The sequence below is a fragment of the Bacillus rossius genome, chromosome 1 (assembly GCF_032445375.1).
Source record: "Bacillus rossius redtenbacheri isolate Brsri chromosome 1, Brsri_v3, whole genome shotgun sequence".
Lineage (NCBI taxonomy): Eukaryota > Metazoa > Arthropoda > Insecta > Phasmatodea > Bacillidae > Bacillus > Bacillus rossius.
Window position 1 is genome coordinate 371,534,573 of NC_086330.1, and position 72,089 is coordinate 371,606,661.

General features: G+C 41.6%; 2 protein-coding genes across 7 annotated transcripts; both read right to left on the bottom strand.

The window, feature by feature from the left end:
* Positions 1-1,148: 1,148 nt before the first annotated feature.
* On the bottom strand, positions 1,149-28,848 carry LOC134528463 (oocyte zinc finger protein XlCOF8.4-like). Of its 5 annotated transcripts, none has more exons than XM_063362110.1 (5): positions 28,726-28,821; positions 18,644-18,749; positions 10,166-10,313; positions 8,567-8,716; positions 1,152-6,254 (listed from the first exon to the last, which is right to left on the bottom strand). In XM_063362110.1, exons 1-5 carry the CDS (start codon positions 28,736-28,738, stop codon positions 6,171-6,173), a joined length of 501 nt encoding a protein of 166 aa, XP_063218180.1. In that variant the 5' UTR covers positions 28,739-28,821; the 3' UTR covers positions 1,152-6,170. The 5 variants fall into 5 exon arrangements, with proteins under 5 accessions (XP_063218176.1, XP_063218180.1, XP_063218179.1 ...); XM_063362107.1 differs by having other exon boundaries at positions 1,155-6,254; positions 8,638-8,716; positions 28,726-28,848; XM_063362108.1 differs by lacking the exon at positions 28,726-28,821 and adding an exon at positions 22,120-22,248 and having other exon boundaries at positions 1,155-6,254; positions 8,638-8,716.
* A 20,152-nt stretch (positions 28,849-49,000) lies between these two features.
* On the bottom strand, positions 49,001-57,556 carry LOC134530670 (zinc finger protein 26-like). Of its 2 annotated transcripts, XM_063365721.1 has the most exons (4): positions 57,305-57,556; positions 55,509-55,668; positions 53,977-54,055; positions 49,001-51,814 (listed from the first exon to the last, which is right to left on the bottom strand). In XM_063365721.1, exons 2-4 carry the CDS (start codon positions 55,590-55,592, stop codon positions 50,925-50,927), a joined length of 1,053 nt encoding a protein of 350 aa, XP_063221791.1. In that variant the 5' UTR covers positions 55,593-55,668; positions 57,305-57,556; the 3' UTR covers positions 49,001-50,924. The 2 variants fall into 2 exon arrangements, with proteins under 2 accessions (XP_063221791.1, XP_063221798.1); XM_063365728.1 differs by lacking the exon at positions 53,977-54,055 and having other exon boundaries at positions 50,858-51,814; positions 57,305-57,490.
* Between the last annotated feature and the right edge of the window lie 14,533 nt (positions 57,557-72,089).

The window sequence follows — 72,089 nt, forward strand, 5'->3', positions numbered from 1 at the left end:
CGCAAACACGAGAATAGAATATTACTTGTGAGTTAGGACTCTGAAAAATATCTGGTCTGCTAAGATGGGGTAGTTTTTTTTTTTTAAATTATCATTACTTTAACTATTGCATCCACAACGATAGTATTGATAACATATCTTAGTTAAAACCTATAAATGATAAGACTTTAAGAAAAAATGGTGATTACAACAAAATGACTGGATTTTGTGATTTATTTTAACAAAATTTGCACATTTTTTGGTCTATAAGGTTCATAATAATGTTGGTAGAGAATTGAAACTTGACCTTACATACACCAACATACTTTAGAAACCTACACCTGATGACGACATCCCTCAGATGAAATCAAGATGGCTGCCTCCAGCAGGTGCTGGAGATGTTATAGCAGCATAATGAGCAATACATAGGACAGGGCAGGGGCATGCCAGGGGGGGGGGGGGTTAGGGGTTAATCCCTAACACCCCCCCCCCCCCAGCACGAAATCTTTAATTAATTTCTTATTCATCACTCAAACAAATTTCATATTAAAATTAATAAAATTTTTACCATTATAATATTTAAATTTAAGTACCGAAAACTGCTAAAATAGCACTATTTTACACCTTAAAATTCAAATTTTCCCGGGGGAGAACCCCCGGATCCACCACTTTAATACCGGGGGGGCATACTTCATAACACCCCGCATACACAAATTCTAGCTACGCCACTGGGAGTGGGGTGCTCGATTATGAGATGACGGATAAATTTTATATAGATTTGGAATCAAAGCATGCCTATGTATCACCTAACAAAAACCGAGTGTCAGCAAGGAAATTCTTTCCGAGGGGTAGCTGCTAATTCATATATGTACTATAATAGTACAAGTACCTACTTTTATCAGTAATAAAGTAGTTACTTTAACTACAGCATTTATGTAGCTTTGCAAAGTAAATACTTTTTTTTTAATCGAATTCACAATATTTTAACTATAAATATGTAAATATTATTAGTTTTTATTACATCTTTGTGACTGAGATAATATATTTATAATAATGAGAATTGTTTTTAACTAGTCCGCTATTGAATTATTGAAGTGTCAGCATCTTATTTCAATTGTATGCTGCTGCCACTCGAGTATTTGTAACATATTTTGTGTAACCAATGAGAGAGCAGTGACGTCATACCGGAGTGGCAGCAGTGATGTCCGACTCGGACTCAAGTGGCAGCAGACTCAGCCTAAAAAAAATGCATTTTACAGCGTCCGTGGCGTATTTACCGTGCTGCAACATAAATTGAATTATATTTTCATTACATTTTAAAACTTTTTACGTTCGTTAAGTTTCTGTGGATTTTTTTTTTTCTGCGTTACTGTCTTAGGAAAAGGTAGCAACATTGTGTAACAAACTAAAAAATGCCTAAAAATAAACCAACAGTGGCTGCACGTGCAGCAGAATTTTTAAAAGAAGGGTTTTATGTGAGTGGTAGTAAAATACTGATGTGTAAATTTTGCGACTGTCGTTTAGAGTTTGAAAGGAAAGATACATTAAACAAACACATTCAGTCAGAGAGACACAAAAGTGGGAAGCAAAGGCAACAAACTTCAAAACGGCAGCTTTCAATTGATGAGGCAGGGCCAGTGCTAAAACGAGCCAAGGAACAAAAAGATGAATTTGTACTGGAAACAGTTGAAACATTTACTGCGGCTGGAATTCCTGTTGAGAAACTGGACAACTGCAAACTTAGGGAATGGGTAGCAAAACATGTCAGTGGTGCTGGTGATATACCTAGTGCAGACTGGGTAAGAAAAAAATATATTCCTCTTTTAAGGGATAAGAAAGAGGCAGAGATCAGAGAAAAAGTGGCAGACCAGAAAGTCGTAATATGGCAGATGAAACCACAGATAAAGCAAATAACTGTGTGTTCAATATTCTTTTCCAGATATTGCAACCAGGGGCAGAACATAGCATTTTACTTGGAGCATCATATGTACTTGAAGCTGCTAATGCTGTCAACTGCTCGAAAGCTATGATTGACATATGCACCAAGTATGAAATCAAAGAAGAAAACATAGTTGCATATGTAACTGACGGTGCTAGATATACCTATGACCAGATCTGCAAGCACTTTGAAAGGTATTGTCGTACTAGGGATGTAAGGGAACGAACAAATGAAATGTCGGAGTGGGCGCCACCACGTGATGTGGGCACGTGGACCCGGCGGAGACTCCCTTCAGGGCGTGACGGGCCCGTGTAGGGCTAGGCCCCGTTCCCTTAGCACACGATATCGCTCCAGTGGGCTCTTAAGGCGTCCCACACGCCTCGAGGTTCAGGAGCAGGGACACGTGGTCACTCGACTAAAAATCACAAGTTCGACGTACTCCTTTTATTCCAGCAACGTTACAACACGTCTCCAATTGCGCTTCATCTACATTCCCTCAATGAAACTGTTAAAAGCGCCAACGGCGGGAAAGAATCAGTTTACAGGCTGACCAGGTCACCTCGTGGCCTGGCCTCGTGAGTTTAGGACGTGGTTCGTGGTTAAATGTTCGAAATGAACTTAAATATTTATTAAAACGAGTCGGCCACCCGGAGTAGGCCTCGCAGATTCAAAAAGGTTTTAAGAATTATGAAAAGTCCGGCGGATGTTAAGAGATCAGTTGATTGAAAAAAAATATGAAGTTGCACGATGCTCACCAAGCGTCCTACCCCGGGTGACGAACAGAAGCAACTCAAGAGGCCAGGGCAGCATGGCGGCCAGAAAAGCGCTGGATTTACCGTTAGTCTCTCCTGTTATTTATTACCACTTATTTAACTAAAACAAATACACTAAAAATACTATAATAAAATTATACCAAGGTTTCCTTAATTATTTATGTTGAGTATTAATTATTTTAATTGGGATTATGGTTCAAACTGGTTGCGGGTAGTTCCACTGCCTGCCGCATGGGGCGCTGTGCCGTCCTTACCACTAGCACTGCAAACATTATCTGTAGGGAATATTATTTAAAGAAAAGACAGGTAGCAATTACGTAAACATTAAAATTGAATGATAAAACAAAAGGGTTCGTGGCACAGACTCGACTCTCGCCTCTTGTCGGCAGCCTCACGCACACACACACACACCTGCACACAGGGCGGGAGGTTTGAAATCGAGGGTGGTGGTGGGAGGAGAGGGATGGCGACTGCATGAGGCACATCGGGCTCATGGAGGGCGTAGCCCCGGTCGACGTCAGTATATTTTGTGAACATGTGTACCACGTGCAGTGCTGGGCACATAAAACCAATCTGGTAGGGCAGATCTGGCAGAACAGTTTGGAGGATTTAAACCTCTTTGTGATCAAGGTAAAAAAATGCTTTTTTGAACACACGAAAGAGACGGCATGCCTACCTCAACTTTTTGAGGGACAAGAATGGAAAAGATAACATGAAGATGTTTCCATTGCCCATTGTGACACGATGGTACACGTGGTTTCATGCTGTTTTCTACCTGGCTGATCACCTGCATAACGTTGTTGTTAGCTTCTTTGAACAATAAATTGAGTGAAGAAAATAATGCCAGTGTAAAATTCATAAAGGGACTGCCTGAAACTGAGATACAAGCCCTTAAAGCTCAGTGTGTGTTTGTCACTGAAAATTGTGCCTGCTTTGTTGACACAAACTTTTTGGAGGGATCCTCCTACCCAACTGCCCACCTCCTCTATTCAAAGCTTCAGAAGCTTCAAATTTCATTGGAAGTTCTAACAAAAGGAATTTTTCCAGAAGCTGTTGAAAAGTTACTGAGAAAAATGAAAAGTGTTCAGTCTGCAGCCTTGAAAGAACAGTTCAAACAGACATCACAGCTTAGCTTACTAAAGCTACATGATTTTGTCTCAAGTGATCCTTCTCATGCACTTTTGGTCTGAAAAATTACTGTGTTTTCTCGCATAATCGTAGCACATTTTATTCTAAAATCAAGTTTGAAAAGTAGGGGTGCGACGATTATGCGGAATAAGTTTTTTTTGTTAGATAAAGTTATTTATAAAAACAAAAACAAAACCCATTCATGGAAAGTACGTTTATTTAAAAAGTTAAGTATAAAAGAGCACGCCAAACAATTTAAATTAATACGTCATGCAACAAAAACCTTTCTTCAAATTTAATTAAAAAAACAAAATTCTGTGATCCAAATCTAAGCCGAACGAACGTGTAACTATCGTAGTACACACCACGAAAGAGTACGGGCCATCATATGTAGTTAACTTGGCAATTGATAGATATTCAACTATAGATATTGCGAGATATTGATATTCAACTACGTTTGCGCGCTCTATACGGCAAACAACATAACTAAATATTAATGATTACAAGTGCTGGCTAAATTTTTGTAAGCGGTACACCGCGGCGACACAGAGGAACAGATGAAGGTTATAATGTTTAAAAAGTCTTTACAAGAAAATTTACACATCAGACAACTTCGTATTTCAGTTAATTAAAAAGTAAGAGGTAATGTCCGAATAAATATTAGATTTCTATTTCAAAATAAATTGTTTCATATGGAAAAAAATATCCACACAAAGCGCTCTGAATCTAATAGCGGAACCAAAAACATAATGTGATGTTTACGCGAGAGTTTTTTTTTATCCAAATTTTGATGCCCTAAAATATGGGTGCGACGATTACACGAGAGCGACTATTATGTGATAAAAGTGGGTACACTACTTCTATCATGCTAGCTTAGCCAATGGAACCACCACTCTGTAGTAATTTCTTACTGAAGGTACTTCTATTGTAAATCTGATATCACATTTTAATACACACCAGAAAACAATTCTAGTTACACAAAATTATGTTTAACATCTTTACTTAAAATTCCTTATCTTCTAATCGTGCAAATAATGCTCTAAAACTTGTAATCATCAACAGATTCTACATATATTATTTCGTTGTGACATCCAACATGGACAACTAACTGACTTTAACCTGTAGACTAAACTGCGATTTTCAATGTTCATAGTTTAAGTGTTTATAACACACAACGCAGATAATTTCAGGATTTTTAAATACTATTTTTGTCTAACATATACACCTTCATGCCACATTACGATGTCTATTACATACATTGCACAAATAAACTATTTTTACAACAACCGAAAAATTTACCTCAAGCAAAATAGGTGTACATTCAAAAATTCAAAAACAAAATTAAACTTTTCAACTTAGTGCTACCTAGGTAACAGCCATACCATGTCAGACCATCTCAAGATGCTATGCAAGGAGAATTATTCATGAAAATAATATGAAACTTTACTAAAAGTAGTTGAACACATAATTCCACCTTAAAACAAAAAAAAAAAAAAAAAAAAAAAAACAATATTTCAAGGTTTCAGTAAGATTAAACAAAATATTATCACTAAAATAGTAATTTTATTATACTTTAAATACATAATAAATAGTCTTGTACAAATTTCCCGGTACAACGTGATGCCGGAATCTCCTAACTTAAATACCACAAAATGCACAGTGAACAGTGGACAACCCCAGAGTTTAAAAAAAAAAATCTAGAACTAAAATTATTATGGCCATAGTAAATGTAAACGCCATCCACGTATATCACATAGCTTGTAAGGTTCGGTATGAAATATATTAATAATTTACCTGTAATTTTCTTCCTGTCAGGGTAAACCAAGCAGTTGCGAGTCATGGCGATTCACATGCCCAACTCACGTGAGACGCGTTTCAACCAGTGTGGGTTCTCATGTGGACATTAAGCCCAATCAGTGTAGTGAACTTAGCAGAACATTCTGAACACGCAAACAGTTTCTCACCAGCGTGTGTTTTGATGTGCTCATTCAGGTAACTCTTCACATTGAACTGTGCTGAACATGTGGAACATGAGAACAACTTTGCGCTGGTGTGCGTTTTAACATGATCATTGAGGAAACTCCTTACCCTGAACTTGGCTGAACATATCAAACAAGGGAATAGCTTCTCACTACTGTGTGTTCTCATGTGAATGCTCAGGTGATCCTCCCGAGCAAACTTGGCGTAGCACAGCGAACAAGCGAAGCACTTCTCCGTGGTGGTGGTGTTTGCAGCCGGGGATCCGAGCGTCTCGTGAGACGCGGGTACTCTCTCTTCCTGGTGTTTCTTCTCCAAGCCCAAACTCCACGCCTGTAACCAAGCCGGCTTGAGCGAGCAGCCAGACCGAGGCGTCAACTCGCGATCCAACCCAAGGGCCTTGGCATGCTGTGTCTCATCCTCCTCCAAGTGCCGATATGCACTGCTGTTTCCGTGACCTACGAAAGATACAATCACAAGCATTAGACAAAAGAACAGTTTGTAGTGTAAGTTTAAAGATGTAGGTTTCAAACCATCTGCCCTCAGTGGCGGATCCAAGGGGGGGGGGGGGGGGACCAGGGGCAAGTGCCCCCCCCCCCCCCCAAAAAAAAAACCAGTTGTCTGCTACATTAATATTGCCGACAAAAGTTATTGTTTCTGAAACCAATAAAATATTTTAGTATAATTAATGAATTTCCTGTAGAATCATAAAATCTGGTGGTTGGATGTTATGTGTAGTGTGAGTAGATTAAATACAAATATTATCTTTGAAAGATTTGTGCAATGGGAGTGCATGACTTGATGTAAGTTTTTGGACATATGCCATTGCTAAGAACTTTTTCTGTTGGAGAAAAAATAAAAAATAAAGAAAGAAATAAATAAAAACCCCAAAAAGACAAAAAACACAAAATTAAGCAAAAAATTGCTGTTGTCAACAAGGATACAAACACAACAAAATACTCCGTAACAGGAATATGGTCAACAAAACAAAGAAAAACAAAAAAAAATGTACTAAGAGAATGAAAAAAAACCACAAATGATGACGACACAGAAATATTGAACCCAAAAAAATTCAGCACAGCGGTTGAAACGAAACAAAAACACGACAAAACGAAAAGACGAAACAAACACAATAGTTTTCCAAAACAGAATAGAACGATAAAAAAACCCCCACAAATGATGACAGCACAAAAATATATTGAACCCAAAATAATTCAGCACAACAGTTGAAACGAGACAAAAACACGACAAAACGAAAAGACGAAACAAACACAATAGTTTTACCAAAACAGAACTATTGTGTTTGTTTCGTCTTTTCGTTTAGTCGAGTTTTTGTTTCGTTTCAACCGCTGTGCTGAATTTTTTTGGGTAAAATATTTCTGTGTCGTTATCATTTGTGGTATTTTTTCGATCTCTTAGTACATTTTTCTTTGTTTTTTTTTTGTTTTGTTGACCATATTCCTGTTACGGAGTATTTTGTTGTGTTTGTATCCTTGTTGACAACAGCAATTTTTTGCTTAGTTTTGTGTTTTTTTGTCTTTTTGGGGTTTTTATTTATTTATTTATTTCTTTATTTTTTAGTTTTTAGTTTTTCTCCAACAGAAAAAGTTCTTAGTAATGGTGTATGTCCTAAAACTTACATCAAGTCAGATTAAATACAAATTTAGTAATTGTATAACATTTTTTTTCTCTGGCTATTCTGAAATCCTAGAGTGCCCCCTCCGAGGTAAACCTCTGGATACGCCACTGTCTGCACTGCACTTCAGCAACACTGCTACCTGATGGCTCCAGCAGTCACGAGATTGTGAGGGGGCACTGCGTGATCGTGGAGAGGCTAGAAACAACAGGGACGCCACAATGACAGCACCCAACCCCGCTGTGAGCGGCAATGCACAGCTCTTCAAAGACAGAGGAACTTAAATGTTGAGCAAACATTATTTTACTACTGGCTCACATAACCCATACATGACCACTTCCGCATGGCACCACTGCCTCTTCTACTGAATTCTGACATACCATCAGACCTCTACTTATAAAAATTAGGTAATGTTTTTGAGTTGGTTTATCCTAACAAACAATTTGGTCCCTTATAAATAAAAACTGTATTAAAATTAGATACTTTGTTGTATTAGATTTTTTATTGCCTTTTTTCTTGTTTATCTACTGACCTGTCAAATAGTGTTGCATTTGTTTATAGTGAGTGTATTAGTGTTGTGTCTATCTGTTGATAGTCATGTAACAAATAATAATAATTCTCATAACTCATTATAGTTAGTACTTCACAGAAAGACAGTTACACATCTGTACAAAAACTAAGCTTTCTGTTGATGAAATATAAGTATTTTATTCTAAGGCTACATGTTAACAGACTAGATAGAATTTCACCAAGAGTTAAAAGGCTATACGTGTCAGACTACTACGTATACAATTGATTTTGGATTTGAGGGTTAAATAATCCTTAAAAATTGTAAGCCACAATAAATTTAATGACTACGGAGTATTGACTAGGTAATTTTTGGAAACTTACAAATCAGAGATTTGACATTAGTTTGTAAAAACAAAACCTAATAAAATTAGGTTATGTGTATTTGTTTGCAAGTTAATTTTTGTGCTAACATACTCCGTCATCTCGAGTTGTAATCAGGTAAATCAGTTTAATGACAATTGACGCATAAGATGTAACCATTTTTCTTTATAAATGAGCAAAAAAACCTTATACGGGGATGGTAATTTCAAGAGACACTGGTTCAGTAGGAATTTAGGAATTTACTGTCGACATTCCGGAGGGCAGTACGAGCCGAGGCACAGGACACACCAGCGCTGCTCTCAGCTGCCACACACCTGCGTGGGTGGCCTGCTCCTCCTTCACCGCCGCGTTGGCAGCACTGCAGGCCACCCACGTCCCAGCGTCGTCCTCGTCCTGTCACAGTCCCACCCGCAGTGAGAACCTTGGTCCAACACTCAGGATCAGAGAGGAATTGTGATGTTTGTCGTTTTTAACAAGCTCAACGTAAACCAACCTCTAATTACTAATTACAACAAACATGTAAAATTTAACTAGAATTTTTCTATGTTTTATATTTTAGTGCAATTTAAACTAATGAAAACATATTTTATTAAGTTTATTTACCAACCAAGTTTTTTTCCAGTTTGTGCTCAAAAATCGATGGTTCAAACACAAGTGGAGTCAGTTCCAAATGTTTGACATCTTACCTCTCAACTAACTGATTCCAAAAGAACGTATTAGTGCTTAGTTGGGTCACAACTTATTTTAAAGTTTCCGAGTGAGGAACCTGGTCTTCATCACACACAACATCAACCCCTAGTCACTCTTCAAACACAATATAAATTATTTTAATGCCTGAATAAGCTTTCATACTCAAGTACAAAGTGATTATAAGGCCTTGGCACAATGTTGAAGCACCTACAAATGCACGTATGGGTTATACATTCCCGATCCTTGCAGTAGCAGCTCTCCTGAGCTCACAACTCGTGAGAGAACTTGTCCATCCTGTAATGGTACAGATACCAAAACTTGTGAAATCGAGCTCCAAGTTGGTATGCAAAAACCTGCAAGTTAGTACTGAGGTTCTGTAGTAACTCGTCCATTAACTTTAGGTTCCACAATCACCAGGACTTCTGGGCTTGAAGCAAAAACCGCAATTATTTTGTTCAAAACTAGTTTGTAAATATACTCTTTAAAAATTTGTTTTAACATATTGAAATCTTCCAGATAACACTTTCTTTCAAACAAAAACTTATATTCCTTTTTTTGTTTACAGAGTAAGCAATTAATGCTTAAAACAAAACAAAAAATTGGAAGCTAAACCCTGACCACATTTATTTATTAAGGTCTGGCAACTTCCTATTCTTATCATTGGTGCAATCTGTCCACTTATTGAAGCCTTTGAACTAATGGCGCTAGTACTGAACACACCCGGGCTTAACATTGTGTTCAATGGGAGTTTCATATATAATTGAATGTTAGTGGTAATTCTGCATTTGTGTTCTAAGTTCTCACCACTTAAAGAGTTTAACTGACATTTGCTTCGAAATTACAAGTCATTGCTTTGCATTAAACACCTATGAAGCTCCCAAATAAATGGAAAATCATAAAATCATAAATTGTAGACAATGTTTTAAAGAAGTCACAGAATTAACAAATAATATTCAATTATACGTATGTAAGTGCCATTTAAAACTATGGTAACTATGTTAAGACTGGGTGTGTCAACTACTAACATAATTAATGCACAAGCCCCCGCAAGCTTCATCAGGCAGACGGAGAATAAAGAGAAGTTACACGACCAAGACCCTGACACATTCTAAACACTAAAACATCATCTGTATGTTTACAGTCCAAACTCACCGGCAGCTCTGTCTTGACGGTCACGAACACGGCTTCGAAAGGCTCCGTCTTCCCGGCATCTCCCTCGGTGCGTGCCGGCTCCATCCGGCGGGTGGGGTCTTGTCCCAGGAGCGGAGGGCATGTACTCTCGGACCGCCTGGTTTGGGCGCTAAGAAAATATTTACAGGCCATCTCCACTGCCTCCAAATTACAATTCGAGTTTATCGTGTTTTACGTTGCAAACATCATAAAGACGGTTAGATGAGGTTACCTTTACTCCATAAATATAATTTTTAAGGGCTCGGTTCAAGGTCACGGTTGTGATTCTGTCCCGCTGGAGAGCGCTAGTAGTCGCGATCAGTTGAACACTCGTTATCACAGACATATATTCTCCCCGGGTGCAGCTTTCGTCCGGGTAGAAGCAGGGGGGACACGATAATTACAACGCGGTGTTGCCATGCGTTATCTGACACGTGACGCTCGCACCAAGGGCTATGGGCTACCGAAGACAGGCGGTTCCGTGGTCGCTCTGCTAGCTATCCGAGGGCAGCTAGGCAGTGCCTTCTGCTTCCGAATGGGCCCCAATTGGCGGCGTGTGCTATTTGCATGCTGGTTTAACCATGGATATATTGAATAGCAGTCCGTGGACCATTTGGCCGGCTGGTGGGAAAGGCAGCCTGGTACGATTAAGGAAAAGTTAAATAGAATATTACCTACAAAATTATATTCAAATAAAATTAAAACAAAGAACAGAACTAAGGGCAAAATCCTATTATAGTGAGTCAAGAATTAAAACAATTATTTTTTTGTGAATGCTCAGTTTAAAGTTATTTCTATAAAGGACATATACAGTCAAACCTCTCTGAAACGACCCCTCACGGTTCCCAGGAATAGGGTCGGAATAGAGGGGGGGTCGTAATAGATGTTTTCCGAAATTTTCAGTTGATTTCAACCCCCCCCCCCCAACCCCTTTTCCCAAACCGCTACTCGCTAAGAAACCAGCCATACAATGGCAGGATGCTGTCACTCACAATGCTAGACGGCTGTGCTTTAAACCTTCATGACAAGTCCGTCGCCCTACAGGCCACCTCTAAAGAAAATATGTCAATAGACAGTTTATTTTTACTGGTTAGATTACATGTACGATTTCTTGCTTGCCGTTGTTAAATACACTAGAACCCCGATGTCACGAACCCCGGATTTAACGAAGCAGTGATTTTACGAATACATTCTCGAGAACCGTCAAAAAATTGGACATTTTGACCAAAATGTGAAAATCAGAAGAAAAAAAATTTAAAACAAAACAAAATGAAAGATTATTAAAATCTGTTAACTTTAACACACAGCGTATTTTTTGTGTCGGCTTTAATATTTCCAATAATGTTCATGTGAGAATAACAAAAAAATAATGGGACATTTCCTTTAAAAATACGGCAGCAGTAGCTTGTGCAACGTAAGTGGGAGCGCGGGAATATCGTCTAGACAGGCTGGCGGCAGCACAGGCGGCGGATGCATGACGTCATACGGCTTACCTCTCCTTCCCTTGTCTAGACTTCAAGGTTCATCCCTCCCAGGCATACAAACCATCGTGTCTCTCTCCCCCTCCTACTTCAACGTCCTTTGGCATGTGAAACTGTCAACATCCTTCCTCACCTTCACCAAACTGTGTGCGACTAAAGCCAGGTTTGTATAGTCCAGTTCTGGTAAAATGAAAAATTTTTAAGGGCCCCCGCGACAGCCATTTACCGTTAATTGTTTTGATACAAATTGTTTGTTAGTTACACAACATTATTTCTGAAGGAAAATCACTGAAACTTCAAAATTTATTTAATGGAAAAATTTAGCAGGGCCGTAAAAGTATTCATTTTTGCCGCAAATGAACTATACTCGCCCTTCCTGCCGGACAACATTCTCGGCGCGTGACGCATGGCAACTACAGTCGTGTGCCGCGCACAGCCACGAAAAACCTACGCAATTTCCAAACTATACTATATATCCGACTGGAGTCTGTTTACGAAAAGCATTTAAGAATTTGTTAATGGTTCTTTTGAGATAAAATGGCTAAAAGACATGTTTTCGAAGTTTTAGGTGTAAAAAACCCGTTACAAATTTCTTGAAAGTATCATAGGGAAATGCATTACACCTTTATCTTTATTTTTCCGCCATATAATGTTATGGTCACCGCTCAAATTTCACTGTTATCTGACGGGAACGAGATGACTGCGCGCCAGTTCAGAAGCCTTGCACTTAGAGGTTTTACCGCGCTAGAACTACCATTGAGCGTCGATCTTATCATCCCGCTTCACTAACACACACGCTGACCAGACGGCGCCCTAAAGCTGATTAGAGGAAGCATGTAGAAATGCAAGGCAGGAAATTTTTCCAGCTTATCAACCAGGACCCGGGCAAGTCTTGACTATTAAGCTTTTCACATTAAAATATAAGAGACTTGTATTGTGTAATTTCGGTGTTATTTAGCGGTTTTTCTTAAAAATCGCTTTTTTCGCATTTTCCATATAAATTCGCGGAAAATTTCGCGATTTCGCGATTCACCATATAATCGTGGCCCTAGTTATTGCTCGCGCGAGAGGAGAACGTGGAATGTTAGAAGAAAGATAAATGCGGGGTAGACAGACGGCAGCCAGTGTGTTTCCTGCGCGGGGAATAAGTGGCGTAGCCTTTTTTTTTATGCTGGGTGAAGCGACCTTTTTCTATCAACCCACGGGAAAAATTAATTGCTTGAGCTGTCAAAATAAACATCGCTGCGGCAGTTAAAACAAGTCGAGGCGGGCGTGCATCCAGTCGGTCGCTGTGTATTGTCAACCGATAGTAATCAAAATCAAGAGAAATCCAGCAGGTAGCTTTGCCTTAACTGCGTACCACACTAGACACTCGCAATAAGCTAAACGTAAACACGTTGCCACAAAAACCTTTATCTGCACCCTGCCGACAAAGGGACGTGGAATGGGGGTTGTTAAGCGCTGACAGCGGTCGACAGGAAGCACTCGGCAAGAGAAACGCAGCAACACGTTACTCACCACAAGAAACTTATTTTCTGTCTGTTTATCTTCGGATTTTCGGCAATTTTTTCACGGTTCCTCGAAATCGGGTTGTAATAGAGAGGTGGTCGCAATAAATGGGGTCGCAACAAAAAGGTTTTACTGTATATTTATTTCAATGGTTTCGATTTTGGCAAACAATATTTTGATAAGTTAACATAAATTTTTTTTAGTTTCCTGATATCATCTTCCAATCTGTTTTACAATAAATATTTGATACATTCAGCAAAAAAAAAAAAACCGTTTGTTTGAATTGAAAAGAATATGTTGTGTGACAATTAGAAATTCTTCAGTGCAATATATACTAATCCAGGTTAATACTTTGTTACCAATAAAAAATTTATATCTTTGAGGCCTATTGACTCGGGTTTTGATTAGGCTGGGATAATATGTTACAAAACGCAAGCATAATTAATAATAAACGACAGTTTAGCATTTTTTCTACCGTTTATTTTCATCTCGTGGTTCCGGGTTATAAATGTCCAGAACATTTAATGCAATACCTTACTTGACCCAATATTTTTCACCCAAGATATGTGTAGATAGCGATTGCCTTGAGATCCTTACAATAAGGAGCCTCAGCTTATAACTTATATTGGACACAAAAATATTTCCTTCATTGCTGTGATGAACCTCCCCGTTTTAAACAGTCATTCGAAAGGAAACTTGACATTCGACTACTGTAAATGTAAACACTGCTTTATATTAAAATAATTCCATGTAAACAATTCAGTATTTATCTAAATAATTTAGGTATTAAATAAATAATGCTCCAAAGCACATTTATTTTCATTACCTACTTTCATTTTCTTACTAAATGAATATGTCTGAATTATACACAAATAATCAAATACCGTAGTGTCACGTTCATCAGACCTTTTCTTATCCAACATTTCGTATTATCCGACATCTCACAAAATAAAAACTATTCTATCGGAAACATTAACGACAATTTATGTCATAATAATTTTTGTTGATCCCGACTCTAAGTACTGCAATTTATTATTCAGCCAGATTTTTTTTGTTAATTTTTTTGGTTGTAAAAATGTTTATTAGGTTTGAAATGTTTAAAACATTAGCAAATTTTTACGTTTATAATGTTTTTATTAGCAATTCCCTATTAATTCGACATTTTAAATATTGGACTTTCTGCTGACCCGTTTATGTCGGATAAGCGAGACAACACCGGGACGGCCTCCACTGGGTGATTGAGGGGTCCCAGTGTGATGTGGGCGCCAGCAGTGCTGCTCCAGGGGCTGAGGTGAGCTGAGCGAGCAGGGGCCGAGGTGGTGGACATGCTGGGAAGGGTTCCTCAGCCTCTGTGCATAGCCGGAGCTCTAGCGGCTTTTCCGATTGCGTATATGTCGCATCCATATCCACGCCCGTGGGGGCCCGGGGCGACAGGGCCTTATGGCTAAGAGCGCCGGGTCAACAGAGAAAAGGGGGGAAACCCCTGAAAGGTCTATGTACGACCACACCAAAGATGTATGATGATTTTGTTATATTCGATGAAACTCAAGCAATATTTAGTTTCCCAGGTAAACTTGTAGAGTTACAATGCAGATAGTAAAAAAAAAAATATATTTCTCCATGGTGCGATTTTGGTTTGTGATTATCTGAAGTATCACAATTGATTTGTCTACTATTTATATCAAATATGATGTATTAATTACCCTTAGCTTTATGCTAAGTAAAAAATTGGCATTCCAAACATATAAACGCTTGTCAGTGTTGTAATGTTACACAAATTTAAGTAAGTAAATATAAAGATTTACCGTGATAAATGTTTCAATTTTTTAAACATCATACATTTCACTGATTACAAAACCTAAATTAAATCACAGAATTTGATTTAGTCTCATATTACAAAAAATCCAGTTACAGCTTCCTTAAAAATAGAATAATTGTGGTAGGTAATAGTTTTAAGTTGTTTTCTAGGAATTGTAAGAGGCCTGAATCGGTCTGCACTTCAGAGTCAAGATAAATCTTCTACCTGTGTCGCTGTAGTTACTTCGGGATCGGGAGGCTGGAAGTGGGGTCAGTATAAGAAATACTGGAATTTTCCTGAACACAATGCACAGTGATACAAATAAGGCCAGAACTGTGATTAATTAATTGCACAAGTACTGCAGTCGTCCTTACTTTACTCTCTAGTTTTGAGTTCATTTCAAAACCGTACTATACGGTAGCAACTCAATAAATAAACATTACCCACTAATTTTGTGAAGCTATGTAGTAAATAATCAATATCCATGTTTAACTTGAGTAAGTCCCATAAAGCATACATTATTATCAGTTAAAAATAATAGGAAATAAATATTCTAAATATATATGTGTGCGATTAATTAATATATGAAAAAGGGAAATGATTTTTGAAACAAAATACACATTTACAAGCAACAGGAGATTCTTAATATTAATTTGAGGATCAGTTGATAACTAATGAAAATTAATATTTATCCTGAACAAGCAATGAACGTTCACAACGTTTGGCCTCACAGAATTCCTGAACGTCAGCGAATAGGGAACGGGAATCAAGTGTTGAACGTTCCCACCAATTAGGTCAACAAAATGCAAGATCAGCAATGAATATAACTCGCAGACAGCACAATTTATTGAATTCTGCTTTTGCTTATGACTTTAACTCTGACTATGCTGTGCTAAATGATGTCAATACTGGTAGAATGGATAAAATATGCAATCAATGTCAAGCAAAGAAATGGAAGACTGAAGCTCCTGGTTTGTGTTGTGCTGGTGGAAAAATAAATATACCAAAAATCCCTGAACCAACATCAGTTTTAAAGGACCTGATATCAGGATCACACCCTTCATCAAAACATTTCTTAAATCATTCAAGGCAATATAATACACTTTTTCAGATGACTTCATTTGGTGCCAAAGAAATTCGAGAGGGGAACTTTATGCCCACATTTAAAGTGCAGGGACAAGGTTATCATTTAATCGGTAACTTACGGCCGGATGAAGGTGCACAACCAGAGTTTTTGCAAATATGCAGATCAGGTATCTTTGCGTTCTAATTTAAATCCGACCTTACAAATTGAACTTATCGATGCGCTTCAAAAATATCTTCAAGAAAATAATACATATATTCAAAGTTTTAAATACAATCTCGAAAATAGACCAGTGAGTGATTTAAAACTCATAATTCATGCTGATGTAAAACCTGTCAACGATCATCGAGGTCGGTATAATGTGTCAATGGTAGACGAAGTAGCTGTTCTTTTGATAGACGAGGATAAAGGTCCCCGAGATATTGTGTTGAATGCGAGAGATGGTCAACTTCAACGAGTTTCTGAGCTTCACAGATCTTACGACCCACTTCAATATCTCTTATTGTTTCCATCTGGCAATGACGGGTATTACATAAACATTCCACAACAAAATAGTGCTGCTAGATCTAAAACTGTAATGTATGCAGTTTTATGCCTTTAGATTCATGGTAAGAATAGGTGATTTCAACAGCTTACATTATCATATCTGTTCCTTTGACACGAACAATACCCATGTTTCCACTGTTTCCACCATTATCTGGAGACCTTCGCCTGTAGGTTGGGTAACCATCATCACCAGTTTGTGTTTCAGAAATAAAATGCCTAGGATACTTTTTAGAACATATGCCTTCTTTCATACATGGTGACGTAGGGTTATGAAATCCACAGGGACCATGAATCATGTTTTTTGTGACGATATTATGAAGTACGGTATCTTGCTGTTTGTCTGGTATTTCAGCCGATATTATTTCATCTATGGAATCCGGTTGGGCGTGAGGTAAACCTCTTTTTTTGCCATTCAACGCTGTAAACAAAAGCTTGAGTTGGTCCAATATATGTTTTTGTGTCAATAGGTCTATCATTTTCTTTAGTTTTAAATGGAATACCCTAGAAACCAAATCATGCCGATCGTATGATTTTTGGGAGGGTAATAAGTCATTTTTTATTTCTGTCCATTCAGGATTACATGTGAATGTAACAAAGAGATCTGGTCTTCCAAACTGTCTGACATATGTCATGGCATCTTGACTTTTTTCGTTCATGTATCTTGGAGATCCTGTAAATGATGATGGCAATATAACACGCTGACCAATATTAGAAGCGTCTACACTGCCATCATTGGTCACAGCATCTCTTAAATGTATGTATTCTTCAGCCCTCAATTTCTTTTTATGAAATCAAGCCTCTCAGATATCATTTTTTCCGCCATATCGACACAATATTGATTAAATAATCCTTTAAATTAATGTAAGCTGTTGAAATCACCTATTCTCACCATGAATCTAAAGGCATAAAACCGCATACATGATACAGTTTTAGATCTAGCAGCACTATTTTGTTGTGGAATGTTTATGCAATACCCGTCATTGCCAGATGGAAACAATAAAGGATATTGAAGTGGGTTGTAAGATCTGTAAAGCTCAGAAACTCGTTGAAGTTGACCATCTCTCGCATTCAACACAATATCTCGGGGACCTTTATCCTCGTCTATCAAAAGAACAGCTACTTTATCTACCATTGACACATTATACCGACCTCGATGATCGTTGACAGGTTTTACATCAGCATGAATTATGAGTTTTAAATCACTCACTGTTCTATTTTCGAGATTGTATTTAAAACTTTGAATATATGTATTATTTTCTTGAAGATATTTTTGAAGCGCATCAATAAGTTCAATTTGTAAGGTCGGATTTAAATTAGAACGCAAAGATACCTGATCTGCATGAGAAACAAAATATATTTGCAAAAACTCTGGTTGTGCACCTTCATCCGGCCGTAAGTTACCAATTAAATGATAAACTTGTCCCTGCACTTTAAATGTGGGCATAAAGTTCCCCTCTCGAATTTCTTTGGCACCAAATGAAGTCATCTGAAAAAGTGTATTATATTGCCTTGAATGATTTAAGAAATGTTTTGATGAAGGGTGTGATCCTGATATCAGGTCCTTTAAAACTGATGTTGGTTCAGGGATTTTTGGTATATTTATTTTTCCACCAGCACAACACAAACCAGGAGCTTCAGTCTTCCATTTCTTTGCTTGACATTGATTGCATATTGTATCCATTCTACCAATATCGACATCATTTAGCACAGCATAGTCAAAGTTAAAGTCATAAGCAAAAGCAGAATTCAATAAATTGTGCTGTCTGCGAGTTCTGTTCATTGCTGATCTTGCATTTTGTTGACCTAATTGGTGGGAACGTTCAACACTTGATTCCCGTTCCCTATTCGCTGACGTTCAGGAATTCTGTGAGGCCAAACGTTGTGAACGTTCATTGCTTGTTTCCCGTTCACGGTTTGCTATTGATCGGGAATTTTGTGAGGCCAAACGTTGAGAACGTTCAGCACTTGATTCCCGTTGCGTTCGTTCAACGCTTGTTTCTCTAGCGCGGTTTCGTTCAGCGATTGCTCGTTGAGTAGCCAACCTCTGCCTTTGTTCATCCTCTGTCTTTTTGCTGCGCATGAGTCGCAGTCGTTTTGCAGTGGCAGACTGTCGTGAAAGTTGGGGTCTCTTTCTGGGCATTTCTTTATCTATAAAAAAAAAACAATTTAAATTGTAATTTCCCAATGGACATTAACAAAAGCAAAACTTACTAAATAAATAATTTACATAATCAAAACTTATGAGCTATTAATTATTACTTAAAAAATAGTAATTATTTTACAATGAGACACGGTAGACGAATTACCCTAAAATACATCAAAATCTAATTTATGTGTCTAATTAGACACTGTAATTCACAAAAATAACTAAACTAAAACAAAACTTATTATATCTAGAAAGTATTATAAGTATATTATGGCCTAATACTACAAAATAAAAAACAATACCCTAAAGATAATTAAATACTACAAATTCTAATTAAAGTATTATACGATGATGAGATATCGCCTAATACGCCAAAATCAAACCCTAAAGATAATTAAAAAAGTAAACAAACAAAAAAAATTTCGTCTAGAAGTATTACAAAAAATGTTGTTCGTTAAGCACAACCGTTCCGCAAGGAGCCGACCGCGCGAGTGAGCCGCGCGGAATGTACCTCGCAGAGACTACCGCCCCCTCGCCCCTCATGACCGCCCACCACATCATACATGCGCATGCAATACTTAATACTTATTTGGCTACAACACTAATACTTACATTTTAAATATCGCGATATCTTTTGAATGAAACGTCCGAATTGAATAATTCAAAAAGTTCTAGAAAGGTATTGAATTCGTCTTGAATATGCAGCAATTTATTTTGATAAGGATTAATACCAAGGTACACAATAAAGAGTTTTTGAAGTGACAGCATTTTAATTATTTAAAAAAATAAAAGAAAACACTAATTGTGAGATAACTACAATAGTTAGACATATAGTTACGCGATATTTTTTGAAGACAATTATATGTTCTGCAAAGAGGTAGTACATTGTTTTTTTTTCTATAATCAATAGGTTTTGCAGCGCACGCCGTGTAAGGATTTTTTTGGGTCATTATTTTACACCTTGGGTTACCTTATTGGACTTTTAGTAAGGATCCCTAATGTTATTGATAATATATAATATAGCCAATTTTTCAAATCGGACCAGCATTCAAACAAACAAACAAACAAACAAACAAACTCTTCAGTTTTATAATATTAGTATAGATTATTGTTTTGATCGCTCAAACAATTTTAAACAATTACTACTAGTTTGATCAATTTTTACGTGAGAATCACGCTAGCTAATGCAAGACACATCTCAGGGTAGTCAAACTTCCACATCTCTTGACTACTGGTTTTCATTGAGCCTAAAATGAATAATAGGTATATATTTTACTAGCTAATAACCCGCAGCTTCGCTCGCAAAATTTCTGAGTATTGCTCAAATCTTACCATTAAAAAAAATTCCAAATATTTTTACTGAATAAATAGACACAATACATTTTTAGGTACGGAAAATATTTTTTCAATACTTGACTATTTAAGAATGAAATATTTAAAGAAGTTATGGGCAAAGTTGTTTTTAAATTTTAGTATAGATTATTTATATGATGTAATTAATTTATTGTCAGATTGTTCAAAGATATTTTACCTTGACGAAATCACACTTCTCTCCTTTAATTTAAATCGCTGCTACTAATAACTGTCCAAGCAATGTCACAACGACTCATCCATCTAGTTGCTCACTCAATGGCCCTCAGAAAAGCACTGTTCACCGTAGCTTCAATTGCTAACAGCTCGGCTGTAAGCAGACTATTACCAAGATAACGACTGGACATTGAGTCAGAAGTTCTTTGATGTGGTAATGCACAATATCGCGAAAATTCGCCCGCAAAGAAGTTCGGCGCAAATTATACTGAAGATTATGGGAGAAAATAAACTTATTTGCAGTTAAGTGACCACTTCACTACATAAACTTAAATGTAACTTTTATATATATATTCCAGTCTCATGAGCAATCTAAATTAACTTACAATTAACTTTGTTTAACGTAGGCCTAATCAATGGCTACCATATCAAAATTATTTTCAAGGGCCTGTCGAATTACCTCAATTTCGTAAATATAGTTTGTAAAGAAAAATAATTTTTTCCTGTTGTTCGAATCCAATACAACCATGTTATAAAAAGAGCAACATAATAACATTGTGCGTATTATAATTGTAGTCATTGGCATGTTGATAGTATTACATTCTCTTGTAAGTAAGAAATTGTTTAACTGATAACAATGTATTAATATCCTACTTAGTAATCTTCATTTTAAAACATCCAATATTTCAACTCCATTAATTTCAGCACTGACTAGTTTTAAAAACTTTGATACCTTATTTTATTTTACAGGTTCCCGTGTGCCGGCGGGTTTGTTAGGGCTCGGCGTATCAACTACCTAATCTTAGGAACACTAATGCTTAAATTTATTGGCCAATAAATGCAAGACAATGGCCGCGAAAGCCGGCAGAATCTTTATTACTAATGCCTAAAATTTATTTCCAAATCTCTGATCCATAGTTAGAAGTCCATAGGTTTTTTGATAGTTTAAATAGTTTCATCACATTTTTTGCAATAATTAAGCTTAGATAGTTTCTTGTGAAATTGTTGCTTTTCAACGCTCGCTCTTCATGTCTGCCAGTCCGGGGCGGATGGACAAAGAAATTATATTAAAAAAAATTATACAATTTTAACTAAATTCATGGCACACCCGAAATTCTGATCCAAATTCCTTCCAAAGGTACATAGCGACTTCAGCTACGGTCACCTGAAATAATACTGGGGAATATCGCATAGTGGTCATTTCATGTTGCACATTTAAACTGTATTGCCTGCAATCTTTTAAAAAGGCTTGCTGAATTTTTAGGCAGGCAAAATAATAAAACTTTAAAATGTGTATTGCATTTCTTGTAAGGCTGCATGTACCATACACAACCTATAAGGCCAATAAAAACATTTTACGAATGAAATATATATTCATTTCCCGTTGGAAATCTTTAGCCCTAAGCCGGTTGTTCACTACAGAATTATATACTGTACTGACTGTGTTGATTTCAAAAGCATACTCTAGCCGTAAAACCCATAAAAATCATATGGACGAGTGTCCGCTATGCGCGTTACAGGTGATGTATCAATATATGTAAGTGATAAGGGAATAATAATGTCTACGAATGTGTGGATTGTGTGCAAGTATGCAAGTGAGCAAGTAGACAAATGCGCAAGTATTCAATTAAGCGAGTGTGCTATAATGCAAAAATTTCATTGAGCACCTCACTCCTGAGCCCCGTTCCCCTGTCCTCCTTCGAGTACGACACTGCTGATAGTTACACTGTAAGCGTTACGCTTTTGTTATGCTGATTACAACATTGCGTCATCTTACTTAACCAGCTGTAAAAAGGTTACAATTAAATTTTCTTAAAATAATTATTGAATCATATAAATACATACCATTTACTTTGACGTTTAGATGCTAGCAGAAGCTTCATTCAATTTTTCATGGACTTTCTACGGTGAGATGAAGGTGGCGAGATCTTGGAACACTTACACCAATTTCTTCCCATGGCTGTAGCGTAGCAACTGGAGAATTGAACCGAGGAACAAAATCACTTAAGTGTGGGTTTACTGTTTCATAGCCTTTTGCGTGACAGCTGATGATAAGGGGTGGGTGAGGGGGAGATAGGCGAAGTGGCAACAAGGCCGTTCCTTCTCTCATTCAACGTGGCCCTTATCGCTTGTCCGCCGCCGGTGGAGCACATCATATTACCAGCGTGCGTTGCAGCCTATAGATCAGGCGCTGCCACAATATACATTTAAAAAATTCGGTGTTGCTTGTATATTTAACCAGATACATTGCCATCGCCAAGGACTTTTCGTGAGATTGAGATATGACCAACATTGCTACGAGATGATTTAGGGGGTAAGAACATACTGACTGATAATTGTGACAAAATTAAAACTTAATTTTACAATATCAAACTTAAAAATTTAAATTAAATTAAATTTTTTTCGTAAGAACCTATATGCTTATAATATCTACAATTTGGTGTCTGTTTTAGTTTTCTATTGCAATAACTGACGGAATCGCGTGCATTTAAGTTTAACCTGTAAATCCCTATCCCGCCATTCGGCTAGCATGGGAGTGAACCGAGCACTTAAGAAAAAAAAAAAATCAACATTATTTTCTTAGATGTTTTGTAGATTACCAAAATTATAAAAATAAATCACAAACATAAAAGATAACAAAATAACTTAAACTCATTGACGTCAGCCGGGGCTTCGCCCCATGAGCCTGATCATCCTCCGTTCCCTTTCCCACACCTTTCCTACCCGGCATTTGAACCATAACGTACGTAGTCGTGTGAGCATTTAAACTGCGCGCCAGGAACTACCGCAAGAGGGCGCTTAGCTGCAGTGCGCCGCACCCCTATATGTATTTAATAATATTGTAACCTTTTCTTTTCGCCCCTAAAATAGTGTCACGAAAAGTCAGTAAGTGAGTGTCTTTTGTTTTATTAATATATATTTTGTAATAAAATACGTGCAAGCACGGACAAGGACACTCCCTAGCGAGCGACGACGGAACTAACATATAACTTTATTCAAACTAATTTACCACATAAGTAATAATTACAGACGGTCTGGTCGTGGATGTGTATCTGGTAATTTTATAAAGAGTTCATGTTATTTTCTATAATAACCCGGGGCACGCAATAGCTAAGATGTTAACGGTAATTGTGTTGGGCGCGAAGGGCGACATGTTTCCTGCCGCAAGCCCTTGTCACCCCCCAGTCTCCTCCTACATCCGGCCGAGAGCGGACGTCTCTGCAGACACCCCGAGGACATCACCGTTGTCTCACCGATAAGTAGTTCTGTTCATTTAAATAATTCAAAACGTTTTCTTTCCATCCTCGGGGCCTCTCTCGGTCGGTGGGACTGTTTTAATTAGTAATTTCTATACTCTCAGGAGTTTTTAACCAACTGTGTTCTACGTAAAAGCTTGAGGCGGCCACGTGTGTGGTCCGTCTCCTCAACTAAACCGATTCGTGCCTCGGGCGTTTTTAACAGTATCAAGGAAGGATTGTATGAGGACGTGTAACGTAGAAGTAAATAAAACCAACTTAATTGAGTCACGTGTCTTTGTGTTCCCTCTAGCCGGGTCCACGTGCCCACTCACGTGGTGGCGCCCACTATTCCCACCAATAATTCAAAACGTAACATCGGTATGCCCTCATCATGATAGAATACACAATGTCTTAAATACAAATATTTACTTTATTTTTTTTGAAAGTACCTATCAATGATATAAGTTCTTATCACTGAGTATAAGTAGTTTGTTCTTTTCAATTGATATGCACAAATTTATACTTATTTCTCATAAAATGCAGCTAAGTATATGGGTTGTTACTATGACACAGAATGTAATGGCGGCTTATCTATGGATGCCATGCCTCGTTGCTGGAGTCTACGACTAGGTTTCTGTTTGGCCAACATCTAAAGGTGTTGTCTGTGTTTTATTTTAACATATGGCACTGGAGATGGCCACTCATGTCTCATCAGTACATATGAGCCGCTGATCCCTCGAGATTGAAGAATGGCTACACTGACTACTATTCTACCACTAGGATCCAACACCAACCAGGCGGTGCTCTATTGCCAACCTCCCAGCCATACATCTGCACGGCTGTGTACCGTGTGGGCCGAAAGTTACGTGAAAATGCCTAGATGGACCTTACGCAATCTCCATGTAACCACCCAACAAGAGCAGTTACACTGTTTGGAACTATCATCATCATCTGAGAACTGTATGAAAAAGAACTGCTGTATATGCTGAAAATAATTTTGTAGTTTTATGTATTTAGGTTAAGATATTTTGTATGATAAGGTGGCATTATCTGGGTTAAGATAGTTGTGTTGTCTGGGTGGTATTATGTATGTGATAGTTGAACTGTAGCCATGTTTGTGAAAGGGAACCTAATATGTTAAGAGTTGTGTCTTTAATAAATGAAGAAATGTGCAGAACATAATAATGGCGACGAGGTAAACCGGTACAGACGCGATGCTTGCAGTATGTGTAAACGACGATTGTGCGGTTAAGGGATGATCGAAAACATGGCGCTTTTTCAATTCTTTGGCGAATTCATCCCGGGACGAGACACGTGGCGAACATATTCAGAGCGCGCCTACAGTTTTATTTTGTGGCTAACCACATAACGAAGGATGAGGAAAAACAAGTGATTTTTTTTACAGTATGTGGCACCGAATTGTACAATTTAGTGACTTCGTTAATAGCGCCGAAATAAACTCTGGAAGTAGCGATCGCTGACGTCTTGCCCTGCTGACAAACCATTTTGAGCCGAAACCTAGTGAAATTGTCGAGACATTCAAGTCTCATAGAAGGGACCAAGGGGATGGCGAGTCGATCTCGCAGTATGTGGCAGAGCTGCGGCGATCATCTGTACATTGTAATTTCCCAGATCTCGAGAGATGTTACGAGATCGCCTCGTGTGTGGTGTGCGGGATAAGATGCTGCAGCAAAACACTTGTATGGGTTGGCCAGAGGGAGATGTTGCAGAAGATCTTCGTCCATATGTTCGTCGTAAAGAAAAATTGTCTGTCTACAAGGGTTGCTATCTTGTGGGGGAACCGTGTGATTATTCCACCATCTTTAAGGACACATTTGTTACAGGTAGTGCATGCAGCACATGATGGAGTTGTCAGGTCCAAGGCGTTAGCCCGCAGATACATGTGGTGGCCTAAGATGCACACCGACATTGAAGCAATTGTTGGACAATGTGTAGAATGTCAGCAGCAACGAGCAAACCCCCCAAAAGTAAAAGACGTTTCTTGGATTGCAGAAACAAAACCGTGGCAAAGAATACACATATAGATTTTTTTGGCCCATGGTATCCAGGATGGGAAATGGCTGTCATCTGCAACAAGATAATGAGACACTTAGAACTTCAAAGTGAGTAACACGATTACCAAACAGACTAAATGATTTTGTAGTGTATTAAGTTAAGGGGAACAATATGTTATGTATTTATGTTAAGATATTTTGTATGACAAGGTTGGCATTATCTGGGTTAAGATAGTTGTGTTGTCTGGTTGGTATTATGTATGTGACAGTTGAACTGTAGCCATGTTTGTGAAAGGGAACCTACAATGTTAAGAGTTGTGTCTTTAATAAATGAAGACATGTGCAGAACATAATAGTAGTAAACCATATTTTATCTGAACATTTGTAAACAATTGTTTGTTTGTTTGTTTGTTTGTTGTTTGTTTAGAACTCCAAAGGGATAGTATTATAAACATTCTGTAAGTCAAAATATTTTTTTGATAAATCTTTAAAATTAAAAAAAAATATTTGTTTATTAATCTTTAATTTATAGATATTGCTTTTTAAATCTTTAATGAAGTAACTTCCTACTCACAAATACCTAATAATGGTATCCCTCAGTGGAAACAAAAATAAAATTTAAAAACAATTTTTTTTACTATAAATAAGTAATTGTGTGAACACATTGATAACCCACTACAAGTATACATATATGGGCAGTCTTTCACTTACGTCTACGTCTACTTATGCTCATAAAGATAAACAATGCAATATAGCATCTCTAACATCCTTCCTGAAGAATTTAAATTTCATGAGAATAAAATTAAAGGTACACTTTACGACACATGTTGAAGTCATTTTAAGTTGTCTATACAAAACATATACTTTTGTACAGTGTTTGTCTTTTTCCACTAATCAGGTTGTCTTATCATTAAGGATGCCCTATATTACAACAAATTCTGTTTGGCTTCTAACAGAACAGTTTACTGAATTACAACTAAAATAATAATTTATTTCAACTATATGTACATTCATTAGGCACTCAAATATTCACGTAGAACAAATATTTCTGTTTAATTGAAAAATTTCTTAATGAAATCATGAATGGATATGAATTCAGGAATTTTCAAAAATCATATCACTAACAAATATTTGCACATCATTACTGATAAATATTGTTCATTTTCAATCCAGTTTCCATGGCAACGGAACTAAAGATTGACAGCCCACCAGTGGTGTCCCGGCTGCCGAGATAAGCAACCAGAGGTTCTGGGTGGTTCAGTGGGGTGTCTGAGGTTTCGAGGAATAACAGCCTTTTAAAACGCACTTGTAACAGAGGCAAAAGTCACTGATTGAGTTATAATTTTATATAATATAAATAAAATTTAAAAATAAAAAATTACAACAGTACCAAAATGGTAAAATACATTTTAACAAAAAAAAAATTGAACCAATAGGTCATATGTAAACTGGAGGAATTATTATTTTTGTTATTGCTCCTGTTTTTATATTCTAAATTCCATGATGAAAAAAAGGGGAGGGGGGAGAAGTGTTTATTTAGGTGGCGATTGATCGCTACGTTAACTGTACCTTCAAGTTTATCAACACACACACATATATATATGATAAACTTGAAGGTACAGTGTATATATATAATTTTTTTTAGCTGAATTAGAACCACCACATGACTGATCACACCTAATGAATCATTGGAGAATAACTGAATATCTTGGCAGGACAAAGAATACTAACTTTGAACTCTTATATAATGTTTCTCATTAAAAAATTTGAGTTTTAAACAGACACACAGGTTTTTCTCCACATACACAAGACAAATTAAATGCCAAACGAGCAAAAATGATTCACGACTGTGACTATACACTGCACTAATTGAGATAAACATGCATTCCGTTAAAGATAAACTTCTGGATTTACCTTTCTATATAAGTCTGCAGTAAAAGTTGTAAGGTCTCAAGTAAACTCTGTATCTTGTGATATGCAAGTATAAAGTGCAAGCGATTTAATCTATAGTTGTGAACTAGAAATTAATTAAGAGTTATAATATTGCCATATTTTATCCAGTATATTTATGGACAGAAGGTAGGCCTACTTAAGGCCCTCAAGATTAACCCTGCCCTACACTAACACAATTTTTTAAAATCCAATATTAACTGAAAAATGACTCTGCATCAACCCATCACACAACCTGACTATTTCAGACTTAACGAGGAATTCAAGATTTAACATGGTTAGGCAATATAATAATAAATTTTTATAAATAAAAAAGAATAAAATTCTACAGAAAAATAATTTATCAAACTATTTTTTAAATATATTGCTCATTAAATACAACACCATAACCCAAAAACTGTATTTTTCAGGAGAAGATTTTGAATAGTTTCAAACGCTGCCACTTCAAGATATAAATATTTACAAAAACAATATTTTAATATTTGACAAAAAAATAGTAATAATGAAAGTATCAAGTTTATTTTAGCTATTACCAAAAAATATATTATGAACCTCAAAGTAACATGCATACATACCTATGTCATTGTTGTTAAAAAAATATATACTTTAAGTATGACACAAATCAAAATGTGACATTCTTGACAGACATTAGAATTATATTCGTGATAGTAATGTCACCCATAACCATATCTTGTAACATACTGAATTAACATCATGTACCTCGTAGAACAAAACCGGGCAGAAGCCCATTCACAAGCGTATCAATTGATAAATTAACCAATCAATCAAAGTAGGTATCATTTGTGAGTCATTTTAAAATCAAATATATTATGGTAACAATACAGCTTTGTATCATATGTTAAAAAAAACAACTGTGTAGGTAATAAGGAACAATTACCCCGTGAAAATTTATTAAGATTAACTATCTGTGAAAATTAAAGGAGGTTTACTGAACTTTGAAAGAAATTTCCTTGAGTAGGCATTTTTTAAAAACAAAAAAAAATGAATTTTAGAGTACTGATTATCTAAAAAAAATAAAATAATAATAATGCAGGCAAGTATTTATTTTAAATGTAGCAAATCATTAAACCATAACCAACCATTTATACGATTTAACAGCATGTTAAATGTAGCTAACCTAACCAAAAATTCAATACGGAAACAACCAAATCAAAATTGAAAACTCGCAAATAACCGAAAAATTCTATAAAATGATATTCTGTGTCAGTGAAGATAGACTTACGTACCTAATACTCCCATACAACTGTTAAATTCTCACTATTTAAGTGCATATTGCACAAACAATTCAGGTTTCTTTCCAGCAATAACCACAAAATATAAAACATTGCAGACGACAAGAAAAAAAATGTAAATAGTTGCCAACTACCAACATATATGGTGAAAACTGTGGGACTGTTTCACAAAATTAAATACAATTCACCCAGGCTCTAAAAATATACCATTGGACTAATCATTAGGCCATTGGGACCGTCCAATAAAAATATTCTTTTTTTTGTAAAGGCCCTGTCACCCTATTAAAATTCCGTTTCCAACACCTTCCAATATGTTTTGTCAAATAAAGTTGGATCGTTATGACATCTCCGAAAATGTCATCAGCATAGCAATGTTAGTCGAATTTCCATCAAATATTTTGCACATAGGATGGATCATAAAATATGTTCGATACAATCTGCCTATCAAAATCGTGCCTTCAAAAAACGGAACTGAAATAGTTTTTAGGCTGGTATTAATAGTCGTGTCTTGCGCAATCTCTTGAGTCCCCTTGGCGAAGGCCGTCTTGTTTCTCAAGGCAGCAATTTCAAAAACCATGTTTCATAGTCCGTAAACAAGATAAGCTTCATGAAGGCTCTGTGCTCAAACGACAGCTTGTTTGACATACAACCGGCTTGATGAAGCAAATGCTTAAGACAGCCGAAAATACACGAGTATATACGAACCTTGACGACTTGAATCGTTGGTTAAATATTCTACTACTCTTCACACATAATACTTGCCATCACCCGGCCTCTGTAGAAGGCCCGGGAAGTACCTGACGGGTGCTACGGGCGTCGCGGTGCTGGTGTTGTCTGGGGGGGGGGGGTGGCTAGTGGGACACTAGGCTGTTGGTGATGGGTCGTGGGTACTCTGCTCTCGCATGCCCCGCCAGATACACGACTGAAAATCTACCCTGAAACTCCCTAATTGGCTGTGAGGCCGCTCGGCCATGTGGAGGACATGGAATGGTCCGGAATAATTGTAGACACAGTTTATATTAAATTGGCTTTTAATCCACGGACTTCTCCGGTGGTACGCATGGGTACGCTGTACTCCCTACACATACACTGTGCGGTGGCAGAACCGCTACAAAAGCTAGGATAATGTGTTATTCGGTGTCTGTGCCATTGTACTATTACACTAACAAAAACGCTTATTACAGAACAAAAAACGACACTAACATAACACCGTGAATTTGCCACTGCAGCCTCGCGGGGACGTGATTACTAGTTCGCTGGAGGCGGCCAGTGCCGAAAAATAATTGTCTTAGGAGAGCTCAATGAGCGTGGTCCTAAATTCGATTCTACACTTACGTAAGGTTGTAGCTGGCAGGCGTTTGCGCAGCGGTCTTAACAAAATGAGTTGGCTGGAGTCGGTCAGTGCCGTAAATTGCGTGGTCCGCGGCACAGTGCGGAATCACCATGGAAACGATCGAGATAAGCTCGGGTCCGCGAAATACAAGCATAATCTATGTGAGCAACAATGAATTTAAAAAGTTTGGTTATTAAATTAAGTGCAGAGTGAACGATCGGTGGAATAAAATTGAAGGATGCTCACGGACACATGTCTTGACCTGGCGCAGAGTGGTTGGAGACTGCCGAACATGGCCGCCTCGCAAGGGAGGGAAACTTCCACCTCCTTTGTGAGTGGGTGCCAAAAACTTATATCAACTTAATTTGCTCTATTATAAGCTAAAAACACGTTCCAGGTGCTCAATTACAGTGTAGCACCTGGTAATTGGGTGCTTAAGGTTGTCGTCGTCCCTCCGAAGGCCATAAAGCCCGGCCTCCACCCACCAATATTAAACCCCGCTAACGGAACGCACTCCTAGCCTATGTCACGTGAGTCAAGCGAGCCGTCGACGCCGGTGAGTGCCTTCACAGATTACCACCATATGTCAACACCACCAAACAGTGCTCACGCATCATTATTTGCTGTAAGTAATTAAGCGATTTTTAATTAACAGAACAACCTTTAATAGTGGAAGTGCTTCGTAGGGGTGCAGCGGTTTTCCCCATGGGAAACCGCAATTAATAAACATCCAGAACGTCCCTTGCGGCCCTCCACAAATAATTAACCACAGTGATAATCAACCTAATTTACCTCCCTGTTTTTTACTTGCAAATAGCCACTGGAGTAGTCAAGTGACAGACAGTCTCCAGCTTGAATTTTTATTTTTAAATATAACTAATATCAATTTTATTATGTATTATTATTATAGGCCTTCCGCCAACTAATTCAGACAGATGTCATTAAGATACGAGGGTTATAGAAATTATAATGACTAATAATAATTATAAATTTGGAATAACGGCACATTAGAAAGTTTGGCGCGTCATGACGCTTCCTCCCCTCCCAAGCCGGCACAAAGCTGCAGTAGAGTATTACTCACAAGCCGAGGAGGACGTGTGATCCCGCGGGGAGACTTCAACTTTTGTACTCCTGATTTCTTCATACTGGTAACTATAATAATTCACTAAAACCTCTTTTTCTCTCCCCGTGTGCCCCGTGCCCTTTTCCGGTGCAGGGCTTAACCCGGCCACTGTAAGTTTTGCTCGTCGCGGAACAACAGTTCGCGACGCAGTCAATTTACGGTCCGGGCCGACTCCCGCGAAAAGAAATTAATGTAATTCGTCGAGCATAAGACTGCCGACTACAAGCTTAAAGACTTTGCCCCTTAATATTATCTTCGTGGGCCCGCGACTCACACAGGTGAGCCCGGGCACGAAGCTATCTCCAGTTCATCACTATGAAGACAGTCGTCGTGCCCTCCTAGGCTTAGAGGCCGTACCTGTCCACCAATGTGGGCCTAAGGGAGGTCGACGCCATCAACAGTGTCCTAGCCTCCCAATCACAGGTATTTGCGGCCGCGGACCGGCTACGACGTACGACTGTGACAGAACACCGGATACCAATGGTACCCCACCGTCCTCCCTTCTAGAAGGTATACGGGTTCGGGCCCCGAGAGCGTGAGGCCATTCAGACACAGATTGACGAAATGCTGCGTGGCGAAGTGGTAGAGCTCAGCACCTCCCCATAAAACTCGAGGGTGGTGCTGACCACCAAGGAGGACGGAAGTTTACGCTTTTGCGTGAACTTCAAGGCAGTGAACAAACTGACTATTCCCGCCCCGCCACCACAGATAAACATCACAGACGCTCTAGCCGGACTAGGGGACGCGACCATTTTCACGACTCTATACTTGAAATCAGGCTACTGGCAGGTGCGAGTATGCCCTGAAGACCGCCCGAAAACGGCATTCACAGCACCAGACGGCCATGCCTTTTGGTCTCATGGAAGCCCCTGCCACATTCCAGGCCCTGATGGTACGTGTTGTGGACGGGTACATTGGTGAATTCGCCAGTGCCTCTCTGGGCGACGTCATCATCATCTGGTCCAGGACGTGGGAGGAACACGCGCACCACCTGGCACTGGTGCTGGAATGTATGGCCAGACACGGACTGACATGTGCCTCAAAGAAATGTCACATTGGGGCAACTGAGATCGAATTCCTGGGGCACATAGTGACGACAGATGGGTGCCCCCCCCCCTCCCCGCGACACGAGCAGTTGGAGCTGATCGAGGGAAAAGGGGCACCGAGGACCAGGAAGCAGCTCCAGAAGCTGCTGGGGCTGCTCAGCTGGCTGCGGTCCTTTGTCACCGACTTCGCCGCGATCACGGCCCCGATGACAGACCTACTGTCGCCAAAGACCAAGTTCCGGTAGACCCCCGCCTCGGATGAGGCTTTGCGGCAGGTCTCACGTCTGGTTACCAGCCGCCCCATCTTCATCCAGACAGATGCGAGTCAGGAGGGGATGGGTGCGGTGCTATACCAAGTGGATGACAACGGAGTGAGGCGTGTGATCGAGTACGCCAGCGCGAAGTTTGAACAGGCTGAACGGAGGTATCACGTGAATGAGAAGAAGTATCCTGCAGTGGTCCGGGCCCTGCAGTGCTACTGTCACCATGTCGATGGGCGCTCATTCACGCTGAGAACCGACAGCCAGTGCCTCCACTGGCTAGACTCCGCTCAGGGCCGGAAGTCTAAGTTCACTCGGTGGGCAATGCTGATTCAGGAATAGAGAATCAGCTGGCCGACGAGCTGTCCTGGAACCAGGATCCTGAGAGCGAGTTCCACGACGACCAGGGATGGGAGGAGGTGCTCCTCTCTGAACACGAACACGTGGTCGAGGACTCGGTGCCGTGGCCGTGCGCATTGTACGCGCTGTCGAGCTCCACTGCCCCTGCGCCAGATGCTAGACCAGAAACCATGACCGAACTGCTTTTGTGGGTCCACGCTGCGCAGCTCCGGGACCCCGATACCCAGTCTCAACTGACGGAGTGCGGGGGAGGGGTGGTACCAGGCTGCCGGAGTCTTTACGGGGTGCTCTAGACCAGGGGGGCTCAGCGGACGAGCAGGTGGCAGACTCACGTGCCGCCCGAGGCTAGGCGCTGGGCTACCTGCACGATCACCCCCTGGCAGTACACCCGGGCGCGGAGCAGATGCTGCGTGATGACAGACGGACGTTCCACTGGCCTGGCGACGCGGCAGAGGTACAACGCTACGTGAGGGCCTGCCAGCGTTGCCAGAAGTGGAAGTCCAAACAACCCGACGGTAAGAAACAACAGGTCCCGTGACGGCCCCGAGATCCCTTCCACACTGTGGCGGTGGATATCATGGGGTCGTATCATCGCACGTCCCACGGCCGGCGCTTCATCGTGGTGGTCACGGACGTCATCACCCGCTGGGCGGAGGTGTTTGCAGTGCCAAACGTGAAGGCCAGCACCGTGATTGCTCTGCTTGAGCGTGAGTTCTTCCCGCGATACGGATACCCCACAGTCCTCACGGACAACGGGGAACAGTTCACGGGGAGACACTGGCGAATGCCCTGTGCAGGTTGGGGGGTGGAGCACCACACGATGCTCAGCTACCATCCATGCGCGAATCCGACCGAAAGGCGGAATCAGGACAATAAAACTCAGTTGCACATCCAGTTGGACGAGGACCACACCAAGTGGGACCTGCACCTGCCGAAGCTGCTATATTGCCTGCGCCGTCGGACAAACGTTGTCACGGGCCACACATACGCCGAACTGGTGCAGGGCCGGAATCTCGCCCTGCCCGGGGAGGCGCGCACACTCGCCGACTCGCACGAAACGACCGCAGACGATCTACACGAAGACGCCCGACGACGCCAGAAAAATTACCTGGCCCAACGTATGCCTCAGACACACCAGCCCCCAGGGCAACTGGAACCTGGCCAGCAGGTTTTTGTCAGGTGTCACCACCTGTCGTCTGGCAAAGGGGTTTCTGCACCAGCCTGGCCCCCAAGTGGACAAGCCCACAGGAGGTTATTGACAGACTGGGGACCACAACGTACCTCGTCCATCGCGCTGACGGACGCACGACAGAGGTACACAGGGACGATATCAGATTGGCGGACGTGACGAACGGCGATGTAGACGACTACGACCCATGGGACGCGATGCACGAACATGACTTCACGAGGGGTCCGACTCCGCTTCCCTTGAGGGAGCGTCAGGAGGGGGGCGACTGCCCCTAACCGGCGACTGCGGGCGGGGCAAGGACACCCGACAGGACAGACAGAAGGGCGCAAGCATGATAGAGCTGGAGCGTTTTGTGGACCGGGTAATTCCGGCTGACAACGACGACGACGTTGACGGCGGGCCACTCATTGAGGACGTGACTGATGATGACACCATCCTGGGTGATCTGGTCGACCTCAGTAACCCCGTGGTGACTCTACCGGAGCCTGACCAGGGACTTAAACAGAGACACATCCACACCTGGGAACGGTGGGTGAAAAGTACGGACGTTGACGGAGACACGACTGACGGGGTGACATTCCGGCTCCTCAGCGGGGAGGGTGACGTCGACAGGGCCCAGCAGGTGGTCCTGGACTTGCTTTCCGAAGAGCCGATGACGACCACTCATGTGGGGAATGGGCCGGGGGTGCGCCGGTCCTGCGTGAGATGACAGCCTCTCGCTACCTCAGGGACTACGAGAGGGGGTCAGTACAAGCCCCGGGACGTACAACAGACGGACGCCGGGGGTCTGCGCTGCAGCGTTATGCAGCTCTTGCCCCGGGTCGCCCAACCTACAATGCATGACGTAAATGACTGCGGCGACCAGACACGTAGCCGGGCGTGACTGTGGCTACCGGTCTAGACCGACGTCGTAGCCAGGATGGCCTCGGGGGGCATATGACGATAGTCGTCATGCCCTCCTAGGAGTGGAGGCTGTACCTGTCCACCAACGTGGGCCTAAGGGAGGTATTTTCCCCATTAGTGCAACCTAAGCGAAGCGCAGTGTTTACGATCAGTAACACACCCGTGTGCGCCCTGGAACGTCCACAGACTACCATGTGTGTTGTAAATATTTTCTACTTTCTTATAATTATTGTGTCATTATGTTTCTATTGTAAATAATCACGAGCGTCCACGTTTTGTATAATTTGTAACATTGCAGAATTCTTAAAAACTTGTGTTTACGTTTTGTATAATGTCTTAACTCTTGAATAATTTTGTATTTATTTTCAAGTGCTGTGTTTGCCGTCGTCCGGGGTCTCGGGCTCGAGTCCCGGTGTGGCTCCTAGTGGGAAAAGGCGGCTCTTGATATGTATTGTCCGGGTGGGCGCCAGACTAGCTCGGTTCTAGGCGTGAATTTGGGGTCGTGGGTGTATGTGCCCCTGCGTGGCCCACTAGGGCCGGCGGCGGTGTTGCGTGAGATGGTGTTTAAATAAGAGACGTGGAGTTGAGGTGGCGGTGTCGTACCTTTTATTCATAGGAGCGAGTCGTACACAATACAACACTCTACAGAGGTCCCCGGGGGGGGGGGGGGTTTACTCGTTATTCCGTGGCGCCGTACTGTTAGTGTTCCGCGTTACGTGGGCCTCGGACGCTGTTACGTCTCATACGTCTCACTGGTTACGCGGGTAACGTAGTTTCGTAACACAAAGGCGGGACACAAAATACACTGAATTAAGGGGGTGCGCACAAGTTACGTGGCACTCGTTACTCGGGTAACGTAAGTTAGTAATACAAAATACGGGACACAAAAATACACTGAATTAAGGGGGCGCGCACAAGTTACGTGGCACTCGTTACTCGGGTAACGTAAGTTAGTAATACAAAATACGGGACACAAAAATACACTGAATTAAGGGGGCGCGCACAAGTTACGTGGCACTCGTTACTCGGGTAACGTAAGTTAGTAATACAAAATACGGGACACAAAAATACACTGAATTAAGGGGGCGCGCACAAGTTACGTGGCACTCGTTACTCGGGTAACGTAAGTTAGTAATACAAAATACGGGACACAAAAATACACTGAATTAAGGGGTGGACGATTGGAGACGGCCAACCCCGTATACGAATGTCTCTGCGCGGCATTGTGCCCACTCTAGTGAAACACGCACCGCAATTAAGTTTGTCCAAGCTCCCTTGCGGGTTTGTGGTCAGCGCCGTGCGCGTGACCTTAATTAAAGTTCTGTGAGTTGCGGGAGGCGGCCCGTGCCGTATACTGAAGATCAACCCCGCTGACCAAGTGTGGTGCGGGGTGTCTTTAAACTGATGCGGTCGGATTAGGTCCTGGACCGAAAAAAGGGACCGGGTGCTCACGGAGAGGTTAATTAGAAAAAGGGTTCTGTTAATTAGTGACTATATTTACCGGACGTTACTTTCGGTGAAGACAAAGGCTGTTGCCCCTCCGTGGGACGTAGGTCCGCCCCGGTCCGTGAGCTGCGGTGAACTGCTGAACTGGCATGGCGTCCGAGGGAGGCTCGGTCTCTCTCGCGCCAGGCGTGACCTCATTACGCTAGACTCCAAACGGGTGTGTCTGGAAGAGACTTTATTGTCGCTAAAATCCTAATTTAATGTTCCAGGAGGAATGGGTACGGTTCTTCTCTTGTCTACTCAGGTTTTCGCGGGTTTGCCTTTAATCGCTGTTCGGCTCGCCTGACTCGGGTGGGCCATGGCCAGGGGTGTGTTCCGTTAGCGGGAGCATATACTGGCGGGTGCAGGTCGGGCTCTGGGGTGGTCGTCGGCCGGACGACGTCAAACGCCCCCCCCCCCCCTGCGAAGCCCGACCTTGCGCCGCTTATGGTCCCGCTAACATGGGGCCACCCCTAGCTCTGGCCGCTCCATCCCGGCGTGGTTCGCGGCTCAGCAGCTGGAAGGGCCAGCGCACTGGACCTGGTGATTGTGGCTGACTGGGCCAGCGTGCGCGCCGCCCCGGTTGCCGTCGTGGCAGGTGTGCCGGGGGCGTCGTCGTGGTGCCGGTGTGGAATCAGCGGCTGGTAGGGCCAGCGCACTGGACCTGGTGATCGTGGCCGACTGGGCCAGCGTGCGCGCCGCCCCGGTTGCCGTCGTGGCAGGCGTGCCCGGGGCGGCGTCGTGGCGCCTGTGTGGGGTCAGCGCACTGGACCTGGTGATCGTGGCCGACTGGGCCAGCATGCGCGCTGCCCCGGTTGCCATCGTGGCAGGCGTGCCGGGGGCGGCGTCGTGGCGCCTCCTAGCTCCGGCAACAGCTCTACCCGGGTGGTGCTCGCGGTGGCCGCAGTTGGTAGGGCCCGAGCACCTGTCCCGGGTCGTCCCACGCCGAACATCCGGGGGTCGACTCGTCGAGGTGGCCTTGCGGCTGACCGGCTCTGGTCCCTGGACCCAGGTCGTAGTCGGCTAGGTGAACTGGGGGTCTGTGGGCCCTTCGGGGTCGTTCCGCGGGCTCGTTGGCGGGTTCGCCTGTCCCCGGTCGATGTCCCGGTCCGCGGAGGTCCTCCTTCGGCGGCGGTTGACAGTTCGTGGACTGGTACGGAGTCCGTTCCCGTTCGGGTATGGCAGCTGATGCTGTGGCGGCGATCTCCGGGTCGGTCTCTCCGGGTTGCGTGACGATCGGCGTTGGCCCGTCGTCGTTGCCCGCGTCGGATTGACCTATGCTGTGTGACAGCTCGGCGATCTCCACGGCTTCTGCTTCATCGCCCCATGGGTAGTATTGCGGTGGGGGCTCTCGAACACCCCGCTCCCCTCCCAGGGTACCACTGCCGTCTCCGGTGCGTCCTCGTGGACCTCTTCCGGTTCATCTGGCACGTCGTGGGCGGGGTCGCCCCGGGTGTCCCCCGTGGTCATGCTAAGGGCGTAATCGTCGAGGTACGTGGGCGGGCGCCGCCACCGCCGTGGTCGTGGCCTCGCCTCGTCGTCTGATGCCGTCTCTGCGGGTGATGTCCCGGGCGTGTCCGCGGGTTCGTCTCGGGGCCTGTTGGACGTGGTGTTCGTGAACACCAGGGTGCGGTATGGGCGTGGTTCGGGTCGGCTTCTAGCGGGGGTCGCTTCTGGCAAGCCGTCTTCTTCTTGGACGGCGTCGCTCTCCGGCTTACGGAGTCCGTTTTCGTCTGGAGTGGGGGGTCCTGCGTCTCCATCTGGGTTCCTCTCCCCAGGTAGGGCGGTGAGTCGGATGTCGTCCCTGTGCACTTTCTTCAGGCGCCGTCCCTCCGTGCGGACTAAGTACGTCGTCCTTCCTAGTCGTCGCCGTATCGTGTATGGCCCGCCCCAGCGCGGGGCCAGTCCCGCGCAATAGTTGCGGGGTGCGGCTGAAAGCGGGTGTAGTCGCGCGAACACCTGATCGCCGACCTGCACGGCGGGTGAAGGATGGTCTGTGGTTGGGGTGATCCGGTTGGCGTATCTCTCTTGCCTGCATCTTGCCTCGTCGTGCAGAGTCACCCGTCGTTGGTCGCGTTCCTCCGTCGTCTCGTCGGGGTGTGGAGTGCCGTGTGTGGCCCATTCTCCCGGTAAGGGCAGGTTGTGGCCCTGTATCATTTCGGCCGGTGTGTGGCCGGTTGCGGTGTTGGTGCGGCGCCGTACACAGAAGAGGGCGTCAGCCACGTGTAGGTCCCACTGCGTGTGGTCCGCCCCCAGCCGGATCCGGAGCTGTGCCTTCAGTTCCTGGTTCCGGCGCTCTGTCGGGTTCGCTCTCGGATGGTAGGCGGGCGTCGTGTGGTGCTCGATCTGGTGTTCGTCGCACCAGCCCTTCCAATGTCGCCCCAGGAACTGACTGGCGTTGTCCGTCAACACCGACTGGGGGTATCCCCAACGTGACAGGAATTCCCTGGTCAGCAGGCTGATGATGGTAGGTGTGCGCACGTTCCCGCATGGATACGCCTCCGTCCACCGCGTGAAGAGGTCCGTTACGACGAGGAGGAAGCGTTTACCGCACGGCGTGCGGGGGTAGGGGCCCATCACGTCCAAGGCTATCGTTTGGAAGGTGGTGGTGGGTTCCCTGGGTCGTTGTTGCTCCTCGCCGTCACGCCGCCTCGCTTTCCTCGCCTGACAGATCTCGCATTCGCGCACATACGTACGTACGTCGTACGTGATGCGGGGCCAGTGGTAGTGTCGGGTGACTTCTCGTCGTGTCTGATCGGTCCCCGGGTGTCGAGCGAGGTCGTGGTCGTGGAAGAACCGAAGGACCACTTCTCGGGCTTCCGTCGGGACGTAGGTCCTCCAGTCCTCCTGGTGTCCGGGCGTGTGAGTCTGAATCAGGCCATCTCGCACGCGCCATGCCTCATGTCCGGCGGTCGCTTGCTGGCGGTGTTTTGCCGCGTCTATTGACGTTTCCTGTGCTCGACGTACCCGGTCCTGGACGTCGGCCACGGTGTTGGGTGGGTCTTCGTCCCCGTCCGCGTCGGCCGCGATGCGCGCGCATGCCGAGTCGTGCGATGCGTGTCCGTGTGGTGTGTCCGGGGGTAGAATCTCCTCCCAGTCGTCCTCGTCCATCAGCTCTGTTCGGGTGTCGGGTTCCCGCGACAGTAAGTCGGGGAGCTGGTTCTCTGTGCCGGGAACGTGCTCGACGTCGAAGTCGAACGACTGGAGGAATAGCGCCCATCGTATGAGTTTTCCCTTCCGCCCCTGCATCGTACGCAGCCAGGTTGTCTGTCCTCAGTGTGAAGCACTTCCCCTCCAGGTGAAGCCGGTACTTTTTCATGGCCCAGACTACGGCTAGGCACTCCTGCTCGTTGCTGTGATACCGGCGTTCGGCCGGTCTGAGCTTTGCGCTAGCGTAGTCGACGACCTCGCGGTCCCCGTTCGGGTCCGTGTGGAAAAGCACTGCGCCCACACCGAGTGCGCTGGCGTCGGTCTGGAGGTAGAGGCGGCGTCCGGGGTCTACTCGTGTGAGGGTGTGACAGCGAGTGAAGGCGGCCTTTATTTCGTCAAAGGCGTGTTGCGCTGGTTCGCCCCAATGGTACCGTGCCCGTGGTGACAGGAGTTCGGTCAGCGGTGCGATGGTACGTGAGAAGTCGGGAATGTACCCCCTGAGCCAGTTCACTAGGCCGATGAACCGTTGGAGTTGCTTCCTCGTCCGCGGTGGTGCCGCTTCAGCGATCTTGCGCAAGTGAACGGGTTGGGGTCGGTTGCCAGCCGCGCTTACTAGGTGGCCCAGGAATTCGACCTCCTGGGTCCCTATTTGACACTTGTGGTGTGCGGCCGTTAGATGGTGTGTGGCTAAGCGTTCCAGGACCAGCGCCAGGTGTCTGGCGTGGTCCTCCCACGTCTCGGAGAAGACGATCACGTCGTCGAGGTACGCGATCGCGAACCGGCCCAGGTACCCCTCCAACACTCGGGTCATCATTCCCTGGAACGTGGCCGGTGCGCACTTTAGCCCAAAAGGCATGGCGCGAAATTGAAACTTCCGCCTGTCTGGTATCGTGAACGCGGTTTTTCCCCTGTCTTCCGCTCGTATGGGCACTTGCCAATACCCAGCCTTCTGGTCGAGCGTACTGAAGACTTTCGCGCGGCCGAGTCCGGCTACGGCGGCGTCGACGCTGATTTGAGGTGGGGGTGAGCTAATCATGATGGCGTTTAGCGGCCGAAAATCTACGCAGAAGCGTAGCGAACCGTCTTTCTTTGGGGCTAACACGACGCAAGCGTTGTAATGACTGTTGGACGGTTCGACTACCCCGTCGCGAAGCATGTCCGCCACCTGTTCCCGGATGGCCCTCTGCTCCCGGAACCCGTAGCCTCTCGGGGCCTCGTGTACTGGGTTGTCGTGGTTGGTCGGGATGTGGTGTTCGGTGATGGTGGTGCGCTTCAGTGGGTCGGCTACCGCGAAGACGTCCTGTCTTTCTGCCAAGACGCGTTCAACTGCTGTTCGGTGTTCGTGGGGGATGTTGTGGCGGAACTGGTCCAAGGTTACCTTCTCCCCCTGACTCTCGGGGGTAGTGCCTATGGCGTACACCGTGAGTCGCTCGCGGGTGCCAATGTAAACTCGTCTGGGTTTCATTTCGATTACCGCATCTTGTCTCGCTAACCATGGTTGGCCTAGTACTATCCTTTCGTGTAAGTCCTCTACCACTAGGGCGGTTACTGTGGTGACGTCGTCCCGAATGCGTACCTCGAGTTCGGCTTGCCCCACTGTTGTTCCCGGCTGTGTGCTGGTTGCCAACCGCAATTCGTCTTGGTGGGGCTGCAGCGCGCCGGGAGGTACCAGGTGGGGGGCCACGAACACGTGGCTCGCGCCCGTGTCTACTAGGGCCGCCGTGGGTCGTCCGATGACTTCCACTGGGATGCTGAGTAGGCCGTCGCGTGGGCGGACTAGCTGGTTTAGCCGCGGTGTGGCTGCCTCCACGGCGGGTGTGGGTTGGCTCGGGTTGCTCGGAGGCGCTGGTTTTACCGCCTCGCCCCCGGGTGGGCGTTTCCCGACGTGTTGGTGACGGGTGGTGTTTGCCGGCGTGAAGGGCAGTCGGCATGCCAGTGGCGGGTACCTGCAGGGCAGCCCAACTGGCATCGCGGTAGTGGGGGTTCCTGTTGCGTCGATGTCCCATCGGGCCTACCGGGTGGTGGTGCGTCCTCGATGGCTCGTCGCGGGTAGTCGGGTGGGTAGCCCCCTGCTTCCCGGTTCTGGACACTGGCTATTCTCGGACCCGTTGGGCATCTGACCAGGCCCCGATCGGTGTTCGGGGGGTCGTAGTGCCGCAGTCCCCGGATGTTCTGTTCCGTGTCTTTGGCTTGTCGGACGTAGTCCTCGACTTCCTCCGCGCGGTAACACCGCATGAACGGTTGCAGTTCATTGTGTAGGAGGGTGGTTATGGTTGCGAGCGCGGCGGTTGGTGCGGCGCCGGGTGCTACTCGGTTGAACAGCTGCATTTTCTTGGCCAGAAACTGTTCAACGGGTTCGCCGTCGCGTTGGCGTTCGCCATAGAACTGCGTAGTGCATTGGACCAGTGCGTGGTCCCTGTCAAATCGGCGGTTGAATGACATTGCAAACTCCTCCCAGGGCATGCCGAAGCGTCCCCAGAGGCTCCACCATTGGCGGGCGGTCCCCTTCAGCTGTTCGCTCGCTGGCCCCGACCATTCGTCGGTAGGTATTCCGGACCGCGCCAGCCTGACCTCGCAGTGCGTTAGGAAGTCTCTGGGTACTTCGTGCCCTATTCCGCTGAACTCGGGTAGTGCTAACTTCCCTGTGTAGCACGGGTTGCGTGTGTGCATCCCCGTGTTTGGTCCGGTGATTGCGCTAGGTGGTTGGATGTATTTGGGTGCCAGATTGGTCCGGGCACTCGTGAGGCACGTAGTCGGTAGTATGCCTCCTAGTGTGACGTTAGTTGGTGCCTCCGTCTTGAGCGGTGCCCATGTCCACGGTAATTGGGTGTGCTGCTCGCCGAGTAACGTCTCGCTCCAGGGCTTGCCCCAGGTATGGTCGGTGACGTCGTCCAGGGTGTTCGCGCATTGGCATGTCCTATAGCACGGCAGTGATCCCGTCAATAGGTCTATTTCCCTTGGTAATAGGCAACGCGTGCACACGAGGTCTGTAGGTGGTGCCTGCATGTTGAGCTGTATGTTGTACGTTCAAGTTCGCCGTTTGTGACGGGCTGTTTGTAGTCTGGGCGCGTGTTGTAGCGCGCGGGTTTGAGATCGGCGGGGGCAGGTGCCCGGACAGCCGCACAAAGAGGAGGCGAAAACGGTCCGCGCGGAGTGGGGGTATCAGGATGGTTGCCCGAAGCGGAGAGCGTGAAGAGGGGTGGCGAGGTGGAGGCAGGTGCCCGGACAGCCGCACAAAGAGGAGGCGAAAACGGTCCGTGCGGGGTGGGGGTGGTGACGTCGCTCCGTTGCTCGCCTCGCCGTGATGACGTGCGGGGGTGGGGGGTTGGAGTGTCCTTTGTCCGCTCGCCTCGTCGCGCTGGCCTGTCTGGCCTTCGACCCTTCCTGTGTCCAAAATGGCCGTTTCGTGTCTCCGCTGTCGCCTGTTGGTGAATTTATCTCGAAAATGTCCAGAAGGGGGGAAAAAAAAATTTTCACGTTATTTTCTGCCCCACGCAGCGGGCGCCAAATGACGTCGTCCGGGGTCTCGGGCTCGAGTCCCGGTGTGGCTCCTAGTGGGAAAAGGCGGCTCTTGATATGTATTGTCCGGGTGGGCGCCAGACTAGCTCGGTTCTAGGCGTGAATTTGGGGTCGTGGGTGTATGTGCCCCTGCGTGACCCACTAGGGCCGGCGGCGGTGTTGCGTGAGATGGTGTTTAAATAAGAGACGTGGAGTTGAGGTGGCGGTGTCGTACCTTTTATTCATAGGAGCGAGTCGTACACAATACAACACTCTACAGAGGTCCCCGGGGGAGGGGGGGGGGGGGGTTTACTCGTTATTCTGTGGCGCCGTATTGTTTGTGTTCCGCGTTACGTGGGCCTCGGACGCTGTTACGTCTCATACGTCTCACTGGTTACGCGGGTAACGTAGTTTCGTAACACAAAGGCGGGACACAAAATACACTGAATTAAGGGGGTGCGCACAAGTTACGTGGCACTCGTTACTCGGGTAACGTAAGTTAGTAATACAAAATACGGGACACAAAAATACACTGAATTAAGGGGGCGCGCACAAGTTACGTGGCACTCGTTACTCGGGTAACGTAAGTTAGTAATACAAAATACGGGACACAAAAATACACTGAATTAAGGGGGCGCGCACAAGTTACGTGGCACTCGTTACTCGGGTAACGTAAGTTAGTAATACAAAATACGGGACACAAAAATACACTGAATTAAGGGGGCGCGCACAAGTTACGTGGCACTCGTTACTCGGGTAACGTAAGTTAGTAATACAAAATACGGGACACAAAAATACACTGAATTAAGGGGGCGCGCACAAGTTACGTGGCACTCGTTACTCGGGTAACGTAAGTTAGTAATACAAAATACGGGACACAAAAATACACTGAATTAAGGGGTGGACGATTGGAGACGGCCAACCCCGTATACGAATGTCTCTGCGCGGCATTGTGCCCACTCTAGTGAAACACGCACCGCAATTAAGTTTGTCCAAGCTCCCTTGCGGGTTTGTGGTCAGTGCCGTGCGCGTGACCTTAATTAAAGTTCTGTGAGTTGCGGGAGGCGGCCCGTGCCGTATACTGAAGATCAACCCCGCTGACCAAGTGTGGTGCGGGGTGTCTTTAAACTGATGCGGTCGGATTAGGTCCTGGACCGAAAAAAGGGACCGGGTGCTCACGGAGAGGTTAATTAGAAAAAGGGTTCTGTTAATTAGTGACTATATTTACCGGACGTTACTTTCGGTGAAGACAAAGGCTGTTGCCCCTCCGTGGGACGTAGGTCCGCCCCGGTCCGTGAGCTGCGGTGAACTGCCGAACTGGCATGGCGTCCGAGGGAGGCTCGGTCTCTCTCGCGCCAGGCGTGACCTCATTACGCTAGACTCCAAACGGGTGTGTCTGGAAGAGACTTTATTGTCGCTAAAATCCTAATTTAATGTTCCAGGAGGAATGGGTACGGTTCTTCTCTTGTCTACTCAGGTTTTCGCGGGTTTGCCTTTAATCGCTGTTCGGCTCGCCTGACTCGGGTGGGCCATGGCCAGGGGTGTGTTCCGTTAGCGGGAGCGTATACTGGCGGGTGCAGGTCGGGCTCTGGGGTGGTCGTCGGCCGGACGACGTCATGTTCATAATATGTAAACCCCAACCTGGCCCGCCGCGAGTCGCGTCTCTCCCACGCCGGCCTATTTCCCCTTTACCTCCTCCGTGGGCCGCGCGCTCCGGCGCTTGGACGAGCAGGGGAGGCAGTGGCTAGCCAGACTCCGAGCCGAGCAGACGTGCTCGCTCGCTCTGCTCCGCTCGAGACGTGCAGGCAGTACGGTATAATTCTCGCAACTAGCAAATTTGTCACGGGACTGCCTCCGCAGTCGTGTCAGGCCGCATCTGAGTTATTTCATACTACAGCATTCTCGCAACCAACAAGTTCGTCACGGGACTGTCTCCGTAGTCGTATCAGGCCGCGTATGAGATACTTTGCACATCTGAACTTTCGTAAGGAACTCGTTTCGTCACGGGACTGCCTCAGCAGTCACATCGAGTCGCGTTTTAATTGCTACCAGTGTATTTCCAGGAGTCCGGGCTGCGGCGAGGGAGAACGTTCGTCCTGCAACGTGTCGGCCAGGCTGCGATAGGGCTTCGACAGAATAAAGTAGCTCGTGATAACGGACAGCAACGTCTTCTCCTTACAACCCTCTTCATTTCCTCTAACCTATGCAAATTTCCCTCCCGGTTCCACGTTTCCCAGTCCCAGCCACGTTAGCCTGAACTCCACCTTCTCTCCTACTGGAGCTACGCGGGCAAATCAGGGAGTTTCTCAGGACAATCCGTAACAGGGACTAGGGACCGCAGGGCGAGGGACGTCAACGGGAGTGGCCGTTAATCCACCCAAACTCTTCAGCAACCCCCAAACCAATGTAGGGATCTTGTTTGCAAGTGCCGCAACGTAACACGTAATTAATTATCAGTGCGAGTGTGTGTACTGCCAACGTATTTTTGTCAAGTGTAATTGTGTAACTTGTGCCCCATCCACACTATGTGAGATGCGGAATTAAAAAACCAGCACCTAAATGTCGTTTCTTTATTTCGTTAACGCCTCCTGAACAATTAGGAAACAGTCCTCTATACTGTTTAAGGCCAGTCTGTATTAGAAGCAGGGGCTCCCTCCCACCATCAACAGCCGTCGATCCTAGTGGAACACGCACGGGCAAAAACCCACGACCACCACGGTTAATCATCGATTTAACCTGGCACCCTCCGGAGATTTCCTTTAGAGCCACTGAACACCACTAGGACCGCCCCGGATCTCGATCATGAGACCGCGGGTGATGGCATTTGGCGCCCTTTGCGTGTGGCAAAAACCGGACTTTTTCAACAGTTTCCAACCATTTTCTTCAAATGAATCACGGCGTGGGCAAGAAGCGGCCATTTTGCGAGCAACAATTGATTGGGGTCAGATAGACAGGTGCGGCCAGAGTAGCGGACAAAGAGTTCCCTTCCTCCTCTTGGACAAAGGCAAGTCGGCGGAACAAGGGACGCGCGGTCACTTCACGTCACAGCCCAGCACTCCCCCCCCCCCCCCCAACCCCACTCCACTTTCGCATCCTTTCGCTCTCCCTTTTATGCGGCTGTCAGTGCGCTCTTCCCCCACCTCCCCGCCTTCACTCCGCTCTCCCTTTAGCGCGGCTGTCCGGGCGCTCTTTCCCCCACCACTCCACCCTCCTCGGCGCTCTCCACTTCGCGTGGCCATCCGGGCGGCACTCCCCTCCCCAATCCTTCAAGGCCCTCTTTGTGCGGCTGTCCAGGTGCCTCTTAGCCAGCGGCCCGACCCGGCGAGCGCGACCGGCCTGCGACGCCCATTCACGGACTTCAGTGCGGAACACCATGCACCCCCTGGCAAACAATCAACAACATGCAGTCACCGCCATCGACTACCGTGTGCGCATACTGCTTACTGCCCAGTGAAGTAGACCTGTTGACAGGGACACTACCGTGGTACAGCACGTGCCAATGCACACCGACAGGGAAAGTGACCAGCTGCCCATGGGGCAAGTGGAAGCAAGAGGCAGGGGCTAAAGAACCGCCATGGCCGTTGCAACCCACCAAGAGCCCACACCACCCGCCGCAGCGAAAACCGAGACTAGCACCACACTGATCGACGCGAAGGCGACAGTGTACCCAACTTATGTACATGCCGCACCACACCCAACACGAGCTAGAGAGTTGGCTTCATTAATCGAACCAAGCTCCTGGATGCCCACACGACCATCATGGAACCAGAGCAAACTAGCGCTGCCGGAGTTCAGTGGGATTGCGCACAAAGACCCTACCACATTCCTGCAGCATTGTGAAGCGCGACTGGCGAGATCCGGGATACCCACGGACGAATGGGCAGAACGCACCAGCGAGCAGCTGAAAGGCACCGCCCGCCAATGGTGGAACTTGTGGGGGCAATTCAGAATGCCCTGGGAGGCCTTCACAGCCACATTCGTACGCCGCTTCGATACCGACCAAGTCATCTTGCAGTGTACGTCCAAGTTCTACGGCGAAACACAACGGGACGGCGAGCCAGTCGAGCAATTCATCGCACAGAAAATACAACTCTTTAGGCGAGTGTCACCCGGCAGAGAGCCAACACGCACACTGACTACAGTGACAGCCCTATTATGTAACGAGCTACAACCCTTCTTGAGATGCCAGCAGCACGAATCCATCGAAGACTACGTCCAACAGGCCGTAGACACCGAGCTCAACCTGCAGGGGCTATGGCGCCTGAGCACGCCGAACACCGACAGGGGGCAAATTAGTTTCACAGCGATGCGAGGCCCACCCCTAGCGAGCCTACCGGAGAGGGCCGATGGACAACAACAACCGCCCACATGGCGACGTGCCATCGAGGAGGCACCTAGGCACAACGGAAGAGACGCACGGGAAGGTCACGACGGCCCACCAAGGCAGACCGACGCATCACTACCCCGATGACAAAAAGGTTGCCCGCCTGGAACGTGCCACTGCCACGTCGACTGCCCCCTACCACCACCAAAGCGGCAGTCACCAACCACCCCGCCGGGAAATGGACCCTCGTCGCGGAACAACGGTTCACGACGCAGTCACTTTACGGTCCGGGCCGACTCCCGCGAACAGAAATTAACGTAATTCGTCAAAACATAAATGTCGTGTCCAAAATAATTCACTAAATCATGGTTGTTATAGTAGTACTAGCTACCCAACCCGGCTTCGCACGGCCATACTAATGGAAAAAAATTAAGCCACATCTCCCATTTACAGTAATGGTAAATAAAAAAATTCAGTGAAAATTTATTACAATGCTGTATAATGTACCGGAGAGAAAATTAATAGCACCGATGGTTTCCCGACTCGTGCACGCAACGTACAACCGATGTACCCGTACTTCGCTATGGCAGTCTACAGGCAGATCACTCTTGCGCCGCTCATTATACATGCCCCTCCTTGTGGGTACACCACTGCCGCGCGATGCCCGTTGCCATGGAGACGCAGAAGGCATGAACAATGCAAAATCCTGTTCTCATGCAGACAAAGTACCCACTGTTGCCTGGTTTTAACCACCCATGGGATCTAATTTTCAGAAAATGTCATCCTGCGTAACATAAGGAACATTACTGTGAAGTTTCAATTCTGTAAAATATATACTTGAAAAAAAAAATGGCAATAAAAAAACAAATTAAACACAGAGAGAAGAAAAAGAACAATAGTTTAGTTTTGCGATTTAAAGTGATAAAAAGTATTTAAATACTAATTGAACTCTTATTAAGGTACTGATTGCTTCGTTGTTAATATCACACGGGTGTTTTTTACTTGTGTGGGAAAATTAAGAATGATAAGGCATCTAGTGCATGGCAACAATGTTAATAGGCAATAGGAAATAAACTTACAGCGCCTGCGGCATTGTCAACACACACTTCGTACGTGTACTGCATGTTGTATCTAACCCCCTCCAATGTTATTGATAATATAATATAGCCTATAGCCTTCCTAGATAAATGTACTATCCAACAATGAAAGAATTGTTCAAATCGGACCAGTGGTTCCTGAGATTAGCGCGTTCAAACAAACAAAAAAGCAAACAAACTCTTCAGCTTTATAATATTAGTATAGATTTGTTAAAAAAGTTATAACATTTTTAGATTACTATCATTTTTATTCCCACCCCACGCAGTAATGGTTTGTAACATAAAATATACTTAGGAAAATATTAGCAACACTAAAAATGTAAACAAAAACAAAAAATAATTCCATAGAGTACATGATAAAGAGCTTTTAATTATTCTCATATTCCATACCAAAGTTTTCAAAATCCCTTGCAGCAATGGTTTGTATTATCAAGAATGTTCTTAGACAAAATGTTTTGGATGAATATTATAAGATTTTAACACAGTTCAAACGGATTTTATGGTATGCCTAAGAAGGGAACTGTATTATTTTTAATTATACCACTCTTTTTTTCAGTCCCTTGCAGCAATTTTTTGTGTAATCAAAAAATTTTCTTCACATAAGTTTAAGAATAGAATTATTAAATTAATACAAAAATCGTACGGATTCGAAGTTGTGCCCTTGCTAAGTTTTTTTTTTTTTCGTTCTCCAACTCTTTTTTTTTTTTTTAACCCCTTGCAATATTAGCTCATCTCGTAAAAAATAATTTTAGAATTTTAGACAAACTTTTTGGATAAAAATCATAACAATAATCCAAAAATCGCATAGATCCGAAGTTGTACCTACATTGGGAGCTATGATTTTGTTATTGTCCTCAAGCACTTGTTTTTATCAACCCCCTGCAGTTATGGTTGGACGAATAAAAAATTGCTAAGACTAAAATTCATTGCATTACTTGTACAAATTTTAATACGTTCAAACAAATATATTTCTCATATTATGGGAGTTATAGCGATTTTTCCGGTTTTCGAAAAACCTTCCCCAATTCTACCACTTTGGTCAGATATTGCCTATTAACGAACTTGATCGAGATTTTCCACTTTCAGAATTTATTTATCAGTTTAGAAGTGATTGGTAAAAAATTGCGGCAGTTATCGTGTCCACAAATTGTATTTGAGGTCTATATACCATGAAACGAAAAACTATATAAAAATTTCCCATAATTCGCACCGTGGGTTCGGCTACAAAAGGTAGTATTTACTTCAAATTTACCTAATAACAATCAGTGTAAATCGTGTCAGTAGTAATAAATATGCTGTGAAAGAAATTTCATGAAAAGTTGCATATAGAATTAGGATTAAAAGTAATGTGTACTACATAAAAATATAAAAATTCATTCTAAAGGTAAAATTGTTTATTCGTCAAGCTCTGCAAATTATGTGTAAACAGTTTTGGGGGAGCATTGTTTACATCCTATTTTAAATAATAATATTACTCAAAATAAATTATTAAAATTTTACGTTTCTTCGTTTTCCATGAAATCTTAAAACATCAACAAATGTGCATTTGGAAAAAGAAGGGGAGGAAAGTATTTTCAGTACATAGTTGTAAGTTTGTATTATAAAAGTTAATACGCAAGGAAAACATATTAAGTAGACTAAACTGCAATTTCAATGTTCATAGTTTAAGTGTTTATGACACACAACACAGATAATTTCAGGATTTTTAAATACTATTTTTGTCTAACATACACACCTTCATGCCACATAATGATGTCTATGACATACATGGCACAAATCAACTATTTTTACAACAACCGAAAAATTTACCTCAAGCAAAATAGGTGTACATTCAAAAATTCAAAAACAAAATTAAACTTTTCTACTTTGTGCTACCTAAGTAACAGCCATCATGTCAGGCCATCTCAAGATGCTATGCATGCTAGGATGCTATTCATGAAAATAATACGAAACTGTACTAAAAGTAGTTGAAAGACACAATTCCATCATAAAAAAAAAAACAATGTTTCAGTAAGGTTAAACAAAATATTATCACTAAAATAGTAATTTTATTATACTTTAAATACATAATAAATAGTCTTGTACAAATTTCCCGGTGCAACGTGATGACGGAATCTCCTAACTTAAATACCACAAAATGCACCAATTGAGTGAACAGTGGACAACCCCAAAGTTTAAAAAAAATCTAGAATTAAAATTATTATGGCCATAGTAAATGTAAACGCCATCCACGTACAGTATATCACGTAGCTTGTAAGGTTCGGTATGAAATATATTAATAATTTACCTGTAATTTTCTTCCTGTCAGGGTAAATCCAAGCATAAAAGAGTCAAAATTAAAGTAGGCCCCAGGACTCTACCTCCCCCCCCCCCCCCCCAAACCACCGCGCAGTCGCGAGTCACGGCGACTCACGTGAGACGTGTTTCAACCAGTGTGGGTTCTCATGTGGACATTAAGCCCAATCAGTGTAGTGAACTTAGCAGAACATTCTGAACACGCAAACAGTTTCTCACCAGTGTGTGTTTTGATGTGCTCATTCAGGTAACTCTTCACATTGAACTGTGCTGAACATGTGGAACATGAGAACAACTTCGCACAGGTGTGAGTTTTAACATGATCATTGAGGAAACTCCTTACGCTGAACTTGGCTGAACATATCAAACAAGGGAATAGCTTCTCACTACTGTGTGTTCTCACATGGATGTTGAAACCAACATTTTCGGTGAACTTGGCACAGCATAACGGACATGTGAAAGTCTTCCGAACAGCAGGTGTTTTCACACGCATTTTACGATCACACTTTTGAATGGGTGCAGATCTGAAATCGGATAAAAGAACCTTTCCATCGTTGTGAGTTCTCATGTGAACGTCCAGACCGATCTGCTTGGTGAACTGAGCGGAACACAGCGAACACGAGAACAGCTCTTTGCGGGTGTGAGTTTTGATGTGGTCGCTCAGGAAACTCTCCACGTTGAACTTGGCAGAACATACCGAGCATGAGAAGGGCTTCTCATCGGTGTGCGTTCTCGTGTGAACGCTGAGGTGATCCTCCCGAGCAAACTTGGCGTAGCACAGCGAACAAGCGAAGCACTTCTCCGTGGTGGTGTTTGCAGCCGGGGATCCGAGCGTCACGTGAGACGCGGGTACTCTCTCTTCCTGGTGTTTCTTCTCCAAGCCCAACCTCCACGCCTGTAACCGAGCCGGCTTGAGCGAGCAGCCAGAACGAGGTGTCGACTCGCGATCCGACCCAAGGGCCTTGGCATGCCGTGTCTCATCCTCCTCCAAGTGCCGATATGCACTGCTGTTTCCGTGACCTACGAAAGATACAATCACAAGCATCAGACTAAAGAACAGTTAGTAGTGTAAGTTTAAAGATGTAGGTTTCAAACCATCTGCACTTCAGCAACACTGCTACCTGACGGATCCAACAGTCAAGAGTTTGTGAGGGGGCACTGCGTGATCGTGGAGAGGCTAGAGACTACAGGGACGCCACAATGACAGCACCCAACCCGGCTGTGAGCGGCAATGCACAGCTCTTCAAAGACAGAGGAACTTAAATGTTGAGCAAACATTATTTTACTACTGGCTCACATAACCCGTACATGACCACTTCCGCATGGCACCACTGCCTCTTCTACTGAATTCTGACATACCATCAGACCTCTACTTATAAAAATTAGGTAATGTTTTTGAGTTGGTTTATCCTAACAAACAATTTGGACCCTTATAAATAAAAACTGTATTAAAATTAGATACCTCTCAAATAGTGTTGCATTTGTTTATAGTGAGTGTATTAGTGTTGTGTCTATCAGTTGATAGTCATGTTACAAATAATAATAATTCTCATAACTCATTATAGTTAGTACTTCACAGAAAGACAGTTACACATCTGTACAAAAACTAAGCTTTCTGTTGATGAAATATAAGTATTTTATTCTAAGGCTACATGTTAACAGACTAGATAGAATTTCACCAAGAGTTAAAAGGCTATACGTGTCAGACTACGTAGTAGTTCTATGTGTTGAATCCAATATAAGATTGATTTTGGATTTGAGGGTTAAAATAATCCTTAAAAATTGTAAGCCAGAATAAATATAATGACTACGGAGTATTGAATAGGTAATTTTTGGAAACTCTCAAATTAGAGATTTGAGCATTAGTTTGTAAAAACAAAACCTAATAAAATTAGGTTATGTGTATTTGTTTGCAAGTTAATTTTTGTGCTAACATACTCCGTCATCTCGAGTTGTTATCAGGTAAATCAGTTTAATGACAATTTGTAACAGTTCATTACATACAAAAATAAAAAGATGTTCAATGCCGATTATAATTTTTGTTGTTTTATTTTTCAAATAGAATGCACAGATGAATCCAAACACTTCCAATGTTTCACTCACTCGTTCAACACGTACATCTGCCCGTCTAAAAATGCTCGCAGCTCGCGCGATGAAAATTAAAGAAAATTAGCATCTTTCAGTAATATTTTTCTGTAAGTACACGAAGTCAGTGCGGCTTCAAACGTGGCCGCACCCAGCGAAACCGAATTTCGCCCCGAGCCAACCGCCGACGAAGGTGATCACAATTTCTAATTAATGTCCGAATGAAATATAAAAAAAATTAGGTTAACTTAATATCGGCATGGCTCTGACCACCAACGTTAAATTATCTATCCAGCAAATTACTTCATTTTTGGCGAGAAGCCACCGAACGCGACCTACTCGTGCAGCGTTCGACGGACGACTGCTGAAGTCCTGCCACCGTCTCCTCCACACTGGGAGAAGTCACATGACCTCACCAACCAATCACACGCACGCTTCATTCGCTCTACAAATCACAAGCCAATAGGAAAACAGAACACACATAGAAAACCATTTTCATACATAGAAACATGGGATTCACTTTCTCCTTCTCTCCCACACCGTGTGACATCAGTTATCACACAGTTCCCACGACCAGTGGGGAATCCCAGCTTTTGTCTCTCTCTTACTGGGGACTCACTGTTTCTTTCTCACTTGCACTTATAGGCCTCTTATGCCTCTCTCTTTCTACACATCACCCCAGACACCGTCCCTTGTTCCAGACATTATGTAACAGCGGCATTCTAATAAAAACGTAATATACAATTATAATACCATATTCCAATTTAAATTAATAGAAAAAACTCATTATACATAATATTAAGTAAATATAAATAGCAAAATACAGTTAAAAGGATGACAGAAGAAACATGATTATTGCATAATTATAATTATTAATTCAGAATAAAATATACTGGCAACCTAACCCATTCTTAGTAAAAATATTATTAGTAGAAAGGGCATGTATACTGCAATGCTACAAATTGACGAATAAGATGAAACCATTTTTCTATATAAAAGAGCAAAAAAAACCTTATACGCGCATGGAAATATAAATAGACGCTGTTTCAGTAGGAATTTAGGAATTTACACCAGTGCTGCTCTCAGCTGCCACACACCTGCGTGGGTGGCCGGCTCCTCCTTCACCGCCGCGTTGGCAGCACTGCAGGCCACCCACGTCCCAGCGTCGTCCTCGTCCTGCCACATTCCCACCCGCAGTGAGCACATTGGTCCAACACTCAGGATCAGAGAGGAATTGTGATGTTTGTCGTTTTTAACAAGCTCAACGTAAACCAACCACTAATTACTCATTACAACAAACGTGTAAAATTTAACTAGGATTTTCCTATGTTTTATATTTTAGTGCGATTTAAATTAATGAAAACATATTTCATTAAGTTTATTTACCAACCAAGTTTTTTTCCAGTTTGTGCTCAAAAATCAATGGTTCAAACACAAGTGGAGTCAGTTCCAAATGTTTGACATCTTACCACTCAACTAACTGATTCCAAAAGAACGTATTAGTGCTTAGTTGGGTCACAACTTATTTTAAAGTTTCCGAGTGAGGAACCTGGTCTTCATCACGCACAACATCAACCCCTAGTCACTCTTCCAACACAATATAAATTATTTTAATGCCTGAATAAGCTTTCATACTCAAGTACAAAGTGATTAAAAGGTCTTGGCACAATGTTGAAGCACCTACAAATGCACGTATGGGTTATACATTCCCGATCCTTGCAGTAGCAGCTCTCCTGAGCTCACAACTCGTGAGAGAACTTGTCCATCCTGTAATGGTACAGATTCCAAAACTTATGAAATCGAGCTCCAAGTTGGTATGCAAAAACCTGCAAGTTAGTACTGAGGTTCTGTAGTAACTCGTCCATTAACTTTAGGTTCCACAATCACCAGGACTTCTGGGCTTGAAGCAAAAACCGCAATTATTTTGTGCACAACTAGTTTGTAAATATACTCTTAAAAAAATTGTTTTAACATATTGAAATCTTCCAGATAACAAAACACTTTCTTTCAAACAAAAACTTCCATTCCTTTTTTTGTTTACAGAGTAAGCAATTAATGCTTAAAACAAATCAAAAAATTGGAAGCTAAACCCTGACCACATTCATTTATTAAGGTCTGGAAACTTCCTATTCTTATCATTGGTGCTATCTGTCCCCTTAGTGAAGCCTTTGAACTAATGGTGCTAGTACTGAACACACCCGGGCTTAACATTGTGTTCAATGGGAGTTTCATATATAATTGAATGTTAGTGGTAATTCTGCATTTGTGTTCTAAGTTCTCACCACTTAAGAGTTTAACTGACATTTGCTTCGAAATTACAAGTCATTGCTTTGCATTAAACACCTATGAAGCTCCCAAATAAATGGAAAATCATAAAATCATAAATTGTAGACAATGTTTTAAAGAAGTCACAGAATTAACAAATAATATTCAATTATACGTATGTAACTGCCATTTAAAACTATGGTAACTATGTTAAGACTGGGTGTGTCAACTACTAACATAATTAATGCGCAAGCCCCCGCAAGCTTCATCAGGCAGACGGAGAATAAAGAGAAGTTACACGACCAAGACCCTGACACATTCCAAACACTGAAACATCATCTGTATGTCTACAGTCCAAACTCACCGGCAGCTCTTCCTTGACGGTCACGAACACGGCTTCGAAAGGCTCCGTCTTCCCGGGATCTCCCTCGGTGCGTGCCGGCTCCATCCGGCGGGTGGGGTCTTGTCCCAGGAGCGGAGCGCATGTACCCTCGGACCTCCCGCTCTGGGAACGTCTCCACTGCCTTCAAATTACAATTCGAGTTTATCGTGTTTTACATTGCAAACATCATAAAGACGGTTAGATGAGGTTACCTTTACTCCATAAATATCATTTTTAAGGGTGAAAAAAAGAATCAACATTCTGTTCTTAGATGTTTTGTAGATAACCAAAATTATAAACATAAATCACAAACAAAAAAGATAACAACTCACGATATAATACACAGTGTCTTACACACAAATATTTACTTCTTTATTTTTTATTTTTGCAAAGTACCTACCAATGATGTAAATTCTTATCACTGAGCATAAATAGTTTCTACTTTTCAATTTATATGTACAAATTTATACTTATTTCTCATAAAATGCAGGTAAGTATATGGGCTGGCAAAAATGTTTTACGACTGTGATTATACTCTGCACTAATCGAGATAAACATGCACTCCGTTAAAGATAAACTTCTGGATTTACCTTTCTATATAAGTCTGCGGTAAAAGTTGTAAGGTCTCAAGTAAACTCTGTATTTTGTGATATGCAAGTATAAAGTGCAAGTGATTTAATCTATAGTTGTGAACTAGAAATTAATTAAGAGTTTGAAATCTTGCCATATTTTATATAGTATATTTATGGACAGACGGTACTTAAGTCCCTCAATATTCGCCTTGCCCTACACTGACACAATTTTTTTTAAAATCCAATATGAACTGAAAAATGACACTCATCAACCCATCACACAAACTGACTATTTCAGACTTAACGAGGAATTCAAGATTTAACATGGTTAGGAAATCTAAATAATAAGTTTTTATAAATAAAAAAGAATAAAATTCTACAGAAAAAAATTTATCAAACTATTTTTTAAATATATTGCTCATTAAATACAACACCATAACCCGAAAACTGTATTTTTCAGGAGAAGATTTTGAATAGTTTCAAATGCTGCCACTTGAAGATATAAATTATTACAAAAACAATATTTCAATGTTTGACAAAAAAAATAGTAATAATGAATGTACCTATCAAGTTTATTTTAGCTATTACCAAAAATATATTATGAGCCTCAAAGTAACATGCATACTTACCTATGTCATTGTTGTTAAAATAATTATACTTTAAGTATGACACAAATCAAAATGTGACATTCTTGACAGACATTAGAATAATATTCGTGATAGTAATGTCACCCGTAACCATATCTTGTAACATACTGAATTAACATCATGTACCTCGTAGAAGAAAACCGGGTAGAAGCCCATTCGCAAGCGTATCAATTGATAAATTAACCAATCAATCAAAGTAGGTAACATTTGTGAGTCATTTTAAAATCAAATATATTATGGTAACAATACAGCTTTGAATCTAATTCCTTGCAATTACTTACTTTATTTTAACAAATTATGTTAAAAAAACAACTGTGTAGGTAATAAGGAACAATTACCCAGTCAAAATGTATTAAGAATTAACTATCTGAAAATTCAAGGACATTTACAGAACTTTGAAAGAAATTTCCTAAGTAGGCATTTTTCTAATATAAATAAATAAATAAAAACATTCAAAAAATTGTATTTTAGAGTACCGATAATCTAAAAAAAAAATGCAGGCAAGTAATTATTTTAAATGTAGCAAATATTCTGTGTCAGTGAAGATATACTTACTTACCTAATACTTCCAAACAACTGTTGAATTCTCACTATTTAAGTGCATATTGCACAAACAATTCAGGTTTCTTTCACAACAATAACTACAAAATATAACACTTTGCAGACTTTAAAATGTATTATATTTTTAAAATGTTTACACAATTACTGAGGACAGGTTGAGGTTGCTTTTGCCGTTTATATAAACAAAAACACGAGCAAAATAAAATAAATAGAATTGTTGTGCCGTTTTTGCACCAAGCTTGTGAACAATGACGCCAACAATGACGCGCTAAACCTTTCTCAGGTTGTATTTAGATGTAATTTTTTCGTTGTCAAGTTGCAAAGAAATGGTATGATCGCAAGGGCAAGGGTTTTGTTTACAAATTTAAACGAACGATCCATGGAGTTACTATGGGAGTGGCGCCTCTCCCTTTACTCCCTTTACTTACTCTATGTTGCAGACGACAAGAAAAATAAATGTAAATTGTTGCCAACTGCCAACATATATATATATGGTGAAAACTGTGGGACTGTTACACAAAATTACTTACAATTCACCCAGGCTCAAAAATATACCATTCGACTAATCATTAGGTCGTTTGGACCGACCAATATAAATATGTTTTTTTTGTAAAGGCCCTGTCACCCTATTAAATTTCCTTTTCCAACTCCTTCCAATATGTTTTGTCAAATAAAGTAGGATCGTTATGACGTCTTCGAAAATGTCACCAGTGTAGCAATGTTTGCTTGATAATTTATATATCAAGTTTCCATCAAATATTTTGCAAATAGGATGGATCCCAAAATATGTTCGATACAATCTGCCAATCAGGGCCGGTGCAAGGTAAACATTTAGCAGCATCGTTTATCACGAGATTTAGTGAGTGAGCACTACAGCGTACAAAAAGGGGTCGTGGATTCATGTCTAATATCCGTCGCTGAAGACCAATGTTTTTGCCCTTCATATTAATTCCATTGTCATATCCTTGACCACGCAAATTTTCTATTAGTAGGTTCATATCCGCAAACTTCTCAAGAATTTTTGTGGTCAAACCAGCACCAGTAGTATCTGAAACAGGCACGAATCCCAAAAAGTGTTCTTTTATTTCTGACTGTTTGGCATCTGTTATCAAAACAAATCGAACAATGATTGTCATCTGCTCAATATGGCTCACGTTGGGTGTACAGTCAAGCACAATAGAAAAGTACTTAGCACCTTGGACAGCAGATAGGATTTTTTCCTGGACAGCATTACTCAAAATTGGGATCAATTCATGTTGTATATCTTTTCCCAGGTAATGAATGTGAGTCTCCTTATCACGAATTGTTCGGAGGTGCTCACGCATTATAGGATCAAACAAAGCCAGGTATTCCACAAATTTGAGAAAGTTTCCATTCCCATAGGAAAACAACTTTTCTTGTGTACCTCGAAATGCTAAGTTTTGTGCTCTAAGCAACCTTACTAATGCAATGAGTCTTTCTAAGACTTGATGCCAGAACTTTTCTTCTTGTGTTGACAAGCGCAAATGTTCTTCATCAATATTTTTCCTTCTCTTCAATCTGATTTCTAGTTCTTTCCATTCTTGAAAGTTTGTCATATGATCATTAGTCTTTTCGTGGCTTGCCAAGATAGCAGACAATTTTTTCCAATCATTTACACCAGTACCCGTTAAAGCTGAAAGCCTGTTTTAAAAAATATTACGCAGCTGAAGAAGAACACTGCATCCTTTGAAGGCGAGTATTGAAGCCATGGACTATTGATTAGTCGCCTTTTGTAGTGAACAACTGAAAACCTTCTTCTGTTGTCATCTAGCGGAAATGTGAACTCTTTAACTTGTTCGGGTCCATGTTCTACCAGAATTTGACGCAACTGATCATCACACTTTCACCATGTGGCAGGATCACATAAGTCTATTGAAAAACTGGTATGGTATTCTATCATTTCTTCTTTACTCTGTTCATCATAAACTGCGTGACAAATTTCTTCATTTTCATTTTCAAATACCGTAGTTTCTTTGGTTTCTAAGACAGAAGCCTCATTTCCTACATTAATACTACTACTTCCTCCAGTGTTATCACTAGGTTTCTTCGTATATTCCACAATGGGTTTGTCCGAATTTTCAGAACATTTGTCTAAATGCTCACTATGTTTATCTGAATATTGACAGTCTTTATCTGAATTTTCATGCTATTTGTTTGAAATTTCACGATGTAAGTACTTAAAAAATGAGCCTTCTTGCTTCAGTGCTGATTTTTCTATCTCGGCCTTTATTTTACGAAACTGTTCTCCAGAAAGTGTTTTTCTGTCAGCCATTTCTTGGTATGCACCTATAAAAAAATAAAAAAGCTACTTATTTGGGTAATTGTTACAAAGCTCAAAAGTTAATACAATAAATTGTACATATCAATCATCATCATAGGCTCTAGAAATAATAGTTGTCTGCCCAAATCTCTCCATTCTCCACTACAATGCATGGACCTTAAATAGATTAGTCTAAAGTGATTTCATAAACAATGGAAAACTCAAAACAGCAGGCCCGGGTCCAAAATTCATACCCCTGCCGGCCCCACCCCCCGCACACGAGTTATAAAAATAAATATTTTTTACTCTTTTAAATATTTCCTGATGGAAGAGCGTTTCACGTCCCATTTAAATCCATATCTTGAGAGCCTGTGAGGGTAAAGAGATGAGCAGGACAACACAAACATTGATGACTGGGTTCGGATTTGAACCGGGGACCCCTGGCAACCCAGACCAACGAGCCATGGATTGCACCACATAGGTCGGCATCTATTCCTTATGAATAGATGGCCACACACAGTTAAGCTCAACATAGCTTTTAAATATTGTGAATATAATAACAAAAACATAATGAAAAAATATGTTAAGTACTTTTACCTACTCTGTAAAGGTTATACTTTCCTTGTGCAAGAAAGTAGTACTATAGAATTTTTAAATAGGGGCCTAATAATGTAGAACGAAGTGATAAAACTTACATTGAGAGAAATTAGGAAGGATCGTTTATTTTTATCGTAAAGGCATGTCAAAGTTAAAATGTGTACCTTATGGTGACTTAATTCCCCCCCCCCCCCCTCTTTTCCAATAAAATTAATTGGTTTGTAATAATTTTCACTAAAATAATGACACACGCTATTTGATAAAAGTAATAAAAACAAGTTGCTACATGATTTTGCATTTGCAAAAATTTGCTAAATATAAAATATTTTTACTTGTTTTTCAGACATTTTTTTAAGAATTACAAAAATATATTATTTTGAGTTTTCTAAAACTTTAAGTGTACAGTCCATAACATTTAATACTAGTTTAAATTCTTTAATTTCATGAAGCCAATGGGTTTTGGTGGATGTGCATCGCTGTAATGAGCGAATTTAGATTTTGACATATGCCTTTTTACGGGAATAATATGCAAGCTAAAAATTTTCGGAGTACCGCAGTCACTAGCAATGACTGCTAAACTAACACGATTACGTGCAAAATTAAAATGATCCATTTTTCATGTTCCAACAACCTTAATGTTGGTTTAAAACTGTATAAAATCACAATATTATACCGACTATCCCTCTTAGTAATAGAAAATGAAAATGAAATAAATGTGTTATTTAAAAAATATTCCACTAGAAAACATTAAGTCTATTTTTAAGTATGTGAGTGAATGACAGATTATGGCCAGTGCCTAAGCAGCCCGCCTCCCTTGCTTTTGAACTGCGTTGCAGTTGGTTAGGAATATCAGTTTATTTGGAGAGTTACTATACTTTTTTTTTCAATGTACCTGTATATAAAAAGAAAACACATTACAGATAAGGGTTATTAAGTACATTGAAAAAACTTAATGGGCATTGGAAATGCTATTTCCGAACCCTCCAACATGACTAAAAATTATCTATCGCACAGCTATATCACAGAATATCTTATTCAGGTTGATACGAAATAACTTAAACCTACATACTTTTTTTTTTTCAGCAATATAATTATAGTATGACAGATTTTCCAGCGATACAATGGCAACACTGCATGCCAGTTTAGCACCTTGCGCATAGGGGCGAAATGACACTAGGCGCGCGCAGCAGGTGGTTCTTATTGCTGCCTCGCATCTGAGCCTCCAACGTGTAAAACAGCACGAGGGAGGCAGGCCTTAGGCCTGTAGCGTTGGTGTGATGTGACATGAGATTAAGTATGGAGCAGCAATGGAATGAAAGGGTTGGGGGAAACGGGGAGATCCCCGAGAAAACCAGCACGACCAACGGCACACCTTTATGTTATAAATTAATAAATTCAAGTGCAACAATAAATTGACAATGTTTTAACCAACCATGCATAATGAGTAAAATTTAAACCAACCATACCTGTTACACTGTACGAAAATGTCACATCTTCAGAGCTACTTCCATCTTGGCTTAATACACACTAAAATACGAAAACAGCCTAAACAAAAACATTGTGGATGTCAAAATTGCCTTAGGTCAACCAGTGGCACCTAAATGTACCTTTAAGGAAGAATAAAGCTCATCGGCAACTGAGAAAACTGGATACGCATTCACTTCAAAATACAAACTGAGTCTTGTGTAGGAGCCACAGCTGGCAGCGATGATAACACGTATACAGTTACTGTTTGAAGGGTGTTATTCAAGATTCTGATAAAAATGTGTGATGTTCTATCACGAGAAACACGAGAAAAAGAAAGGTAGTGGGGTGCCTCGCCGGCACACCTGCTGCTGCGACAAAGGACTGCACATTTAAAGTCACAACCGATGAGGGGGTGGAGGGTGGAGGCTGGAGGTATTGCCCTCCTTGGCGCCCATCCTCTAAGTTACACCATGCCCCAGTCAATTGATACCTACCACGATAAATGAGTAAAATAAGCAACAATAGTTCATAGTTTCCCCCGTCCTTGCTTTCCGGCGCCGCTTCCTGCTCGAATTACTACCCTCATCGTCTTTCAAGCATATTGCTATTCATGGCCACCCAAATCACTCTCAACTTTACTTTTTTACTTATTACATATCATAAACAGGTCACCGTGGACTTTAAATAATTACTTATATCAATATAAACATTCCAAACTGTTACAAAAATCAATTTTCATCTAGTTTCAATAATCGTTAAACATATTATATCAGCTGTTATGTGTCGTGCTGCGCCGCCCCCAGCTACTTGGCGCCCTAGGCGGTTGCCTAGTTCGCCTACATGGACGCGCCGGCCCTGCTGCCAATCAAAATCGTGCCTAGAAAAAAACGGAAGTGAAATAGGTTTTAGCTGGTATTAATAGTCGTGTCTTCAGCAATCTCTTGAGTCCACCTTGGTGAAGACCGTCTTTTTTCTCAAAGCAGCGATTTCAAAAACCGTGTTTCATAGTACGTAAACACGATAAGCTTCATGAAGTCTCCGTGCTAAAGCGACAGCTTGTTTGACATACTTCTGGCCTGACGAAGCAATTATACACGAGTATATACGAACCTTGCCGACCTGATTCGTTCGTTAAATTAATATTCTGCTACTTTTCACACATAATACAGAAACCCCTGAATTTGTGGTGTGTTTGCACATTGAGGTGAAAAAGATTTTTTTTATTGTTTTAATACTCTTGAATCACACCTGGAAAAACAGGTGTTTTGCAACCACAAAGATGCACACTTTCTATTAAGAACTTGTTATACTTTTGTCTTTCCTGTACAATTTGAATGTTAAGACATAATGTATTTAACGATTTAATAATATACTATTGTCCGTAAACATATTAATAGCAAGGTCAATGCAGACGACCAAACACAATGCCACAGTAGAGCGACAATATGAAAGGAATTAGCCATGACCTACAGTAAGAAACCATCCTACCAATTTTCTAGAAAAAATCGATGGGGCTGTATCGAGAATCACTGCCGTTGGTTTCACGTGAAACTTCTATGTCAGCGAGTCGCTTTTAGTGTAATAGTTTAAAATAAAAATAATAAAAACAAGACATTGTCCACGTACTAAATATTTTAATTCAAAACAGACACTAAAAGGTAGCTTACTATTAATTTCAATTAATATTCGACGAAAATGTTTAACACTGGCCTGTGATATGATAAATGAGATAGCGAAGGCGTAATATCAAAATTAATGTTTTTTTGGTGAACGTACAATCTGTATTGCCCAGTGTTGTCGGTCCTCTATACACAAACACACGAATCACCGCGCTATCACGTCTGAGTCGTGAGCTACACTGAACAGAATATTTTTCCTAACCTAAATTAAAACTAAGTGTACCTATTTGGGAGGTCTAGGTATGGAAGACTTAAATGCGTCTTAGGCCGAAGCCTTTATAGTTAGGAAAATGTTAAAGAAAGATGATGCAGACATTTTGTCTGTTCTGTTACCCATATGTTTCGCTGAGATATCTAAGACGCTTCACGTCAAAACGATATGACAATGGCCAGCAGGGATTTGAACCAGTGTTCTCTGGGATACTAATCTAGTGTCTTACGACTCGGTCCATAAACTTCGATAATGTATATTTTCTCATCTTCAGATTGCCTTGTAGTGATGCCTCATGCTACAGGCGTGAGTGTACGATAATTGCCTAACATTACAAATACATAGTTTCAGACTAGAGTACTCCATGTAGGCTATCATCACATGTCTTGAAAAAATATTGACATCTAATATTATAAGTACATTTATCAATAAAAACAGTCACGAAATTTTTAATTCACGTCTTTTGAGTATATCGTGTAGTAGTGTGTGTAACTACATGTGATTTTGTTTATGCATTTACCATGGGTGTAGACAGTATTTATGGAAGGGGTGGACAGAAGCCAGTCCCTCCTCCGGAAACTGTTCTACAAATATAATGCTTGAAAATACACTTTTAGGCTATTTGACGAACCCTTTGCAACTCCTGCCATTGTAAATTTTGTAAAATAATTTTTTTTGTCTAAACAAATCTGGTCCCTCTTTTATTTACTACGTTCTTGACACTTATTGTTACAGAAACAGGTTCCTTTTTTGAGTAAGCTTCTCTGCACTTATACCTGTGCCTTGTTAAAAGAAGTGTAAACAAATATACACATAAAACAAATCAAAATACAAATCGGTTTAGAGAAAGTATCTAAGTGAATTTCAAAAACAGTGTAGATAATAGAATAAAATTTCAACCGACAAACATTTTAAATAATAGGTAAATTAATTCAGGATGTAGTTTCGGACATACACTATTACTCTTTAAACTGTATGTCATGAGAAACCTCAGTCTGTTTGTGCCTTAAGAAAGGAATAGATCTCTCTCCCGAAACGTCGCAACTGTTGCTTACGGTGTTGTCTGTGCTGTCGTCGCTGTTTAGTAACATCGCTGGGTTCACCTGTGCGTCTCTGTATAACTGTTTTTTTTTTTTTTTCAATTTTTATCTGTTAATTTTCATGGTTGGGTTATTCTGTTTGCTGTTGTGCACCGTAAATTTTCTTTGTAAATGGAACATAAATATTCATATAAACTTAGATATTAGATAATTTGTACATTTGCATGAAAATAAGTGTATCACTACAAAATAGTGTTACCATTTATTTTTTGTGTTGCCCCATTACCTCCAATATTTAAAAGTTATTTGTAAACCCTTGTTTGAATAGCTTTCCAGTATTAACTGCGCATATTAAGCACGGTAAAACAAAAGACAGCCAAATTGTTGAATATTTGATCGATTTTCTTTTCCATGGTTAAAAAAAAATTTTGCCCAATGTACACATCAATTGAAGAATAAAATTATTAGCCAATTTTTGTAAGAAATACTCAGTTATACCTCGATAAACCGTATTTCAGATGTGCAAAATTAACCAAAGCTATGTGGTGTACAATGTTATGATATCTTTCTTTTAGTATTGCAAACTATTCCTTGTCAACAGTTTTCCAATATAATATTTTGTAAAAGTACTGAAAAATAAATTATGTGAGTTTACTGTTCTTGTTGCTTATGTCTCATCGTGTCCGTCTGTGCTGAAATAATTTGTTTACTATTAGTCCTTGTGCCAGACAAAATGTTGGTATAATTTGGGGGGACCAAACGAAACTTACAGGACTTGATTATTGGGTCATGAGGAACTTAAAAATTACGAATAGACATCTCAATATGGTAGCTTTTAAAAATGGCAGCCATTCAAAATGGCTGCTGGCAGTAAGGCATTCAAAGTCATATTTCTCAGCTATGGTCAATCCAATTTTAACAATTTTTTTTTAAAATAAAACATCAGAGTTACGTCTTCAGTTTTGATTCTTAACTAATTTCTTGTAACTGTAATAGGTTTTAGAGAAATTTTGAAAAAGGCTAAACTTTTGGCATTATTGTACCGCTGTTATTGCCATTTGCTGAAAAACGAAGCATTTTAGCAAAAACAACTTTGAATACTAAATGAAGCTAATAAAATGGTCTTTAATTAAAAAAAACATTCGATTTAATCGGATTTTTGTAGTCTGAGAAACGATTAATTATTTATGACGACTAAGTGTCCAAGTATCCTTGTCCCAACTGCTAAAATAATATTATTTTGGTATAAATTGGGGGGACCAAATTAAACTTCCAGGACTTGATTATTGGATGATGCGGAACTTAAAAATAAGTGATAGACATCTCAAAAGGGTAGTTTTTAAAATTTGCAGCAATTCAAAATGGCTGCCGACAGTGAGTTTTGCAAAGTCATATTTCTAAGCTATGGGTTATCCGATTTTAACTATTTTTTTTTAAACTATACAGCGGAATTAAATCTTCAATTTTTATGCTTAACTAGGTTCTTGTTAACTATAATTGGTTTTGAGAAATTTAAAAAAAAAGTGCTAAAATTTGGACAACATTATACTGTTTATACTGCCATTTGTTAAAAATACACTAGCTTTTTATCAGGAAAAATTTCATTTAACAAGCAAATCAATTAAAATGAATTTAAATTAAAAATGCAATTATTTTTTTAAAGAATAGCTTAAGAAATAGTATATTCATAAATAATTCTGAATTTTTTATAAGATGACAAAGTTTTCCAGAACTGTATACATAGTAGAATGCTGAACTTGGAATGTAACTTTACATTCAAATATTTTTATTTAAATTATTGTTTTTTAAGTGTGTTTTGAACTCGTAATCTTGACATGCGAGAAGTATTCAGTCACCCACTTGGACCACTTCCTTGGACTCTAGGAAATGCAGATGGATCACTGAAGAAAACTAATAAAGCTAAGTTTGCTCATCATTTGGAAAGTTTTGCATCACCTTGTGAACTACCAAAAACAAAATCTGCTTGTATAATAGATGCAATGTGTTTGCTGCACGCAGTACACGGAAAAAACCGAACTTTCGAAGAATTGTGTAAGGATATTCTTATTCAGGTGTTAAACATAGGGCACTTAAGTCTGAGAATATATGTAGTTTTCGATGTTTATAGAAAAAAAACTCTATTAAATTGTCAGAACGGGAAAAGAGGGGTTCCAAAGATGGGATCAATTTTAGCTGCATTAAGAATGGCCACAAAATAGTTTGTTGGAGAAGGCTTCTGCAGAGTGGTGAAAGTAAGACTAAGTTAATAAAATTCTTGGTGGAATCTTGGCAAGGTGAGCAATGGAAAGAAATTATTGGCGACAAAGAAGTTTTTGTAACATTGGAAGAGACATGCATCAAGATCACAGCAAATGGTTCTGAAGCTGTGAAAGACCTAACATGTACTCATGAAGAGGCAGATAACCGCATGATGCTACATGCTAAACATGCTGCCATTAATTATCCAACAGTGCTTTGTTACTCAAATGACACAGATGTTTTGGTCATTTCAGTTGGTCTACACTTGGATATGAAGGCTAACTTAAACATTATAAAAGAGATGAAAAATCACATAAGAGTAATTGATGGCAAAATTGTCAAAGCAATAGGTTCAGAAGTTGCCTCTGCAGTAATAGGATTCCATAGTTGGTCAGGCTGTGACAGTGTGAGTTATTTTTCTGGTAAAGGAAAGATCCCGGGGTTCAAAATGATTTGCAAATGCAAAGAATACCTCAGAGCATTTACAAGTCTAGGTATTACATGGACTCTTTCTGAAGAATTGTTCAAGACTATCGAGAAATTCACATGTGAAATGTATTGTAGGAAGACAAAAACCGAAAGTATCAATCAGCTTCGCTATAAATTATTTCGAGCCAAGGAGGGTCAAATTGACAGATCTCAACTACCACCATGCCAAGATAGCTTGAAACAACATACACTTCATGCTAACTTCCAGTCTGGAATATGGAAGTTAGGCCTTGAAAATGTTCCTGTTATACCCAACCCAGAAGTACATGGATAGATAAAGGACAGTGAAGTACAATTACATATACATTGGATGGTCGGAGCATCAGCGTCGGAAGCTGTACTTAATATTCTGTGTTGCGATTGTTCTGCAAAAAACTGCAATATTACGACTTTTACATGCCTTCAAAACAAATTGCTGTGTTCATGTAAATTATGTCAAAATTCAAGCACTTTAGAATCAAGTTACGGCCAAGCCATCCATGATTACAACAATGATTCTAGTACTGACTCTGAGGTTTAAACATGGTTGATGAAGTTAGAACTACGGTGCTCACAGTTGTCAAAATTCCAGAAAAAATGTAACGAAAACAAGTAATTGTTCTCCCATTGTGTCATAAAGTAATGAGGCATAAAATTTAATTTTACTAATCTATATCACTAAACTCATAAATGCTGTATTAAATTATTGTAAATATATTTAACTTGGAGTGTACAAATGTTAGTTCATCACCTTATGAATGATATATAGCATGAATGATGTATATTAAAAACCACAGTGACTATAAATTATTTCTCCAGTAACGTTATATGAAAATTGAAAATAATTTTATTAGCTTCATTTGCTATTCATAGTTGTTTTTGCTAAAAAGCTTAATTTTTCATCGAATGGCGGTAACAGCAGTACAATGCTGTCCAAATATTAGCAATTTTTTTTAATTTCTCAAAACCAATTATAGTTACAAGAACTTAGTTAAGCATAAAAATTGAAGATTTAATTCCGCTGTTTAATTTAAAAAAAAAATGGTTAAAATCGGATAACCCATAGCTAAGAAATATGACTTTGAATGACTCACTGTAGGCAGCCATTTTAAATTACCACCATTTTTAAAAACTACCCTTTTGAGATGTCTATCACATCATTTTAAGTTCCGCATCATCCAATAATCAAGTCCTTGGAAGTTTAGTTTGGTCCCCCCAATTTATACCAAAATAATATTATTTTAGCAGTTGGGACAAGGATACTTGGACACTTAGTCATCATAAATAATTAATCGTTTCTCAGGCTACAAAAATCCGATTAAATTGAATGTTTTTTTTAAATTAAAGACCATTTTATTAGCATCATTTAGTATTCATGGTTTTTTTTGCTAAAAAGCTTCGTTTTTCAGCAAATGGCAGTAACAGCGGTACAATACTGCCAAAATTTTAGCCTTTTTCAAAATTTCTCAAAAATTATTACAGTTACAAGAAATCAGTTAAGAATCAAAACTGAAGACGTAACTCTAATGTTTTATTTTTAAATAAATTGGTTAAAATCGGATTGACCATAGCTGAGAAATATGACTTTGAATGCCTCACTGCCAGCAGCCATTTTGAATGGCTGCCATTTTTAAAAGCTACCATATTGAGATGTCTATTCGTAATTTTTAAGTTCCTCATGACCCAATAATCAAGTCCTGTAAGTTTCGTTTGGTCCCCCCAAATTATACCAAATCATGTAATTTTGGCCTTTGTCACAAGGACTATTATGTTTTAAATGTTTTCATATTCCCTGAGTTTCGCTTGTTTTCTGTATGTTTGCACATTTATTTTTCTTGTCTGTTATTGATGTTTCTTATGACACACATTGTAATCAGCAATGGTGTATGTCCTAAATTATATATGTATAATAAATCTCCCCAATTGCAAGGACCATTAAAAAAAGAAAAAAAATATTAAAGTATTAATTTGGTATTTGAAACCCGTACGTTTGAAAAAAAAATGTATTTAAAATAAAATTATTTATTATTTCGTAATAATCTCAAAATATCAATTGTAGTATGTATGGAGAATTTAATTTCATAACGAAATTATTATATCTACTTAAGTTGTTGAACGGAAGGAAAGGTTCTAATAATAATAATAATTTAAAACAACAAAATTACAAGAAAAGTTGTTGTAGAATACTTTTGTGTACAAAAAAATTTTTTTGTGTAAATTAACATACACAACAATTAAATGAACTTTTGATACTGTAACAGTTAAAACATAATACATATTTTAGACTATTACACGCAGAAATATTACACATCCAAAATAAAAACACCGAATTCCAATTTTTGTTTCAATTCAAATTACAATTAATTACATAGCGATGTCACTGCGATTTGCACAAATATTTAAAAAAAAAACTTTCTGTAGTTGTGTACTCAAAGAAGTTCATGATTAATAATGATTTAATTATGTTTCTGAGGGTTTCATTGTATGAAACAAAACATTTATGCTCCTGCTTAACCCTGATGTAAGCTATTACCAAGAATTCTGTACGCAGGAATACTGTAAGTTCCAATAAAATATTGTTGTATTCAAATAATGTGATTATTTCTCAATAAGTAAACAAATCTCACAAATGTATCTTTTAATTTGACATCTCCATCACTATCATTGATTTAGTACTTAATTTTAGATTTTGAAAATACCTATTTGCAAACAGTTGTTTGACTAGCTTTACAGTATTAGCTGCGCATATTAAGCACGGTAAATAAATAATAGTTTAAAAAACTAAAAAAACACGGTTTTATAGAAAATCCAACTAAAAAAATAGAAAATAAATTTTAATAAATTTGAATTAAAAAAAGTGTAAAATAAAAAATGTATGTTATTTAAAACAAAAGCGTGCGGTGCATGGTGTCAATAGTTAAAATGATTTTATTGACAGATATGAGTAGAAGGATTATCATTTTGATAATATCTTAAAAAGCACCCCACGTGTTTTTTAAATAACATACTTTTTTTTACAAGTAGTAGGAAAATACCGGTTCTGGGACAGGCGCAGGATCCAGGATCCGGCGGCCATCTTGGATGACGTCATCTAATCCGTATGCTAATCCATGCTAATCCGTATGCTAATCTATGGTAATCTATGCTAATCCTTGCCAATCTATGCTAATCCATGCCAATCTATGCCAATCCGTATGCCAATCTATGCTAATCCGTATGCCAATCTATGCCAATTCGTATGCCAATCTATGCTAATCCGTATGCCCATCTATGCTAATCCATATGCCAATCTATGCTAATCCATATGTTAATCCATGCTAATCCATGCTAATCCATCCGCCATTTTGTATTTCTAGAAATTTCCACCAACTTCGAATCGTGACGTCACCGTTGCACTTTTCGTCACGGCCGCCATCTTGGATTCGAATTTTTTTTTTTCGAACTTCAACTTTTCGAAATTCGATGTAATCATCAGCCGCCATCTTGTTTCGTCTGCTGGTGGCCGCCATCTTGTTTTCGTCTGCTGGAGGCAGCCATCTTGTGACATATAGTTCTGTTGGTCGCCACCAGATAGCAGCAGGGATTATTTTATCTTTTTCTTTAACTAAAATATTTTCAGTGCCGAGGCTGGGATTCGATCCATGGGACGTGAAAACGTCCAGGATGTCGTGGTTACGAGGCGGACGCCTTGACCACTAGACCACGAGACCAATTGGGATATTGTGGAATAAATAATCTATATATGCTACGTACTGATGGCAAGTTTATGATAAATGGGGGGGGGAGGGTGTTTTTGCCTTCCTTAATGCATACCTAAGGCGCCACATTTGAAATTAAAATTATTATACAGCCGCCATCTTTAATTCCAGCACAGACTACCAGATGGCGCTAAATTCAAAAAATTGGTTGCCAGAGGTGCCGCCATCTTGGTTCTCAAGTTGGCTGGTAGATGTCGCTAGTATCGCGCGCCAAATTCAAAAATTAGTTGCCAGAGGCGCCGCCATCTTGGTTCTCAAGTTGGCTGGTAGATGTCGCTAGTATCGCGCGCCAAATTCAAAAATTAGTTGCCAGAGACGCCGCCATCTTGGTTCTCAAGTTGGCTGGTAGATGTCGCTAGTATCGCGCGCCAAATTCAAAAATTAGTTGCCAGAGGCACCGCCATCTTGGTTCTCAAGTTGACTGGTAGATGGCGCCACCGTCGCCATATTTTAGTTCATACAATCGATACCAGATGACGCCACCATCGCCATCTTTAGTTCCTAGTGTTGCTACCAGAGTGTGCCACCATCGCCATCTTTAATTCTTAAAGTTACCGCCGGAGCGCGCCACCGTCGCCATCTTTAATTCTTAAAGTTACTGCCGGATGGCGCCAAGTGTTATGTAGTCAGTCTAGACAAGTCGGGATAAGTTTGGAACCTGTAGCTATATTATTATTAATTAATAATGTATGTTTATTAAATATGATAGAGTATTTATAAAATATTGGTGTTGTGTAGAGTCTCTCTCTCTTCTTCTCGTAGTGGCGGAAGACATCTCGAAGGTAGTGTTAGAATTTATGTATTAAAGCAATCACTCTAGCTGAGGAGGTTAATAACTTATAGTTACAATTCAATAATATCGGCAATTAAATGTTTTGAAATTAAAGCAAACAACGTAAATGTTAAACACATATTTATTTAAATCTTATTACAAACAGCAAGGGATAAGAAAAATCACTGATTTAAAAGAATTAAATAATGAGTAATAAAAGTACATAATATTCACACACTGCACATCATAGT

Coding starts and splice junctions, on each gene's coding strand:
- LOC134528463 (XM_063362106.1), bottom strand. CDS start 10,529: ATGTCTGTGATAACGAGTGTTCAACTGATCGCGACTACTAGCGCTCTC. Junction 10,314..10,415: donor ATTATATTTATGGAGTAAAG/GTAACCTCATCT, acceptor ATATTTTCTTAG/CGCCCAAACCAGGCGGTCCG. Junction 8,717..10,165: donor CCGTCAAGACAGAGCTGCCG/GTGAGTTTGGAC, acceptor GGACTGTGACAG/GACGAGGACGACGCTGGGAC.
- LOC134530670 (XM_063365721.1), bottom strand. CDS start 55,592: ATGGAGCCGGCACGCACCGAGGGAGATCCCGGGAAGACGGAGCCTTTC. Junction 54,056..55,508: donor CCGTCAAGGAAGAGCTGCCG/GTGAGTTTGGAC, acceptor GGAATGTGGCAG/GACGAGGACGACGCTGGGAC. Junction 51,815..53,976: donor GGAGCCGGCCACCCACGCAG/GTGTGTGGCAGC, acceptor TATCTTTCGTAG/GTCACGGAAACAGCAGTGCA.